The sequence below is a fragment of the Canis lupus genome, chromosome 21, assembly GCF_048164855.1.
Source record: "Canis lupus baileyi chromosome 21, mCanLup2.hap1, whole genome shotgun sequence".
Taxonomy (NCBI): Eukaryota; Metazoa; Chordata; class Mammalia; order Carnivora; family Canidae; genus Canis; species Canis lupus.
Genome location: NC_132858.1, coordinates 16,547,148 through 16,619,236, shown reverse-complemented (window position 1 = coordinate 16,619,236; position 72,089 = coordinate 16,547,148). Strand labels below are relative to the sequence as shown.

The 72,089-nt window shown below is 36.4% G+C and overlaps 5 protein-coding genes and 1 long non-coding RNA gene across 7 annotated transcripts; 1 reads left to right on the top strand and 5 right to left on the bottom strand.

The window, feature by feature from the left end:
- Positions 1–3,726: 3,726 nt before the first annotated feature.
- LOC140612765 (olfactory receptor 8K3-like) lies at positions 3,727–10,813 on the bottom strand. 2 transcript variants are annotated; one of them, XM_072790829.1, is made up of 2 exons: positions 9,893–10,813; positions 3,727–3,764 (listed from the first exon to the last, which is right to left on the bottom strand). In XM_072790829.1, the coding sequence occupies exons 1-2, from the start codon at positions 10,803–10,805 to the stop codon at positions 3,727–3,729; spliced, it is 951 nt and encodes a 316-aa protein (XP_072646930.1). In that variant the 5' UTR covers positions 10,806–10,813. The 2 variants fall into 2 exon arrangements, with proteins under 2 accessions (XP_072646930.1, XP_072646929.1); XM_072790828.1 differs by lacking the exon at positions 3,727–3,764 and having other exon boundaries at positions 9,855–10,813.
- A 17,877-nt stretch (positions 10,814–28,690) lies between these two features.
- Positions 28,691–29,638, bottom strand: LOC140612766 (olfactory receptor 8J2-like). The gene has a single exon (XM_072790830.1). The coding sequence runs from the start codon at positions 29,636–29,638 to the stop codon at positions 28,691–28,693; it is 948 nt and encodes a 315-aa protein (XP_072646931.1).
- Positions 29,639–37,321: 7,683 nt separating this feature from the next.
- Positions 37,322–40,913, bottom strand: LOC140612763 (olfactory receptor 8K3-like). The gene is made up of 2 exons (XM_072790827.1): positions 40,061–40,913; positions 37,322–37,350 (listed from the first exon to the last, which is right to left on the bottom strand). Exons 1-2 carry the CDS (start codon positions 40,911–40,913, stop codon positions 37,322–37,324), a joined length of 882 nt encoding a protein of 293 aa, XP_072646928.1.
- On the top strand, positions 40,574–54,834 carry LOC140612764 (uncharacterized). Its single transcript, XR_012013915.1, has 5 exons — positions 40,574–40,898; positions 44,044–44,223; positions 44,717–44,852; positions 50,379–50,497; positions 54,798–54,834. It is a non-coding gene; the product is annotated as an uncharacterized lncRNA (long non-coding RNA).
- On the bottom strand, positions 51,991–52,938 carry LOC140612762 (olfactory receptor 8J2-like). The gene has a single exon (XM_072790826.1). It carries the CDS (start codon positions 52,936–52,938, stop codon positions 51,991–51,993), a length of 948 nt encoding a protein of 315 aa, XP_072646927.1.
- A 6,391-nt stretch (positions 54,835–61,225) lies between the features above and the next one.
- On the bottom strand, positions 61,226–62,146 carry LOC140613406 (olfactory receptor 5T2). Its single transcript, XM_072791934.1, has one exon. It carries the CDS (start codon positions 62,144–62,146, stop codon positions 61,226–61,228), a length of 921 nt encoding a protein of 306 aa, XP_072648035.1.
- Between the last annotated feature and the right edge of the window lie 9,943 nt (positions 62,147–72,089).

Sequence of the window (72,089 nt, the reverse complement as noted above, 5' to 3'; positions counted from 1 at the left end):
TAACAGAAGTTGATGAGCCAGAGGGACTTCCAGTATCTTTGCCTTTTCCTTGGCTGCCTCTGGCTTTTCCTTTAGCCCATACCTTGTCATCATCCTGGGGAATTTTGTATTTCTGTGGGAAAGATACTTTGAGTATGCTGGATTTTTCCTTGTCAGTTTTGCCACACCTCAATAACCTTCTGATTCAGCTGCCCACCACCAGACCACACCTCAGTAATCTTCCTTCTCAGTGTTATTCAGAAACGGATTTATTTAAAGGAAGACAATTCTTTAGCCAAATACACTACTCCTTTCTGTCACTCTGCTATCTGCTCAGATGCTTTTCTATTATCATGGTCTGGCAGTCCTCTCTCTTTTTCCATCTTCCCATACCCTTTCCTTTAAATTCTTCAAAACCTGTTTTGAAGTTTTAAAAAGTATTACTTTTTAAAGTAATAAAGTTTGATTTACTCAAGTGTGATTACTTTGTTTTCCTTGTACAGAGAAATGAATATAGAAAAGTGCTAACATTATCCATTATGTGCTGTACTCTATGCCCAGAATAATGCAGGTTATTTCAAAATAATAATGTCGTTATTTTCCAGAGTGTCCTAGAAGACATATGGAATTATTTCTATGTCTGATAGGACAGTTGAGGCTCAATGAGATTAAATCATGGAAACAATCTGTGTGCAACATTGTTTAATGTTATGGTTTTATGGTTTTGCTTAATATGTTTTGTTTGCTTGTCTGATTTGAATACATAAATCTCCTTCTACGTGGAGTTCATAGCCAGGATGAGTACTAAGTGAAATTATTGGGTTTACCTACCTGTCCCAGAGATCTGTTGAGTCTCACTGCAAAGGTTCTGCAGGAGGCACGCCAAAGAGGTTTACAAGTGTCTGATGTCCCTGAAGGCCCACACACTGAAATAAGCTTCTTTACGGATTAAGTCCCTACACAGGAAAACAGGAATTCCCAGAGAAAACTTCTGATTCCCCAGGGAAAGAAGCCAACTATTGAAGTCTCCACACAATTACACTCGCAGAGTGAAAATGTCAAGAGAGCCTAGGGATGTGCTTAGATGATTCTACTGAGTATCAATCATGTGCAATGATTCCAACCTCTGTGTGTTTGTTTCTTTTGAATTGTCCTCCTGTAATGGTTGAGAGGTGTGGCTGCTGGCCCTGGAGTGGAGAAAATCCAACTCTTAGAAAGCACACGATTCTGGCCCCAATGTTCCATTTTAATATGAATACTGGGAATAGAACTGAAAGCAAAGCTTCTATTCTCATGTCAAAAACAAGCCCTAATGTACCTGTCATGAAATACAGATGACATACACCATAAATTCAAAATGTGCACGGTTTTAAGAAAACTAAAAGTCAGTTATTTTAGAGCCTTTTAGAAGGCACCCATCATATGCCTGGTCCTATTGCTGTTTTTTAATTAAGATTGTGTGATTGAAAATATATTTTTCATATAATCTTGTGATCTTTCCTCATGCATGTATAAATCTTGTAATTAAATATTGATAACAATTTTATTTTACTTGTGTGGTATTTTCTAGTCTGTAAACTTTATAAGAGTAAAGGATATATCTAAATAGTTTTCCTAAAAAAATAAAATTAAAAAAAATAAATAAATAGTTTTCCTTTGTAGTAATAACTTCTGAAATACTCAGGAAAGAGTAGGCGTTCAAAAATATTTGCTGAAAAAAATATTTGCTGACTCTCTGTAGGAATGAATGATGGAGTTAAGAACAAGTGAGTATAATATCTATCTTTAAATTTTGAAATAAAATATGAGTTTAGTCTTCAGCTCTATCATTTATCTTTACTATGGTTTTGATGAAGAAGTATTGACCACTTATTCTCTAGAATATTCACTACTTTAGAGCAGGACGCACTGTTCCTTCTCATCTTGGTGTTCCTAATATCAAACTAGGGTGTGGCACATTCTGGACTTTATGTTTTGAAATAACAAAGTGTGGGTCATAAAGAGGAAATACTAAGATTTTTATACACCTTATGTTACCCGTGAAAATGAATTGAAATCCTTGAGGTCCTTTCGAGATCCCAAGATTCCACAGGAAGTTTGTATTGTTGCTTCCTCTGTAATATCATTTGTAGATTGTCTGTATGTGGCTAAAGTTCACTTGTACCCTGTTCAATCAACAGGACTTTATTCCCTGATGAGCTCTGCTAACTTCCCCATCTATTTAGCATTCCAACAAAATTTAAAAAAATAAAAGTACTACTTTTACAGTTTCCATTCTCATTGATGCTTTATATAAGAGTTTGATCTCTCATTTAAAGCTTATTGTTTATTGCACAGGACGTATTGTCCATTTCTGAGGTTGTGAGTATGACACAAAATAAACTTACTTTGATTAAGCATATAAATTCTAAGACACAACAGTACCATCCCAGATGACAAAACTACACTTTTCAAAGTATTTGTAAGAAACACACACATGTCACCTACATATACATACACACACAAGATATGTGCAGGAAAAGATATTACAGACAATGTAATATTTCCATGCTCTACCTGAAAGAATAGTTCTCTCTTACATAATTCATTATTTTAAATTTGTAAATTAATTATACATAAGCTGAATATGCATTAATCCATTTCCCCCATTCCCTCTACCTCATGTAGTTAATAGTTATATATGACCTTTTTGGTTTTTCCAAATCTATTGATTTTTATTGTGATAAGAAACATATCATGAGATCAATACCCTTGACCAATATTTAAGTATATAATACAGTAATGATGATTATAGCACAATATTTTATAACAAATCTCTACAACTCAATCATCTTGCAGAAGTGAAGCTTCCTACCAATTGAATACAATTGACTTTAATGGACACATTAGCCAGCTTTGTTTTGTTTTGTTTTTTTAGAAAGAAGGGTAAGAGAGAGATGGAAAGAAATATTTATTTCCCCCCCCATGATTATTTATTTATTTATTATTTATTTATTTATTTACTCATGAGAGACACAGAGAGAGGCAACATAGAGGGAGAAGCAGGATCCTGCAGCGAGCACAAAACAGGACTCAATCCCAGAACCCCGGGATCACAACCTGAGCCAAGGCAGACACTCAAACACTGAGCTACCCAGGTGTCCCACAGTCCCACATTAGCCACATTAGCCATTTGATTGACTTTCACCATGGAATGCCTTTTTCTTGTAAATTTGAATCTCCTTTTTACCCTTTCATCCTTCTATTAATCCTGGTCTGATCCCATCTCATTATCTGTTTTGGCACATTTAAATCTTATCTACACTGTGCCATTCATATGCAGGTTTTTACTGGTTGCCTATTTATGAATTTACCTCAATAAATGACATAATTTTGCAGGTATTTAAATTAATGTATATTATATGCCAAATGTCTCTTTCTGCAAGTTGACTTAGAAATAGGACAGGTACAGATGCCTGGGAGGCTCAGCGGTTGAGCATCTGCCTTTGGCTCAGCGCATGGTCCCAGGGTCCTGACATTGAGTCTCACATTGGGCTCCCTACAGGGAACCAGCTTCTCCCTCTGCCTATGTCTCTGCCTCTCTCTGTGTCTGTCATGAATAAATAAATAAAATCTTTAAAAAAAAAAAAGTAGGACAGATGTAGAAGTCAATCTCTAAATATTTACTGAATTCATCTAGTTTTGCTTTTCCTTTGAAGGAATACATAACAAAGTTTAATGCTGATAGGAACCACATGTTATGATCAATTAAGAGAAGATATTGCATAATTTCTCCCACATCCTTTGTCCTGAATATTTGACATTTTGTTCTTCAAGCTATGGATCAAGGGATTCAGTGTGGGTATTAGAAGGGTCAAAATAGGGACACCACTTTCAATATCAAAGGAATGACTGGACTTGGGTTGCACATACATAAATATCAAAGTCCCATAGGACACTGTGGCCACTCTCAGGTGAGACCCATAGGTGGGAAAAGCCTTGTGTCTACCCTCTGGTGAGTTCAACCTATAATGGCTAGCAGGATCACCAGGTAAGACACAGAACTATGAGAAGGAGAAAAAATCCAATTAAAAACTGAGAAAATAAAAAAATCATCAATTCAATGTTAGGCATATTTGAGCAGAGCAAAGATAACAAGGGGAGACTGTCATAGTCTAAATGACTGATGATATTGTGGCCACAGAAGCATATGTATTTCTTTTGTCTGCCTTTGTCAGGTGATGTGTTGTTATAGGTAGTTCTAGATTGCTCATTCTCATGTCTGTGGACAGATCCATTTTATGAATACATCACAAATTAGTTATTCATTGTGCTCTGATAAAATGTTAGAATTGGTCTCAATTTGTAGTTTTATGACTAGGGATATAAATATTCCATTTCATCTGATTTTGGTGAGCATGAAGCTTACTTTTTCACATCGTTGGGCTATAAAAAATTAAATTTGGATTTTTGTAATGTATTCATGAAAGAGAATTATTTAGACATTATAAAAAATATTGCCCTGATACACAGACACATTTCCTGAAAATGGTAGTTAAAAACAGCTACTCCCACAGCCTTCATATCCACACTACTATTTAATCGAGATCAGTTTAATCTTGGATGTATTTCTATTTGGGTATATCCTTCATACTGAAATTTTTGAGTAGTAAGATATACATATCATCATTAATAAATACTACCTGATGAGTTTGCAGTGTTTATATTGATGTGCACTCCTATTAGAAGTGCAAATACTTATGGTTGCTTAATATCCTTGTCTACATTCAGTATTTTCCATCATTTTCTTTCTTGCCTGTGAAAATGTGCATGGCATCATTGTGGTTTTAGTTTGTATTATTCTAATGTGGAATGCAGTTGAAAGCCTTATATTTCTTTAATGGCAATTTAGATATTTTCTTTGAAATATGATTGTTAATAATATCATTTGTCACCTTTGTATTGTATTTCATATAAATTCTTTATGGATTTGTAAGAGGTACATTTATGTTTGGAATATGAGTCCCTTCTCAGCTCTTTGTCTGATTCTGTAGGTATGATAAAAGTATCCTCTTCCACTATGAGAGTTTATTTTTATCATAATTAATTTTTTAAGATTTTATTTATTTATTCATGAGAGACAGAGAGAGAGGCTGAGGCATAGGCAGAAGGAGAAGCAGGTTTCAAGTGGGGAGCCCGATGTGGGACTCGATCCCAGGGCCCTTAGGGTCACAAGCTGAGCCAAAGGGAGATTTTCAACCACTGAGCCACCCAGGTACCCTTCACATTATTAATTTTAGCCAACAGAATTTCTTAAGATAGTTCAATTGATCATTTTAAATCTTAGATAGCTATTGGTTTTTGTATTCTGTTTAAAATGATGTACATGTTTAATATCACAAATATGTCCCACTATGTTTCCTTTTAAACGCTGTTTGCATTTCACAGTTAGATCTTTAATCCAAGTAGAAGTGAGTCTGCATAGGGTCTGGTTACAAGTCCAGATTCTTTTCCTCTCTCCCCCAAATGAATATACAAATTACCTAATAGCATCTATTGAAAAGGATCATTCTTTCTCATTTAGAAAACAGTGATGAATCTATCATAAGTTAGGTCACAATCTATGCATGGATCTGTTTCTAATGTCACTCTTGTATTCCATTGATCAATTAGTCTGATTTCTGGAAAAGACTTTCTTTCTTTCTTTTATTGGAGTATAGTTGACACACAATGTCACATTCATTTCAGAAATCCAACACAGTTAATGAACATGTTTATACATTCTATTGTACTCACTGCAAGGGTGGCTACCACCTGTCACCATGCCGTGCTATTACAATACTATTGACTGTATTTCCTATGCTGTACCTTATGCCCCATACTTACTCATTCCATAACTGGAAGTTTGTGTCTTCCCCTCCCCCTTCCCATTTATCTCATACCCATTTATCCCTGCCCTCTGGCAAGTATCAGTTTGTTGTTGGTATTTATGGGTCTGTTTCTGCTTTTTGTTGGTTTATTTGTTTTGTTTTTAGATTTCTTAAGTGAATTCAAAATGTATTTCTATTTGTCTGATTTGTTTCTCTCAGTATAATACCCTCTATGTCCATCCGTGTCATCACAAATGGCAAGATCTCATCCTTTCTTTTTAAAAAACTTTTGTATATTCTTTTATTGGAGTTCGATTTGCCAACATATACTATAGCACCCAGTGCTTATCCTATCAAGTGCCCCCCTTAGTGCCTGTCACCCAGTCACCCCATCCCCCTGCTCAACTCCTCTTTCACTATCCCTTGTTCATTTCCCAGAGTTAGGAGTCTCTCATGTTTTGCCACCCTCTCTGATTTTTCCCACTCAATTTCAGTCCTTTCTGCTGATCCATTTCACTATTTTTTTTATATTCCCTGTATGAGTGAAACACAAAAGCATAAGATACCTATGAATAAACCTAACCAAAGAGATAAAGGATCTATCCCCTAAACACTACAGAACACTTATGAAAGGAATTGAGGAAGACACAAAGAAATGGAAAAATATTCCATGCTCATGGATTGGGAGAATTAATATTGTGAAAATGTCAATGTTACCCAGGACAATTTACACGTTCAATGCAATCCCTATCAAAATACCACGGACTTTCTTCAGAGAGTTGGAACAAATCATATTAAGATTTGTGTGGAGTCAGAAAAGACCCCAAATAGCCAGGGAAATATTAAAAAGAAAACCATAGCTGAGGGCATCACAGTGCCAGATTTCAAGTTGTACTACAAAGCTTTGATCATCAAGACAGTGTGGCACTGGCACAAAAACAGACACATAGATCAATGGAACAGAATAAAGAATCCAGAAATGGGCCCTCAACTCTATGGTCAACTAATATTCCACAAAGCAGGAAAGACTATGCACTGGAAAAAGTCTCTTCAATAAATGCTGCCATGTGGACAGCCACATGCAGAAGAATGAAACTAGACCATTCTCTTACACTATACACAAAGATAAACTCAAAATGGATGAAAGATCTAAATGTGAGACAAGATTCCTTCAAAATCCTAGAGGAGAGCAAGGCAACACCCTTTATGAACTTGGCCACAGCAACTTCTTGCAAGATACATCTATGAAGGCAAGGGAAACAAAAGCAAAAATGAATTATAGGGACTTCATCAAGATAAAAAGTTTCTGCACAGCAAAATAGTCAACAAAACTTAAAGACAACCTACAGAATGGGAGAAGATATTTGCAAATGACCTATCAGATAAAGGGCTAGTATCCAAGGTCTATAAAGAACTTCTTAAACTCAACAGCAAAGAAACAAACAATCCAATCATGCAACGGGCAAAAGACATGAACAGAAATTTCACCAAAGAAGACCTACGCATGGCCAACAATCCCATGAGAAAATGCTCTGAATCACAGGCCATCAGAGAAATACAAATCAAAGCCACAATGAGATACCACCTCACACCAGTGAGAATGGGGAAAATTAACAAAACAGGAAACAACAAATGTTGGAGAGGATGTGGAGACAGGGGAACCCTCTCGCACTGTTGGTGGGAATGTGAACTGGTACCACCACTCTGGAAAACTGTGTGGAGGTTCCTCAAAGAGTTAAAAATAGAACTGCCTTATGACCCAGCAATTGCACTGCCGGGGATTTACCACAAAGATACAGATGCAGTGAAAGACCGAGACACCTGCACTCCAATATTTATAGCAGCAATGTCCACAGTAGTGAAACTGTGGAAGTAGCCTCAGTTTCCATTGAAAGATGAATGGATAAAGAAGATGTGTAGATAGATGATAGATAGATAGATAGATAGATAGATAGATAGATAGATAGAAGAATATATATATATAATAGAATATATTATATATAATATATATATATAATAGAATATTACTCAGTCATTAGATCTCTTCCTTTTATACAACCGAATAGTATCCCATTCTATACATATTCCACATATTCTTTTTTTAAAGATTTTATTTATTTATTCATAAGAAACACAGAGAGGAGAGAGAGAGAGAGAGGCAGAGACACAGGCAGAGGGAGAAGCAGGCTCCATGCAGGGAACCTGACTTGGGCCTCCATCCAGTGTCTCCAGGATCACACCGTGGGCTGAAGGCGGAGCTAAACCACTGAGCTACCTGGGCTGCCCTCCACATCTTATTTACGCAATCATCTATCAAAGGCTATTTGGGTTCCTTCTGTATCATGGATACTGTAAATAATATTGCAATGGACATAAGAATGTACATATCCTTTCAAATTAGCATCTTTATGTTCTTTGGCTAAATACACAGAATGAAATTACTCGATCATATGGTATTTCTATTTTTAAATTTTAGAGGAACATCTATATTACTCCTTAGGGACTATGACAACTAGGAAAATGTTTTCTTAATTACTAAACCTTTGATACAGGTAATGAGGGCAGCAGGGGTGGCTCAGCAGTTTAGCGCCACCTTCAGCCCAGGGCATGATCCTGGAGACCCTGGATGGAGTCCCCACATTGGGTTCCCTGCATGGAGCCTGCTTCTCCTTCTGCCTGTGTCTCTCTCTCTCTCTCTCTCTGTGTGTCTCTCATGAATAAATAAATAAAAATCTTTAAGAAAAAGAAAAGAAATAGGTAAAGAAATCTGGTAGTGGAACTCCTGCCACTTTATTTTCTTTCTTCTAGACTATCTTTATATTTTAGGCATTTTGCCTTTCTGAGTAAATTTTAGAGTCAGCTCCATCATTCTAAAAGAAAGAAGAAAAGACAAAGAAGGAATGAAGAAATGAAGGAAGAATTAAAAAATTAAAATAGTTCAAAAAATAATTTTAAAACCTAATCTAGTTTTACAAAAGACATTCATAACTTTTTTGGGAATACCTCTATGTTCTTTCTTCTTCTAAGATAGTCTAGATCCTTTGCATTTACACATGATTTTTAAAATCAACCTGAGTATCCAAAATACTGTTGGATTTTGAATGTCACTGTATTAAATGCATTGAATAATTTAGGGGAAACTAACCACATGACATTTATTCATCCAAACAATGTTATGGTATATGTAACATTATGTCTTCCTTAATAATTCAAGGTTTTGTAGTTTCCAGCAGGAAAATAATGCCAATCCTTCACTAAAATTTTTCTAAGGTATTATACAGTTTTATTTCAATTAAATTTTTAGTTTAAAATTATATTTTTATTTTTTTTTTGCTAAGTTGTAGTAAAAAAAACAAAAACATAAAAACCTCAGATGTGACCTTATATGCACCAATCTAGCAAAACTCAGGTATTATTTCTAATGTTTCAGAAATAAGCAATTTTGAATTGTTGCTGTACACATTTATGCTACCTAAAATAATCACATTTTTATTTCTGCTTTCCTAAGCATACACAGGTTCACATATCAACACGTAACAGACTGAGCTGCAACCCACCACAATGGGATAAAGTTAAAGTGTTGGTACTTAAGGCAGACATTGTTGATTATTCATTGATGTGCATATTCCTTACACAAAGAACATTAAGTTCCATCTTCTCTGTGCCATATGCCAGTATGGTGGGCATATTTATTTCATATCTAATAAAAGACATAAAACAACTATGAAAAAGAGATTATCACGGTGTTATGTATTTAAAAGAAAACAAACAGAGCAAACCAAAACTTGCCTTCAGTTGCAAAATAAGTACTTGGTACTGTGGAAACAGTGGTCTGGACTTGTCTTAGCACTTAAACCAAAGCTGGCATGAGAAGAATGATCACTACTGGAATACCTATGAGTTGAAAACAGGAAAAGCATTTCTAGCTTTCCACGACTTCTACACATTACTCCTTTCTAAGGCCAATGACATGTCCTAAACAGAAGTCTGTACCTATTTTATTACAGGTAGTGCCTATATTGAACTCTACATAGGTGGTTTATGCAGGTTTTTCCATATTCTATGCAGGGCATCTTTTACCTCTTTGTTCCTTAGGCTGTAGATCATGGGATTCAGCATAGGGATTATCAAAGTGTAAAATATAGAGGCAATTTTATCAGTATCAAAGGAATGACTGGATTTGGGCTGCACGTACATGAAGAAGAGAGTGACATACAATACAACAACCACCGTCAGGTGGGATCCACAGGTGGAGAAGGCCTTGTGCCTGCCCTCTGTGGAGTTCATCCTCAGGATGGCCATAAGGATGAGGATGTAGGACACAAGCACTATGAGAAGGGAGGAAATCAAATTAAATGCTGAAAAGATCAGTATTATCAACTCAATGTCACGTGTGCTTGAACACAGCAAAGTTAACAAAGGAAGATTGTCACAGTAAAAATGTCTAATGACATTATGTCCACAGAAGGATGCCATAAAAATCTTGATGGTGATTATCAGAGAGAGACAGGAACTGTAGACATAAGGGATTGCTACTAGCACCCAGCACGCCCTTTGTGACATAACAATGGTGTAGAGTAGAGGGTTACAGATGGCCACATAGCGGTCATAGGCCATTGCTGACAGAATGAACAGCTCACTGATGATGAACAAGATGAAGAAAGCCAGCTGGGTAGCGCACCAGTTATAGGGGATGGTATTTTGATCAGCTACAAAATTTACTAACATTTTGGGTGCCACAGCTGATGAGTAGCCAAGATCAATGAAAGCCAGGTGTCTGAGGAAGAAGTACATGGGTGTTTGGAGCCTGGAGTCCACCTTGGTGAGGATGATCATGCCCAGGTTGCCCACCACTGAAACTGTGTAGATGATGAGGAAAAGCCCAAAGAAGAGAGCCTGCAGCTCAGGATGGTCGGTGATTCCCATTAGGATGAATTCTGTTAACACTGTTAGATTTTGTCTGTTCATCCAGGTCATTAAGCGAAATTGCTGTGGGAACAACCATCACAAGAGTCATTGGGTATCAGGAGACAACATCTGTGGATCAGATTGGTCCAATTTTTTAGATGGGTTGATTTAAATAAGACTCACCTCCATCACTGAACCTGGCACCAAAAATAAGAGGTGTTGGCAGCGGCGGTGCCTGTGGAGATGCCCGGAGACTGCAAGATTTCCCAGAATTACCTCTTTCAGCTTGCTAAAGAAGAAGTAGGAGAGAGAGCTTAGTTTTAAGGTTGTTCAGTGGACTGATATAGGCAAGTTGGCAAAGAGTACGGTCCCTAAGTCACCTGTCCCCACCAACTTACCTAGATAACTTTCAAATCATCCTGAAAACCTACAAATTCAGCCTGAGATTTAAAGAGACAACAGCTGAAATGCTACAGTGAGGAGAGTTTGTGCTTCTATCAAGGTAGGAAGATGGACAAAAAAATAAAGAAATAAAAAGGCATCCAAGGGGGAGGGGCCCTGCGAGGAGCTAAGGAGCTAAGGCAGAGCGGCAAGTGTCCCCTGGACAGAAAAGCCCAGGCCCGGAGAAGCAGGAGCTTCACCAATCTTCCCAGATGGAAAGGCGCTAGCAGGGACCTCGGGCAGGATCCCAGGAGGGGCGGGGATGCCCTCCGGCTCCCAGGGGCACTAACAGAGGACCTGTGTCCAGGGGAGAGAGTCCCACACACCTCGGCCGAGCTCCCTAAAGAGCTGCAGCACGCCCGGCAGGGGGCCCGGGAGCAGCTCAGAGGCAGCTCCGCAGGGAGGGGGCTGCGACCCTGGAGCCCAGGCCACCGGGGGACACAGCCCTGGATCCGGCACTTCCCCGGGACAGGCAGAGGCCAGGAGGACACAGGGCAGCAAGGACACTCCTGCGGCAGGGTGCCCTGAGCTGTGCAGGTCAGCGCCTCCCACCCCTGGAGCATCTAGGACCCTGTGGACTGGGAGCTGCAGTAGTTACTGTGGGAGCTGACTCCAGGGCTGGAGAGCTAGCCACCACCACTGTTTTTGTTCCTCCTGGTGTCACCTTGTACCTGGGACTGAGCAGGGGCCCCACAGGATAGACAGCTCCCACTGAGCCATGCACCTGGTAGGGGGCTGGGCAGCTCCCCCAGGTGTACACATCTCAGAATCAGCACAGCACTCCCCTCCCCCAGAAGACCAGCTGGAACAACAAGGGAAGAGAAAGTTCTTAACCAAGCAGCGCTGGAAAGTTCCAGGGGAAGTCGAGGGATTTATAGTATATAGAATCAGAGGATACTCTCCTTTGTTTTTTGTTTTCTGTTTGTTTCCCCCTCCCTATTTTTTCTCTCATTTTCTCCTTTTTCCAGTACAACTTGTTTTTGGCCACTCTGCGCTGAGCAAAATGACTAGAAGGAAAAACTCACCACAAAAGAAAGAATCAGAAACAGGACTCTCTGCCACAGAGTTACAAAATTTGGATTACAATTCAATGTCAGAAAGCCAATTCAGAAGCACAATTATAAAGCTACTGGTGGCTCTAAAAAAAAGCATAAAGGATTCAGGAGACTTCATGACTGCAGAATTTAGATCTAATCAGAAATTAGATCTAATCTAACTTTAAAATCAATTAAATGAGATGCAATCCAAACTGGAGGTCTTAACAATGAGGGTTAACGAGGTAGAAGAACAAGTGAGTGACATAGAAGACAAGTTTATGGCAAGGAAGGAAGCTGAGGAAAAAAGAGAAAAACATTAAAAGATCATGAGAATAGGTTAAGGGAAATAAATGACAGCCTCAGAAGGAAAAATCTACATTTAATTGGGATTCCAGAGGGTGCCGAAAGAGACAGAGGATCAGAAAGTGTATTTGAACAAATCATACCTGAGAACTTCCCTACCTTGGGAAGGGAAACAGGCATTCATATCCAGGAGATAGAGAGATCCCCCCCTAAAATCAATAAAAACTGCTCAACACCTCGACATTTAATAGTGAAACTTACAGATTCCAAAGATGAAGAGAAGATCTTTAAAGCAGCAAGAGATCCCTAACCTTTATGGGGAGAAGTATTAGGTTAACAGCAGACATCTCCACAGAGACCTGGCAGGCCAGAAAGGGCTGGCAGGATATATTCAGGGTCCTAAATGAGAAGAACCTGCAGCCAAGAATACTTTATCCAGCAAGGCTTTCATTCAGAATAGAAGGAGTGATAAAGAGCTTCCAAGATAGACAGAAACTGAAAGAATATGTGACCACCAAACCAGCTCTGCAAGAAATATTACGGGGGACTCTGTAAAAGAAAGAGGAAGACCAAGAAAACAATCCACGAAAACAGGGACTGAATAGGTATCAGGATGACACTAAATTTATATCTTTCAATAATAACTCTGAATGTGAATGGGCTTAATGACCCCATCAAAAGGCACAGGGTTTCAGACTAGATAAAAAAGCAAAACCCATCTATTTTCAGTCTACAAGAGACTCATTTTAGATAGAAGGACACGTATAGCCTGAAAATAAAAGGTTGGAGAACCATTTACCATTCAAATAATCCTCAAAAGAAAGCAGGGGTAGCCATTCTTATATCAGATAAATTAAAGTTTATCCCAAAGACTGTAGTAAGAGATGAAGAGGGACACTATATCATACTTAAAGGATTTATCCAACAAGAGGACCTAACAATCTTCAATATTTATGCCCCAAATGTGGGAGCTACCAAGTATATCGATCAATTAATAAACAAAGTTAAGACATACTTAGATAATAATACACTTATACTTGATGATTTCAATGTAGTGCTTTCTACAATCTACAGATATTCTAAGCACAACATCTCCAAAGAAACAAGAGTTTTAAATGATACACTGGACCAGATGGATTTCACCGGTATTTACAGAACTTTACATCCAAATGCAACTGAATACACATTCTTCTCAAGTGCACGTGGAACTTTCTTCAGAATAGACCACATACTGGGTCACAAATCAGGTCTTAAATGATACCAAAAGATTGGGATTGTACCCTGCATATTTTCAAACCATCATGCTTTGAAACTAAAACTAAATCACAAGAAGAAGTTTGGAAGGATTTCAAACACATAGAGGATCATCCTGCTAAAAGATGAAAGTGTCAACCAGGAAACTAGAGAAGAATTTAAAAGATTCATGGAAACTAGTGAGAATGAAGATACAACCATTCAAAATCTTTGGGATGCAGCAAAAGCAGTCCTTAGGGTGGGGGATATATCACAATACAAGCATCCATCCAAAAACTAGAAAGAATTCAAATACAAAAGCTAACGTTGCTCCTAAAGGAGCTAGAGAAGGAACAACAAATGAAACCTTCACCCAGCAGAAAAAGAGAGTTAATAAAGATTCGAGCAGAACTCAATGAAATAGAGACCAGAAGAACTGTGGAACAGATCAACAAAACGAGGAGTTGGTTCTTTGAAAGAATTCATAAAATAGATAAACTATTAGCCAGCCTTATTAAAAATAATAGAGAAAAGACTCAAATTAATAAAATCATGAATGAGAAAGAAGAGATCACCACCAATACCAAGGAAATATAAACAATTTTAAAGACTTATTGTGAGCAGCTATATGCCAATAAACTAGGAAATCTAGAAGTAATGGACGCATTTCTAGAAAACCACAAACTACCAAAACTGAAACAAGAAGAAATAGAAAACCTGACCAGGCCAATAACCAGGGAGGAAATTGAAGCAGTCATCAAAAACCGCCCAAGACACAAAAGTTCAGGGCCAGATGGCTTCCCAGGGGTATTCTATCAAATGTTTAAAGAAGAATCCATACCTATTCTACTAAAGCTGTTCTGAAAGAAAGAGATGGAGTACCTCTAAACTCATTCTATGAGGCCAGCATCACGTCAATTCCAAAACCAGACAAAGACCCCAAAAAGGAGAATTATAGATCAATATCCCAGATGAACACAGATGCAAACATTCTCAATAAGATACTAGCCAATAGGATCCAATAGTACATTAAGAAGATTATTCACCACGACCAAGTGGGATTTATCACCGGGATGCAAGGCTGGTTCAACACTCATAAAGCAATCAATGTGATTCATCATATTAGCAAGAGATAAAACAAGAACCATATGATCCTCTCAATAGATGCAGAGAAAGCATTTGACAAAATACAGCATCCATTCCTGATAAAAACTCTTCAGAGTGTAGGGATAGAGGGAACATTCCTCAGCATCTTAAAAGCCATCTACGACAAGCCCACAGCAAATATCATTCTCAATGGGGAAACACTCGGAGCCTTTCCCCTAAGATCAGGAACACGACAGGGATCTCCACTCTCACCACTGCTATTCAACATAGGATTAGAAGTCCTAGCTTCAGCAATCAGACAACAAAAAGAAATAAAAGGCATTTAAATTGACAAAGAAGAAGTCAAACTATCCCTCCTCGCAGATGACATGATACTGTACATAGAAAACCCAAAAGACTCCACCCCAAGATTGCTAGAACTCATACAGCAATTTGGCAGTGTGGCAGGATACAAAATCAATGCCCAGAAATCAGTGGTAGTTCTATACACTAATAATGAGACTGAAGAAAGAGAAATTAAGGAGTCAATCCCATTTACAATTGCACCCAAAAGCATAAGATAACTAGGAATAAACCTAATCAAAGAGGTAAAGTATCTATACCCTAAAAACTATAGAACACTCCCGAAAGAAGTTGAGGAAGACACAAAGAGATGGAAAAATATTCCATGCTCATGGATTGGCAGAATTAATATTGTGAAAATGTCAATGTTACCCAGGGCAATTTACGCGTTTATTGCAATCCCTATAAAAATACCATGGACTTTCTTCAGAGAGTTGGAACAAATCATCTTAATATTTATGTGGAATCAGAAAAGACCCCGAATAGCCAAGGGAATATTAAAAAAGAAAACCATAGCTGAGGGCATCACAATGCCAGATTTCAGGTTGTACTACAAAGCTGTGGTCATCAAGACAGTGTGGTACTGGCACAAAAACAGACACATAGATCAATGGAACAGAATAAAGAATCCAGAAGTGGACCCTCAACTTTATGGTCAACTAATATTCAACAAAGGATAAAAGACTATCCATTGGAAGAAAGACAGTCTCTTCAATAAATGGTGCTGGGAAAATTGGACAGCCACGTGCAGAAGAATGAAACTAGACCACTCTCTTTCACCATACACAAAGATAAACTCAAAATGGATGAACGATCTAAATGTGAGACAAGATTCCATCAGAATACTAGAGAACACAGGCAACACCCTTTTTGAACTTGGCCACAGCAACTTCTTGCAAGATACATCCATGAAGGCAAGGGAAACAAGAGCAAAAATGAACTATTGGGACTTCATCAAGATAAGAAGCTTCTGCACAGCAAAGGATACAGTCAACATAACTAAAAGACAACCTACAGAATGGGAGAAGACATTTGCAAATGATGTATCAGATAAAGGGCTAGTTTCCAAGATCTATAAAGAACTTATTAAACTCAACAGCAAAGAAACATACAATCCAATCATGAAATGGGCAAAAGACATGAACAGAAATTTCACCAATGAAGACATAGACATGGCCAAAAAGCACATGAGAAAATGCTCCACATCACTTGCCATCAGGGAAATACAAATCAAAGCCACAATGAGATACCACCTCACACCAGTGAAAATGGGGAAATGTAACAAGACAGGAAACAATAAATGTTGTTTGGATGTGGAGAATGGAGAACCCTCTTGCACTATTGGTGGGAATGTGAACTGGTGCAACCACTCTGGAAAACTGTGTGGAGGTTCCTCAAACAGTTAAAAATAGACCTGCCCTATGACCCAGCAATTGCACTGCTGGGGATTTACCCCAAAGATACAGATGCAGTGAAATGCCGGGATACCTGCACCCCAATATTTTATAGCAGCAATGTCCACAATAGCCAAACTTTGGAAGGAGCCTCGGTGTCTATCGAAAAATGAATGAATAGAGAAGATGTGGTCTATGTATACAATGGAATATTACTCAGTCATTAGAAATGACAAATATCCACCATTTACTTCGACGTGGATGGACCTGGAGGGTATTATGCTGAGTGAAATAACTCATTTGGAAAAGGACAAACATTATATGGTCTCATTCATTTGGGAATATAAAACATAGTGAAAGGGAAAAAAGGGAAAGGAGATAAAATGAGAAAATGTCAGTGAGGATGACAAACATGAGAGACACCTAACTCTAGGAAATAAACAAGGGGTAGCAGAAGGTGAGGTGGGCAGGAGGTTGGAGGGCTTGGTGATGGGCACTGAGGAGGGCACTTGGCGGGATGAGCACTGGGTGTTATTCTATATGTTGGCAAATTGAACTCCAATAAAAAAAAAAAAAAACCTAAAAGAAAAAAACTAAAAAAAATAAGAGATGCTATAGCCTAAGACATACAGTAGTCAGTTTATTTTTTGTGCCGTTTGCTCGCTATCATTACCAAGTCAATATCATCTGTTTATGGTCTGTCAACAGGTATCATTAGACACATCTGGTCTTAAGTGGTAATCCTGATATCTTTTTAGTTATGCTTTTACTTAACTTACCTATAATTGGTTAACACATCATAACTAGGAAAGTATTCTAATATAAGTAAAAGCCTTTGCTTCTCGTCCTTGAAATTTTATCCCAACCTTTGTCCCAAAGAAAACCATGATTAACTCATTCAGTAGACTTTGGTTTACTTTTCTCATTATAGCTCTGCATATTTAAGACTATTCTCTTCCAACCATTCATATCATTTTTAAAACTGTATTTTCAGGACGCCTGGGTGGCTTAGCGGTTGAGCATCTGTCTTTGGCTCGGCGTGATATCGGGGTTCTGGGATTGAGTCCCACATCAGGCTCCCTGTGAGGAGTCTGCTTCTCCCTCTGCCTTTGTCTCTGCCTCTCTGTTAATCTCTCATAAATAAGTAAATAAAATCTTTAAAAAAATAAAACTGTATTCTCATTCTTTTATACTTTTATGGGTTTTAAAGAGTGTTTATAATTTTTTGTAATAATAGACAATAATTTAGCACTTTTACAGAAGTGCCAACTAGTGCATTCTAATGCACATAGATATCTTTGATATCTTTTATTTTCCATAGAGTAGTGCATGTGGAAACTCAGCACTTGGGTGTTGACTCTTTCAGTGTGTGATTTGTATTTGTTGATGTATCACCTAAAATCATCCAGCAGGCTGATATAAATGTACTTATCCTACCAAGAAAAATATCACGCCAACACTGGGTGTGCTATCTCAAATTCAATACAGGCTGGCAAATCACATTGCCTGAAGCAGATGAATGAAAGACATAGTAGTGGGAAGTGAGGGGAAAGGCATATAGCATGATTCAGTAGAAGTATTTACTTTGTATTTGTTTAAATGACTGGATCAGGACAAATGATTACTTGATCCAGATAAAGCCAACAGGGCATGGCTTTGGGAGAAGTGGAATTCACTTATATATTTTAATTTTAATCCTATTCTTACACCTTTATTTCATCCTCTTTCAACTATAGGTGAAATGTTTCATGAAAACTCATTTTATTTAAGGATTGCACTTTATCTACCTCTTCTTTTCCAAGTCTGTTTTCCTTCAGATTGCTTTCAAAAGTAGGTACTTCCAAAGTTTTATGGGAAAAAAAAATCATCTGATTTCATTACAAAGTCTTCTAGAGTATAAAAAAATGAGAACTACATTGTGACTCATTCTAGGAGGCCCTAAATCCTGATTTAAACATACACATACTTGTATATGCAAATTATAATATTTTGTTACTTATATATGTTAAAGCTCACTACATATTCAGGCCTATAATTTCACTTATGCAGCTGTAAAACTGCAAACAATATTAATATATCATTGATATATGTATAAAAATGTCTAAGAGTGATAAAACACTTGTTCAAGCTGGGTTGATCCTATGTTTGGCTGGACCGTTTTCTTCTGGAAAACCTGGAATTAGAATTTACCACATCATCAGAAAGAATTAGGGGATAAATGAGCATCTGAATAGATGAGTTAATGCCAGTTAGAATGGACAAAAGCCACTAAAATTAAGAATAAAAGTGAAATCCCATATTGATGGAATATTTTATAGAAACAAAACGTACTCCTAAAAAGAGAAAAATTCAAACCCCTTGGGGATGCATTATAGAAGTCCTAAATAAATTAACAGAAACTCAATGTTCCTGGATTGTACAAACTGATGTGACAAAATGTTACTTGTGCTGAAATTGGTCTATTTGTTCAATGACCTTACAATCAAAAATCACTAAGGATATTTATAGGTTTTGATATTGATTTCAAATGCATTTTGAAAATGCACACTGTTAAGAAGAAGCAAGACACTTTTGAAGGGACTTGTTTTACCAGATAATAAAACTTTTGCTGGATTTCTTGAGATGATATGGTAGACATCAATGAAAAAGAATGGGAACCTCGGGAAAAGACCCATGCATGCAAAGAATTGAAACTGTTGGCGACCACGAACTAGCTGGAGTAACTGAACCAAACCAGCCCCAGACTTGCATCCCTCATTCACTCAAAAGGCTCGGGAGCCTAAAGGGTGAATAGTTGGTTGACGCTTGAGAAAGGGCTTGAGCAATGGTTCTCGGGGCTCGCTTGTACGTGATCGCCCACATAGCACAATAGATACAACTTATTCTGACCTGGTCATAAATGTAAATAAGGTCTGTCTGTTCTTGCTGGTCTGTTTACCATACCTAATATTCCTTTGAAGTATGCACACCTGGAGCAATAAGCTTATCTTTTACCAAGGTCTTCTGGCACCTGTGAATCTGTCTTGCATGCTGAGAAAGGGGAACTTTGGAGGGTTTCACAAACCTGCTAAAAAATAAACACCTTCTTGGCTTTGTTTTGCTCATGCTATAAAATGTTGTAAAACCTTGAATAAAGCTGGCACTGCTTGGACATCATCCACTGTGTCCCTCCTGTCCCCATCTCTTTACTTTTCTTTTATTTTCCTCATACCCTTATCCTCAGGACCCTGATCGTGTTGCCACAGCGCGCGCAACATGTAATATATGAGAAAAGGGGCATATCAGGACAGGCATGAAAAAATGGTCTCCATTGGATCTGGGGAAGGTGATTATCCTACAAAGGATGATGAACTTGGATGTTCTGTTCATCCACACAAAAATCAACTGTAGACTTGTCAGGACATAATGTTATAAGAAACTGTTCGACATTCATAACCTTAAAACTAAAAGCTATGGATGCCCTTAAAAAAGGAAATTTTCAAAAAATAGAATAGCAATTTAACATTATTTTGGCAGATGAAACTACTTCACAAAATTTACTCTGCCCAAAAACCTATTCAAATTAACAAAATATTCATGGCAAAGCAATTTGAAACATTCATTAGCAGCGAATGAAAAGAATGAAAAACTCTAATGCTTTAAGCTACAAAAATTATACCCCAAAGGACTATTCCATAGCAGTTTGTAGAGTTGGCAAATCTCTTCATCTCAACATGCATTTTATTGTGATTTTTACAAATGCCTGCAGTTCCCCTGAAACTCACTTGAGTGAATATTTATGTGGTACTCCTTCCCCCAGTCCTACTCAAGCACTGTCTGGAAAAAGCAAGGAAATTGAGCATCAAACCTGACTCTTCTCAGATGGAAGCAGGAACTCGGAACTGTTCCAGGGCCTGGGGTTAGACAGGGAGCCCAAGGGTGTGAATACCTAACCTCAATCAATATTCTATAACTTTTTGTAAATAGCCTCAGCAGAGATTAATGGGTCCAACTGAGAACACTGCAATCCCATTAAAAGGAGAGAGGGGTCCAGAGGGGAGGGAAGGACAGATGAGGATCCTAAGCTGAGGTTGCCAAAGTGCTTACTCCTCCTTCCTGATGTTTATTGTCTAGAATCTCAATTTATTTTTTATTTTTTATTTTTTTAGAATCTCAATTTAAATGTAGAAATAATCAGAAATAGAAATAAGGTCCCTTACCACCTTCAGAGAACATACCAACAGTGGCAAACATATATCCTTACCCCAGGAAATCTAGTTAGGAAAAGAGATGAGTAATATATATGATGTACTAGTTGGCATTGGTGACAATACTCATATGTGTCCTTTAAATAGAACAAGGAGGGAAGCATAGGTGGCTCAGCGATTTAGTGCTGACTTCAGCCCAAGGCATGATCCTGGAGACCTGGGATCGAGTCCCATGTCAGGCTCCCTGCATGGAGCCTGCTTCTCCCTCTGACTCTGTCTCTGCCTCTCTCTCTCTCTCTCTCTCTCTCTGTGTGTGTGTGTGTGTCTCTCATGAATGAATAAATAAAATCTTAAAAAAATTGAACAAGGAATCAAGAATCATCACTGCAGGTAATTCAGCAATAATAATCGGTGGCAGCTACTCACCTTAAGTGGTGACTGGCTTCCTATTTTCTTGTGTGATACCAGCCTGACTACAGTGGGAAGAATTTATGAGCATCTCCTTTATTTGAGACACTCCTCTGGGAACTTGAAAGCAATTCTTGGTTATTCCCAAAGCATCTGAGAGCAGGAAATGATGTCACTCATCTTTGCTAATTATTCCGTGAGTTTTATTTCCCTATTGAGGTAATTATATATATATATATATATTATATATATATATAATTTTATGTATATATAATTTTATATATATTATATATAATAAATATATAACTTTGCTTCTTATTTGCTATTTTTGTTGTCTTCACTGAAATATCTACTTTTAAATAGATAATTTCTCAGATACATGCTTTATTCATCTAGAAATTACATAGACGGGATCCCTGGGTGGCGCAGCGGTTTGGCGCCTGCCTTTGGCCCAGGGCGCGATCCTGGAGACCCGGGATCGAATCCCACATCAGGCTCCCGGTGCATGGAGCCTGCTTCTCCCTCTGCCTATGTCTCTGCCTCTCTCTCTCTCTCTCTGTGACTATCATAAATAAATAAAAATTAAAAAAAAAAAATAGAAATTACATAGACTTTCAGCATTTTCCACAAAAGTTTCTTCCATGTGTTATATCTGAGGATTAACAGAACTATTTAAACATGTCCTATAGTGTGTTAGAAGGTTCAGAAGGAATACAAATTATGAATATGTGTGTAACTCCTATTTTTTTCTTTTTCTAATCTAAGGGCTAAAATTGAGTTAATGATACTGTAATTCCACACCCGAGGTGCATACTGAAACTAATTTCCCTTGTCCGCTTCTATTTCTCTTCCCCATGAGTACCTCTTTTACAAAAGCTGATATATGTCTTTAAAATGGAATATAGCTTTATAAAGTAAAATAACGTATGTTTTAAAGTGCACAATATGTTATATATAACTCATTCAGATATCTAACGGTTTTCACTCAACTATATGTTTTTGAATTATATTCATTTTATTACGTTAATACAACTGAATTATATTCATTTTATGCATGCCAATATTTTGCTGACTCTGAATAAAATTACTACACTCTCATTCTACCCCCCATTTACTATAGGTTTGCTCCAATTCTAATAGGCATTTAGAGAGATACCGACCTTTGGATTCTCCATATATTATCACAATTAAGAACTTTGAGTGTGGTTCTTGCTAACCCATGAATGGACATGTCTACAATGTATCTTGCATTCCCGACTGGGGAAAAATAAGTACAGTTAATTGATTTAAATAAATTAGTTCTAAATAAAGATTTCTTTCATTAATGTGTATTCCACCCTCAGTATCCTAGTGTTTTCAGACCCTGGACATCCAACTTATGAATATGCACCACTTGTACAAATGGTAAAAGTTGCAACAAATAATTACATGAAATTTAGCTTGACAGAGCTAAATGGTTTCACTTGTTTTAATACATTATTTTTTCAAGGAATCCAAATATTGTTCTTGACTGGAAGTAGAAAAATGCACTAAGTATAATCCCTGTCATCAAAGAAGTTCAAGGATTATAATGGAGACATATACTATTGATTTTTATATAACTTTAGTATTTGAATGTCTATCACAGCGATAGTGCTGATGGAGTTGTTGTTAGAGTGACAACATTCGCACACAGCTTGTAGCTGAATCTGGGAGGGGAGGCCACCAAATCCTACTTTTCCTCCTGGGCACCTGGAAAGCTGACTTCTCATCCTCCTGGCAGGTGTGCAGAATTGGCTGAGCTGCAGCCTGACTCTCCTGTGGTGGCACAGCCCCTCCCTGTGTGCAGCCATCCTTCACCCCTGCGTGCTGGTCCTGGGGGCCTGCTACACTGCCTTTCTATTTCAGAGCCTGTAATTCCCTGTGGTTGAAGCATGAAATACACATAAAATGCTGAAAAATCCTGAGAAAAAAATGCAAGGAGAAAGGTGATTACAACAGAGATTAAGAAACTGCTAGTTTGCCCCCAAATTTGATTAGTCTGTGATCTATCACCCAAGTTTTAGGCATCCATATTTAAACATGAAAGTATCTTCTTTACGTATTTCATAAAGATTTTAAATTAATATAGCATAATCTCAGCTCATACCTTAATCACTTTTTGGCTGTATATACATTAATAACATTGATTATTCAGTAAGTTATTAGATCTTTAAATACATATTTTAAGTATTTTTAAAGAATCATTAGTAATCTCTTCTGACAATTATAACTCAAACTACTTTTGTGGTTAGATGTTTTTTTAAATAGAAGTACAATGAACACAGAATTCTGTATTAGTTTCAGGTATATTACATATGGGTTCTATTAATTGTGTACACTACCAGTGCTCATCATGATAAGTGCAGTCACAGTCTGTCACCATACAATACTACTATAATATTATTGACTCTATTCTCTGCAGAGTGCTTTCCATATCTGTGACTTATTTATTTTAAACTGGAAGTTTGTATCTTTTAATCCCCTCTATCTTTTTTGCTCATTTCCTCTACACTTCTTTAGTGGAAAAAAAAAAAGACTAGTGTTATTCTCTTTATTTAAGAACCTGTTTGTTCATTTGCTTTGTTTTATAGTCCACAGATATGTGAAATCACAAAGTATTTGCTTTTCTCTCTTGAATTTATTATACTTAGCGTGATCCCTCTAGGTCTTTCATGTGGTCACAAATTGAGAGATCTCAGTGGTCATTATGACTGCGTAATATTCTATTCTGTATGCTTTTTAAGAAGTAGTCATTTTCATATTACATTATAGGTAACTCAATGACTTGTACATTTTGTGAGCTGAGGTAAGAGTTTGTTATCAAAACTATTTTTGTCAACATAATTTCTCTAATCCAAAAACAATGATTGTTCATAAAAATAGCTTTATAAATATTGAAGGAGTCAAAACCAATCAGGAAGGGAAGGTTGGAACAGTGACGTGGAGCATAACTTATGGAAGGGTATCAAACTTCATAAACAGTATTTCTGTTTAATAGAAGGAGATAAAAAATATGTAGCCTTTATTGAGACACAAGAGAAAAGAAGAGTGGTACAAAGAGAAGGAGTAAAACAAGGAATAATGATAAGGTTTAAATTTGGAGATGTAAGAAGTCAGTGGGAAATTAATTTGTGGTGCTGTAGTTAAGTTTCTCTAAATATAAAGAGGCAATGTGGCAGGATACAAAATCAATGCCCAGAAACCAGGGGCATTTCTATACACTAACAATGAGACTGAAGAAAGAAATTAAGGAGTCAATCCCATTTACAATTGCACCCAAAAGCATAAGATACCTAAGAATAAATCTAACCAAAGAGATAAAAGATCTATACCCTAAAAACTACAGAACACTTCTGAAAGAAATTGAGGAAGACACAGAGAGATGGAAAAATATTCCAGGCTCATGAAATGGAAGAATTAATATTGTGAAAATGCCAGTGCTACCCAGGGCAATTTACATGTTCAATGCAATCTCTATCAAAATACTATGGACTTTCTTCAGAGAGTTGGAACAAATCATCTTAATATTTGTGTGGAATCAGAAAAGACCCCAAATAGCCAGGGGAATATTAAAAAAGAAAACCAGAGCCAGGGACATCACAAAGCCAGATTTCAAGTTGTACTACAAAGCTGTGATCATCAAGACAGTGTGTTACTGGCACAAAAACAGACACAGCGATCAATAGAACAGAATAGAGAACCCAGAACTGGGCCCTCAACTCTATTGTCAACTAATATTCCACTAAGCAGGAAGGACTATCCACTGGAAAAAGGATCATATTCAATAATCGGTGCTAGGAAAATTGGACAGCCACATGCAGAAGAATGAAACTAGACCACTCTCTTACACTATACACAAAGAAAAACTCAAAATGGATGAAAGATCTAAATGTGAGACAAGATTCCATCAAGGGAGAACACAGGCAACACCCTTTTTGAACTTGGCCACAGCAACATCTTGCAAGATACCTCTATGAAGGCAAGGGAAACAAAAGCAAAAATTAATTATTAGGACTTAGTCAAGATAAAAAGGTTCAGCACAGCAAAAGAAACAGTCAACAAAACTAAAAGACAACCTACAGAATGGGAGAAGATATTTGCAAATGACGTATCAGACAAAGGGCTAGTATCCAAGATCTATAAAGAGCATATTAAACTCAACAGCAAAGAAACAAACAATCCAATCATGAAATGGACAAAAAACATGAACAAAAATTTCAGCAAAAAAGACATACATGTGGCCAACAAGCTCATGAGAAATGCTCTGCCTCACTGGGCATCAGAGAAATACAAATCAAAGCCACGATGAGATCCCACCCCCACCAGTGAGAATGGGGAAAATTAACAAGACAGGAAACAACAAATGTTGGAGAGGATGTGGAGAAAGGGGAACCCTCTTGCACTGTTGGTGGTGTGTGAACTGGTGCAGCCACTCTGGAAAAATGTGTGGAGATTCCTCAAAGAGTTAAAAATAGATCTGCCCTATGACCCAGCATTGCACTGCTGGGGATTTACCCCAAAGATACAGATGCAGTGAAACAGCAAGACATCTGCACTCCAATGTTTATAGCAGCAATGTCCACAATAGCCAAACTTTGGAAGGAGCCTCGGTGTCCTTCGAAGGATGAATGGGTAAAGAAGATATGGTCTATGTATACAATGGAATATTACTCAGCCATTAGAAATGATGAATACCCACCATTTGCTTCAATGTGGATGGACCTGGAGGGTATTATGCTGAGTGAAGTAAGTCAATTGGAGAAAGGCAAACATTATATGGTTTCACTCCTACGGGGAATATAAGACATAGTGAAAGAGAACAGAGGAGAAAGCAGGGAAACCGAGTGGGAAATGTCAGTGAGGGTGACAGAACCTGAAAGACTCCTAAATTTGGGAAATGAACAAGAGGTAGTGGAAGGGGAGGTGTGGGGCGATCGGGTGACTGGGTGATGGGCACTGAGGGGGGCATTTGACGGATGAGCACTGGGTGTTATACTATATGTTGGCAAATCAAACTCCAGTAAAAAAAATATACAAAAAAAAAAACCCATAAGGAGAACTGATGCTACCATAGAAACCTCTATCTTGTCTCCTGTCACTCATATCTGCAGTGATTTCTACTTCTTTATTGATTTTCCTTGAAAGGATGTTTTCCCTTCCATGGAAATGGCTTGTGGAAGCTGACTTTTGGAAACCAGAGATGATAGATGGGACTCATAGCATGGAGATATCGGAGAAGTCTTATGGACTTGCAGGGAGATGGTATTAGCAGCTCAAACCAAGCTTGTCTAGACCTGAAGACAAGAAAATCTCCATTGGAAGTTTTACATTTGCTTAGATTAACCTATCAACTGAAAAATTCACAAACATGACAATTTTGTTCCCTATCAGACGATTGTTAAAGGATGAAACAATCATGCTACACATATCTCTTGGGTCATAAGTAAAATGTTGGGATATATGATCATGTGCTTCAAAACAAAAAGAGCTGCTGTGAAAATACTCCTTCAGTAAGTTTTCAGGTCAAAATGGCATTTTCTAGGCTGAATTTGAGAGACTTGGATGTTTTTTCTTATTTTCGTGGTCTTGAAAGGAATCTTTGTGTGGCACTGTGATGCTTTCTGCCTAGAACATCCCTATATACAGAGTAGGGTCAAAGCTACCACTACTGTGGCAGCTGCAGAAGGAGGGGCTCTGTGGTGCTGTTTGATGTGTGTCCTATCTCTCACAGGTGCTGTCAGACCTTGCTTTGTGACTGTCACAGGGGGATTTTGTTGTTACTGTTTGGACACAAATGCCATGGAACCTGCAGAGCAGTTAGGTGATGATTAGCTGGAAGTACAGGTGACTTAGCATCTCACAGGTTGGAAGCTTGGACCAATGGAGATCAGTGCTGCCACATAAATGAGTTTCCCTACCTTACTTCAAGGAAAGGTGGTACTGGGCTGATGTGCCTGCCTGGTTGGTTGAATGTGTGGATTTGTCAATTCTGATAAACGTGTACAAGTGATATGTGAGTGGGTGTGCATGTGCGTGTGTGCATGCGCTGTGTTACCTTTCAACCTAATGAACTTATCTTAACCTTCATTTAGAGTGGGCATTGTGTAGAGTTTGTTTAGGGTAAATTTTGTAGCTAACACATGCAGAAAGGGTATATACTATGCAAGCTTTTGAGAGACTATCCCTTTGAGTCCTAGTGAATGAGGCAGGTGCAAGGTTTTAGATTGCCCAGCTAAGATACTATGCCAATATACAGATGTAGATGTTTTAGGCAGAATCATGTACACCCACCTACCCACCAAGGATGCCCACATCCCTATCCCCAGGACTGTGAACATGCTGTCTTCCATGAAAAAAGAGACCAGAAGTATTAAACACACAGTGTGACTGTATTTTCAGCTTTGCTGTTTGTTTATGACTAAATTGACAAATGATTCATGGACCTGAGTGTCATGTTCCCTATAGTTGCCTTCTTTCTGACATCCCACCTCCCCAAATTTCATGTCATTTCCAGTTGTTGCCTGTCTTGCATGCCCTGACCAGTCTCCCTTACTCATTGTAAATTAGGAACATTTTACATGTACAGAAGTAGATATGGCACATGATGATTTATTTTTTTTCCATCAGAGCTCCCTTGAGAGTTGGTGTCTCTTTGAAGAGAATGTTTTTATTTTCATTCCAATGAGATTTTACTCCAAAAGACACTAAATACAAATGTTAAAAGAAGTGGAGTTTGCTGTTATGAATCTATCACACAGACAATGAGCCCTATACCACAACGTTTGCTCTGAGAATAAGACATGGAGAATGTTAATTTTATGGCACATTGGAATGAAATATCAACATTTTGCCTCATCTACATGTAACATATGATAGTAGTGGAAACGTAGAATCTCCTTTTGTAGGTTTCCTTTTTCTGTTTGCTACAGGTTCTCTTTCAATGGATATCTAGGCATTTTTGCTGTTTTTAGTTTCTCCTCAAGATTTCATTTACTGTGATTCAAATTTATGTTAGGTGCAAGACAAAAATGAATTTAAGAAAGTTAAGATATATGAATCACAGAAAATGCAGCAAAAAGGAAAAATAAAACTTTCAAAATTTGAAAAAAACAGGTCTATGGCAAGGACAATGACCCAAATCTTGACCGTCATCTGAGAAATGGTTTTCACATAATTTCTACAACCCTCAAACACTGTGTTCCTTGATTACAAATTATCAAAACCCAGTAGCAAATTGTGTTGTACCTTAAAATGTGCTTACTTTGAAAATATTTTTTACCACTTAATTAAGCGTATTTTGAATGGTCAACTAATATGTCTTTGTATTAGGGATAGTTGGATATTTGACGGTGGAATAGAAAGAGTTAAGATTTACCCATTGAATCCACTAAATTTATAACTATTTATTGCCTCTACTTAGTAGATACTAGCTTTTCAGGAGCAAATAAAAACCCTTAAATAAGAGAACTGAATCTTTAAATTTACACTAATTTGAAAGCCTGGCAAGGGCTCTTTAGGAATCTCTTGAATGCATCCTTCACATCCTTGTTCCTTAGGCTGTAAATGAGGGGATTCAGCATTGGTATCACCAGGGTGTAGAAGACAGAGGCCATTTTATCAGTATCTAATGAGTGGTTGGTCCTTGGTTGCAAATACATGAAGAGAAGGGTCCCATAGAACACAGTGACAGCCATCATGTGGGAGGCACAGGTGGAAAAGGCTTTTCTTCGGCCCTCTGAGGAACATATCCTCAAAATGGCAAGGACAATGTGGAAGTAGGAGGTTAGAACAATAATCATGGAGAAAAACAAATTGGTCCCTGAAAAGGCAAACACCACTGTTTCTGGAATGTAGGCATCAGAACAGGACAATGCCAACAAAGGGACAGTATCACAGTAAAAATGGTTGATGACATTGGAAGAGCAGTATGACACAGAGAACACACAGGAGGAAACGGTCAGTGCTGTGGTCAGACTGTAGAGGTATGTGAGGGACACCAGCAGAAGGCAGATCTGCGGAGATACCACCACCATGTAGAGCAGGGGGTTGCAAATAGCCACGTAGCGGTCGTAGGCCATTGCAGCCAGCATGAAAATCTCCCCCACGATAAAAACTAAGAAGCCACCCAGCTGGGCTGCACATCCATAGTAGGATATGGTTTTCTTTGAAGCCAAGAAGTTGACCAGCATCTTAGGGGCAATGACAGTAGAATCGCCAAGATTGATGATAGCCAAGTGCCTGAGGAAGAAGTACATGGGCGTTTGAAGCTGCGAGTCAACACTGGTGAGGGTGATGATGCCCAGGTTCCCTGCCACGGTGAGCCCATAGATCACCAGGAAAACAAAGAAGAGTGGCATCTGGAGGTCTGGGTGGTCTGAGACTCCCCTGAGAATGAACTCAGTCAGGTGGGTCAGGTTCCCTGAGGCCATTTAATTTGTTCTTCTCATCTTTTAATGGAGAGAATGGAAGGAGGTTAATAGATGGTCAAGTTGATTTTTCTGGTTCATGCTGGATAGTAGACTGTTTCTTTTAAATGGGACACTTTGTTCACATGTGGAAGTGTCAGAATTTAATTGTATTTCTCATAATCTTTAAACAAAATTCAGAAACACAAACTTTCTAGAGACCAATTTTAGGTTGTTAGAACTGTTGTGCCAGGTGATACTCTATAGGCTGAGTGTCTACCTTGCACTCAGGGCGTGATCCCGGTGTCTTTGGATCGAGTCCCACATTAGGCCCCTGAAGGGAGCTTGCTTCTCCCTCTGCCTGTGTCTCTGACTCTCTCTGTGTCTCTCATGAATAAATAAAATCTTTAAAACAATAGAACTATTGTGCCAAGCTCTTCATTTTTCAACTGTTTTAGATATAATTTATATTCCTTGATATTAATCTATTATATTACATGTAGTAATATTTATTTTCATATGTTAACATTAGTAATTATACTATACATGAATATGTATTTACACATGTACATGTCTCTGTGTCTGCTTCCAATGATAAGGTAGCTGTGTAACAGAAGTTGATGAGCCAGAAGGACTTTCTGTAACTTTGCCTTTTCCTTGGCTGCCTCTGGCTTTCTCTTTAGCCCATACCTTGTTATCATCCTGGGGAATTTTGTACTTCTGTGGGAAAAAAATACTTTGAGTATGCTGGATTTTTCCTTGTCAGTTTTGCCACACCTCAATAACCTTCTGATTCAGTTGCCCAACACCAGACCACCACTCATTAACCTTCCTTTTTAGTGTTATTCAGAAACAGATTTATTTAAAGGAACACAATTCTTTAGCCAAATACACTACTCCTTTCTGTCACTTTGCTCTCTATCAGATCAGATGCTTTTCTATTATCATGGTCTGGCAGCCCTTTCTTTTTTTCCCCATCTTCCCATACCTCTTTCCTTCAAATTATTTAAAATTGTTTTGTAGTTTTAAAAAGTATTACTTGTAGGTTTGATTTGCTCAAGTGTGATTACTTTGTTTTCTTTGTTCAGAGAAATGAATATAGAGAAGTGCTAACATTATCCATTATGTGCTGTACTCTATGCCCAGAATAATGCAGGTCATTTCAAAATAATAATCTCATTATTTTCCAGGAGTGTCCTAGGAGACATATGGAATTATTTCTATGTCTGATAAGACAGTTGAGGCTCATGATTTAATGAGATTAAATCATGGAAAGAATCTGTGTGCAATATTGTTTAATGCTATGATTTTATGGTTTTGCTTAATGTGTTTTGTTTGCTTGTTCGTTTGGTCACTTGGTTGGTTGAATGTACGTCCATCAATTACTAGCTGTGAGATTTTTATCAATTGTTTACATTCTAGTCTTGTGTGAATGTAATGAAATACTACATAAACTCAGGTTAGTACAGAGCCTGCTAACAAGAAACGCAAAATATCTGCCTACCAGCAGTTTTTGTTATTAGCATGTTTTGAATGATTTTCTAATACAGTTTCCTGTTTGTTCCCAGCACCTCATTCTAACTCACTTAGGATTTTCATAGTTGAAATGTGAATAACAAGTGAATTATAATTTTACATATCCAAGCCACTGGGACACATGATATCTAGGTATATACTTAACAAACAAGTCAGATTATGTTCTCCCACAACCAGATTCTTTCTTAAATCTGTGGTATTTGTTGAATCAAAGATACTTTACTCCACACATCAAATATTTGTCTCCTCAGGTTATATAACTATGTGGCAATATTCCATATCTCTTTTCTCCTAATACCACATCTGTAAAGAAATAGAAAGTTAAGTTTAAGGTGGAAAATTCAATAGCAACCCTCACTTTAAGCAAAACATTTCCTGTTTCTTTGCTGCATGCAAAGCAGCTCTGTGCATGTGTCATTCTGGAACATACTGTACTCAATAACTGTATCCTTGATTTAGCAAAGCAAAAGAAAAAAAAACAAAAAAGAAAGAAAAGAAAAGGGAAAAAACCTACTGACAAGAGTAATTATGGACTATGTACCATGAATTTGTGTAATTAGCTGTTAAAACTATATTTGCATATATCATTAACTCTTATTAATCATTTTTGTAAAGAAATGTTACTAATGGCAAAACTAGGATTGTTTTTTTTATTTTGATAAGTATATATCACTGATATAAGTATTTTTCTTATGTTTCCTAGGAGACTTTCTGAATTAAGTGTTTCTGATAAAGCTAGGTTAATTTTTTACACATATTTTTCAAGTTTGTGTTGAAAAGAAAAATTTTTTGAGTCCACTAAAATAATAGCATCTCTTGAAAAGAACTTCAAAAATATACCTAATGTTAATCATTTATATTACAATTTGGCCAAGAAATCACATTGCAAATGTTTATAATTAGCTACTAAAATGATTTCAAGAGATATTCTATTGGTCTCTAACTGTTCAATTCGTCTTGAACTTACTTAAACCTGACTTGCGTTGAGACAAAAGGCATCTTGACATGAACTGTCAGTGTCCACCAACAACTTATGGCCTGCCAGTTCACATCAGGGAATCTTTCCTTGTTTGATTTGTCACCCTGACAAAATGAACATCCAGAAGGGTAGAAACATTTTTTTTCCCACATTGTGCAATTTAGTAGGTCTTTCTTGAAGAAGAAATCTGGTATTTCAAAGACACTTAAAAAGCTTTCTTTCTGGCATAGAGTGCCTTCTAAAATATGAATCCTACAAGCTCTAAGGCAGAAACCTTCCTTTTTATCCCAAGATGAAATAGAATCCTCATGATGACTCTTCTTTATTCCATAGAAATGTCCATGCTGTTGAATTTATCAGCAGGGATACTGGGCACCCTGGATTGAGTCATTTGCCTGTCTCTTTCACTAAGCCTTCAGAGAACAGTCCCCGGGAAAAGAGAACAGAATAGGTATCATTTCGGTTCCAAGTCTGATTTGAATCCATAAATCTCCCTCTACATGGAGTTCATAGCCAGGATGAGTACTAAGTGAAATTATTGGGTTTAACCTACCTGTCCCAGAGATCTGTTGAGACCCACTACAAAAGTTCTACAGGAGGCACGCTGATGAGATTTACAAGTGTCTGACGTCCCTGAAGACCCACACACTGAGTAAGCTTCTTTATGGGTTGAGTCCCTACACAAGAAACAGGAATGCCCAGATAAATTTCTGATTCCCCAGGGAAAGAAGCCAATTATTGAAATCTCCACACAATTACGCTCACAGAGTGAAAATGTCAAGATAGCCTAGGGATATGCTTAGATGATCCTACTGAACAACAATAATGTGCGATGATTCCACCCTCTGTATGTTTGTTTCTTTTGAATTGTCCCCTGTAATGGTTAAGAAGTGTGGCTGCAAATAGAAGTGAATGCAAAGCTTCCATTCTCATGTCAAAAACAAGCCCTGGTGTATCTGCCATGAAATACAGATGACATACACCCTAAATTCAAAATGTGCACCGTTTTAAGAACTCTAAATGTCAGTTATTTTAGAGCCTTTTAGAAGGCACCCATCATATGCCTGGTCCTATTGCTATTTTTTAATTAAGATTGTGTGATGGAGAATACATTTTTCACAATCTTGTGATCTTTCCTCATGCATGTATAAATTTTGTAATTAAATATTGATAACACTTTTATTTTACTTCTTGTGTGGTATTTTCTAGTCTGTAAACTTTATAAGTGAAAAGAATATATCTAAATAGTTTTCCTTTGTTTTTGTAACTTCTGAAATGCCCAGGAAAGAGTAGGCTTTCAAAAATATTTGCTGACTTACTGTTGGAATGAATGATGGAGATAAGAACGAGTGAATATAAAATCCATCTTAAAACTTTGAAATATGAGGTTTAGTCTTCAGGTCTGTCATTTATCTTTAATATGATTTTTAAGTTTGATAAAGAAGCATTGACCACTTGCTTACCATTCTCTAGAATATCCCCTACTTTAGAGCAGGACACACTGTTCTTTCTTCACTGTAGCGTTCCTAATATCAAACAAGGGGGTGACACATTCCAGGCTTTATGTTTTGAGGTAATATATTGTGGGTCATAAAGAGGAAATACCAAAGATTTTTTTTAATGATTTATTTATTTATTCATGAGAGACACAGACTGAGAGAGAGAGAGAGAGAGAGAGAGAGAAACAGAGACACAGGCAGAGACACAGGCAGAGGGAGAAGCAGGCTCCCCGCAGGGATCCTGATTCGGGACTCGATTCCGGTTTCCTGGATCACGACCTGAGCCAAAGGCAGGTGCCCAACCGCTGAGCTACCCAGGTGTTCCTACCAAAAATTTTTATACACCTAATGTTACCCATGAAAATGAATTGAAATCCTTGAGGTCCTTTCCAGATTCCAAGATTCCACAGGAAGTTTGTATTGTTCCTTCCCCTGTAATGTCATTTGTAGATTATCTGTTATGTACCAAAGTTAGCCTGCACCCCGTTCAGTCAGCAGAATTTTATTCCCTGATGAGCTCTGCTAGCTTCCCCATCTATTTAGCATTCTCACAATGTCATAAAATTTTTTTAGAAAATTACTTTTACCGTTTCCATTCTTATTGATGTTTTAGAGTTTGATCTCTCATTTAAAGCTTATTATTTATTGCATAAGAAATATAGCCCATTTCTTAACTTGTGAGTATGGTATAAAAATAAACTTACTTTGATTAAGGATATAAACTCTAAGACACAATAGTACCATCCTAGATTGTCTGTATGTGGACAAAGTTCACCTGTACCCTGTTCAATCAACAGGACTTTATTCCCTGATGAGCTCTGCTAACTTCCCCATCTATTTAGCATTCCAACAATATAAAATTTAAAAAAATAAAGTACTACTTTTACAGTTTCCATTCTCATTGATGCTTTATATAAGAGTTTGATCTCTCATTTAAAGCTTATTGTTTATTGCACAGGACGTATTGTCCATTTCTGAGGTTGTGAGTATAACACAAAATAAACTTACTTTGATTAAGCATATAAATTCTAAGACACAATAGTACCATCCTAGATGACAAAACTACACTTTTCAAAGTATTTGTAAGAAACACACACATGTCACCTACATATACATACACACACATAGATATGTGCAGGAAGTGATATTATAGACACTGTAATATTTCCATGCTCTACCTGAAAGAATAGTTCTCTCTTACATAATTCATTATTTTAAATTTGTAAATTAATTATACATAAGCTGAATATGCACTGATCCATTTTCCCCATTCCCTCTACCTCATGTAGTTAATAGTTATATATGACCTTTTTGGTTTTTCCAAATCTATTTATTGATTTTTATTGTGATAAGAAACATATCATGAGATCAATACCCTTGACCAATTCTTAAGTATATAATCAGTAATGATGATTAAAGCACAATATTTTATAACAAATCTCTACAACTCAATCATCTTGCAGAAGTGAAGCTTCCTACCAATTGAATACAATTACTTTACATGGACACATTAGCCAGTTTTTGTTTTGTTTTGTTTTTTTTAGAAAGAAGGGTAAGAGAGAGATGGAAAGAAACCTTTATTTCCCCCCAAATTATTTATTTACTCATGAGAGACACAGAGGGAGGCAACATAGGCAGAGGGAGAAGCAGGATCCCTGCAGGGAGCACAAAGCAGAACTCAATCCCAGGACCCCAGGATCACAACCTGAGCCAAGGCAGACACTCAAACACTGAGCTATCCAGGCGTCCCACAGTCCCACATTAACCACATTAGCCATTTGATTGACTTTCACCATAGAATGCCTTTTTCTTGTAAAATTGAATCTCCTTTTACCCTTTCATCCTTCTATTAATCCTGGTCTGATCCCATCTCATTATCTGTTTTGGCACATTTAAATCTTATTTACACATGTCATTCATATGCAGGTTTTTACTGGTTATATGAATTTACCTCTTAACAGAATGGCATAATTTTGCAGGTATTTAAATTAATTTATTAATTTATTAATTTATTAATTTATTAATTTAATTTGAATTAATGTATATTATATGCCAAATGTCTCTTTCTGCAAGTTCACTAGAATAGGACAGGTACGTAGAAATCAATCTCTAAATATATATTGAATTCATCTAGTTTTGCTTTTACCTGTGAAAGAATACATAACTAGGTTTAATATTGATAGGAACCACATGGTATGATAATTAAGAGAAGATATTGCATACTTTTTGTCACTTCCTTTATCCTGCATATTTGACATCTTTGTTCCTCAAAAGCTATATAGGTAAAGGGATTTAGCGTGAGGATTAGAAGAGTGCAAAATAGGGACACCACTCTCAATGTCAAAGGAATGACTGGACTCCTGTTGCATGTACATAAATATCAAAATCCCATAGAGCACTGTAGCCACTGTCAGGTGGGACCCACAGGTGGGAAAAGCCTTGTGTCTACCTTCAGCTGAGTTCATCCTGACAATGGCTACCAAGATCACCAGGTAAGAACTATCAGAAGAAAAATTTTTTCAAATAAAAACTGGAAAATCAAAATCATCATTCAATTTTATGCATATTTGAGCAGAGCAAAGACAACAAAGGGAGACAGTGCTAGTATAAATAACTGATGACATTGTGGCCACAGAAGCATATGTATTTTTTTGTCTGGCTTCTTTTAGCTGATATGTTGTTATAGGTAGTTCTAGAGTGCTCATTCTCATGTCTGTGGACAGATCCATTTTATGTATATACCACAAATCAGTTATTATTGTGCTAGAATCAAATGTTAGAATTGGGTAGCCCAAGTGGCTCAGTGGTTTAGTGCTGCCTTCGGCCCAGGGTGTGATCCTGGAGACCTGGGATGGAGTCCCACATCAGGCTCCCTGCATGGAGCCTGCTTCTCCTTCTGCATGTGTCTGTGCCTCTGTCTCTCATGAATAAATAAATAAAATCTAAAAAAAAACAAATATTAGAATTGATCTGAATTTGCAGTTTTATGACTAGGGATATAAACATTCCATTTCATCTGATGTTTTGATGAGCATGAAGCTTTCTTTTTCACACCGTTGCATTATAAAAAGATAAAATTTGGATTTTTGTAATGTATTTATGAAAGAGAGTCATTTATACTTTATAAAAAATATTGCCCTGATACACAGACACAATTTCCTGAAAGTGGTAGTTAAAAATAGCTCCTCCCTCGGCCTTCACATCCACACTACTATTTAATCGAGATCAGCTTAATCTTGGATGTGTTTTTATTTTAGTATATGCTTCACACTGAAATTTTTGAGTAGTAGGATATACATATTATCATTAATAAATACTACCTGATGAGTTTGCAGTGTTTATTTGACATGCATTCCTATTAGAAAGCAAATACTTATGGTTGCTTAATATCCTTGTCTACATTCAGTATTTTCCATCATTTTCTTCACAAGTTCTTACCTGTGAAAATGTGCAAGGCATCATTGTGGTTTTGGTTTGTATTACTCTAATGCTGAATGCAATTGAAAACCTTTATGTTTAATGGCAACTTAGATATTTTCTTGAAACATGATTGTTGATATCATTTGTCACCTTTGTATTGTATTTCATGTAAATTCTTTATGGATTTGTAAGAGGCACAATGGCAAGATCTCCATGTTTTGTATGACCGAATAATATTCCATTCCATACATATTCCACATCCTCTGTACCAACTCATCTATCAAGGGCTACTTGGGTTGCTTCTGTATCATGGCTGCTGTAAATAATATTGCAATGGACATAAGAATGCACATATCTTTTCAAATTAGCATCTTTATGTTCTTTGGGTAAATACACAGCAGTGAAATTACTTGATTATATGGTATTTCTAATTTTAATTTTTAGAAGGACATCTATATTACTCCTTTAGGGACTATGACAACTAGGAAAATGTTTTCTTATATACTAAACCTTTAAAATAGATAATGAAATCCAGTTGTGCTACTCCTGGCATTTTGTTCTCTTTTTTCAAGACCATCTTTATATTTTAGGCATTTTGCCTTTCTGAGTAAATTTTAGAGTCAGCTCCATCATTCTAAAAGAAAGAAGAAAAGACAAAGAAGGAATGAAGAAAGGAAGGAAGAATTAAAAAATTTAAAATAGTTCTAAAAATAATTTAAAACCTAATCTAGCTTTAAAGGAATTCATAACTGTTATTGGAATACCTCTGCGTTCTTTCTTCTTTTAAGATAGTCTAGATCCTTTTTTTTTAATTGGTAGTTTTTTAATTCTACAGAAACATATAAATATTTAAATTTATAGCAAAAGAACAATTGTACCATTCAGTAATGCTTACAATTTTTAAAATTACACATGATTCTTAAAATCAACCTGAGTATCACAAAATACTGTTGGATTCTGAATGTCACTGTATTAAATACATTGAATAATTTAAGGGAAACTAACCACATGACATTTATTCATCCAAATAATGGTATGGTATATGTAACATTATGTCTTCCTTAATAATTTAGCAAGGTTTTATAGTACCCAGCAGGAAAATCATGCAAATCGTTCACTAAAATTTTTCTAAGGTATTATAAAGTTTTATTTCAATTAAATTTTTAGTTTAAATTATATATATATATATATATATATATATATATATATATATATATATTGGTAACTTGTAGTAAAAAAACAAAAACAAAAACAAAAACATAAAAACCCTAGATGTCTTAAATGCTGACCTTATATGCACCAATCTAGCAAAACTCAGGTATTATTTCTAATGTTTCAGAAATAAGCAATTTTGAATTGTTGCTGTACACATTTATGCTACCTAAAATAATCACACTTTTATTTCTGATTTCCTTTTTTTTAATAAATTTATTTTTTATTGGTGTTCAATTTACCAACATACAGAATAACACCCAGTGCTCATCCCGTCAAGTGTCCCCCTCAGTGCCCGCTACCCAATTACCCCCATCCCCCGCCCTCCTCCCCTTCCACCACCCCTAGTTCGTTTCCCAGAGTTAGGAGTCTTTATGTTCTGTCTCCCTTTCTGATATTTCCCACACATTTCTTCACCCTTCCCTTATATTCCCTTTCACTATTATTTATATTCCCCAAATAAATGAGAACATATACTGTTTGTCCTTCTCCGATTGACTTACTTCACTCAGCATAATACCCTCCAGTTCCATCCACGTTGAAGCAAATGGTGGGTATTCGTCGTTTCTAATAGTTGAGTAATATTCCATTGTAGACATAAACCACATCTTTTTTATCCATTCATCTTTCGATGGACACCGAGGCTCCTTCCACATTTGGCTATTGTGGACATCGCTGCTATAAACATCCGGGTGCAGGTGTCCCAGCATTTCATTGCATCTGAATCTTTGGGGTAAATCCCCAGCAGTGCAATTGCTGGGTCGTAGGGCAGGTATATTTTTAACTGTTTGAGGAACCTCCACACAGTTTTCCAGAGTGGCTGCACCAGTTCACTCCCACCAACAGTGTAAGAGGGTTCCCTTTTCTCCGCATCCTCTCAAACATTTGTGGTTTCCTACCTTGTTAATTTTCCCCATTCTCACTGGTGTGAGATGGTATCTCATTGTGGTTTTGATTTGTATTTCTCTGATGGCAAGTGATGCAGAGCATTTTCTCATGTGCATGTTGGCCATGTCTATGTCTTCCTTTGTGAGATTTCTCTTCATGTCTTTTGCCCATTTCATGATTGAATTGTTTGTTTCTTTGGTGTTGAGTTTAAGAAGTTCTTTATAGATCTTGGAAACTAGCCCTTTATCTGATACGTCATTTGCAAATATCTTCTCCCATTCTGTAGGTTGTCTTTGAGTTTTGTTGACTGTATCCTTTGCTGTGCAAAAGCTTCTTATCTTGATGAAGTCCCAATAAGCATACACAGGCTCACATATCAACACTTAACAGACTGAGATGCAACCCACCACAATGGGATAAAGTTAAAGTGTTGGTACTTAAGGCAGACATTGTTGATTATTCATTGATGTACATATTCCTTACACAAAGAACATTAAGTTCCATCTTCTCTGTGCCATATGCCAGTATGGTGGGCATATTTATTTCATATTTAATAAAAGACATAAAAATATGAAAAAAGATTATCAGGGCATGATGTATTTTAAAGAAAACAAACAAAGCAAACCAAAACTTGCCTTCTGTTGCAAAATAAGTACTTGGTAATATGGGAACAGTGGTCTGGACTTGTCTTAGCACTTAAACCAAAGCTGGCATGAGAAGAATGATCACTACTGGAATACCTATGAACAGGAAAAGCATTTCTAGCTTTCCACGACTTCTACACATTACTCCTTTCTAAGGCCAATGACATGTCCTAAACAGAAGTCTGTACCTATTTTATTACATGAACTGCCTATATTGAACTCTACACAGGTGGTTTATGCAGGTTTTTCCATATTCTATGCAGGGCACCTTTTACCTCTTTGTTCCTTAGACTGTAGATCATGGGATTCAGCATAGGGATTATCAAAGTGTAAAATATAGAGGCGATTTTATCAGTATCAAAGGAATGACTGGATTTGGGCTGCACGTACATGAAGAAGAGAGTGACATACAATACAACAACCACCGTCAGGTGGGATCCACAGGTGGAGAAGGCCTTGTGCCTGCCCTCTGCAGAGTTCATCCTAAGGATGGCCATAAGGATGAGGATGTAGGACACAAGCACTATGAGAAGGGAGGAAATCAAATTAAATGCTGAAAAGATCAGTATTATCAACTCAATGTCACGTGTGCTTGAACACAGCAAAGTTAACAAGGGAAGACTATCACAGTAAAAATGTCTAATGACATTATGTCCACAGAAGGATGCCATAAAAATCTTGATGGTGATTATCAGAGAGAGACAGGCACTGTAGACATAAGGGATTGTTATCAGCCCCCAGCACACTCTTTGTGACATAACAATGGTGTAGAGCAGAGGGTTACAGATGGCCACATAACGGTCATAGGCCATTGCAGATAGATTGAACAGCTCACTGATGATGAACAAGATGAAGAAAGCCAGCTGGGTAGCGCACCAGTTATAGGGGATTGTATTTTGATCAGCTACAAAATTTACTAACATTTTGGGTGCCACAGCTGATGAGTAGCCAAGATCAATGAAAGCCAGGTGTCTGAGGAAGAAGTACATGGGTGTTTGGAGCCTGGAGTCCACCTTGGTGAGGATGATCATGCCCAGGTTGCCCACCACTGAAACTGTGTAGATGATGAGGAAAAGCCCAAAGAAGAGAGCCTGCAGCTCAGGATGGTCGGTGATTCCCATTAGGATGAATTCTGTTAGCACTGTTAGATTTTGTTCATCCAGGCCATTAAGCGAAATTGCTGTGGGAACAACCATCACAAGAGTCATAGGGATTCAGGAGACAACATCTGTGGATCAGATTGGTCCAATTTTTTCGATCGGTTAATTTAAAATAGGACTCACCTCGACACTGAACCTGGAACCAAAAAAGGAGGTGTTACAACCTAAGATATACAGTAGTTAGTTTATTTATTTGTGCTGTTTGCTGGCTATTGTTACCAAGTCACTATCATCCATTTATGGTCTGTCAACAGGTATCATTAGACACATCTGGTCTTAAGTGGTAATCCTGATATCTTTTTAGATATGCTTTTACTTAACTTATCTATAATTGGTTAACACATAATAGCTAGGAAAGTATTCTAATATAAGTAAAAGCCCTTGCTTCTGGTCCTTGAAATTTTATCCCAACCTTTGTCCCAAAGAAAACCATGATTAATTCATGCAGTAGACTTTGGTTTACTTTTATCATTGTAGCTCTGCATATTTAAGACCATTCTCTTTCCACCATTCATATCATTTTTAATTTCAGGACTGTATTTTCAGGACGCCTGGGTGGCTTAGCAGTTGAGCATCTGTCTTTGGCTCAGGGCAGGATATCGGGGTTCTGGGATTGAGTCCCACATCAGGCTCCCTGTGAGGAGTCTGCTTCTCTCTCTGCCTTTGTCTCTGCCTCTCTGTTAGTCTCTTATAAATAAGTAAATAAAATCTTAAAAAAATAAAACTGTATTCTCATTCTATTATGCTTTTATGGGTATTAAAGAGTGTTTATAATTTGTATATAATAGACGATAATTTAGCACTTTTACAGAAGTCCCAACTAGTGCATTCTAATGCACATAGATATCTTTTATTTCCCATAGAGTAGTGCATGTGGATTCTCAGCACTTGGGTGTTGACTCTTTCAGTGTGTGATTATTGCTATTTTTCATTCCAAATAAGGCCACATCTAGAAGTTATTCAATACGGTAAAAAATAACAATAAAGTGGTCCTTCCCATATTTGCCTTAACTTACCCCTAATATCTCTGAGGTAGGCGTAATGTAATTAGATTTCTCTAGCACATTTTTTAAAGGATTTTATTTATTCATGAGACACACACACACACAGAGAGAGAGAGAGAGAGGCAGAGGCACAGGCAGAGGGAGAAGCAGGCTCCATGCAGGGAGCACAACATGGAACAGGATCCCAGGTCTCCAGGATCATGTCCTGGGCTGAGGATGGCACTAAACCGCTGAGCCATCCAGGCTGCCTGGTCGAGCACTTTTTAAGGAAAAAGTCATTAAATTGTATTTGTTGATGTATCTCCTAAAATCATTCAGTAAGCTGCTATAAATGTACTCACCCTACCAAGAAAAATATCAGGCCAACACTGGGTGTGCTATCTCAAATTCAATACAGGTTGGCAAATCACATTGCCTGAAGCAGATGAATGAAAGACATAGTAGTGGGAAGTGAGGGGAAAGGCATATAGCATGATTCAGTAGAAGTATTTACTTTCTGTTTGTTTAAATGACATGTATCAGGACAAATGATTACTAGATCCAGATAAAGCCAACAGGGCATGGCTTTGGGAGAAATGGAATACACTTATATATTTTAATTTAAATCCTATTCTTACACCTTTATTTCATCTTCTGTCAACTATAGGTGAAATGTTTCTTGTAAACTCAGTTTATTTAAGGATTGCACTTTATCTACCTCTTCTTTTCCAAGTCTGTTTTCCCTCAGACTGTTTTCAAAAGTAGGTACTTCTAAAGTTTTACGGGGAAAAAAAAATCATCTGATTTCATTACAAAGTCTTCTAGAGTATAAAAAAATGAGGACTACATTGTGACTCATTCTAGGAGGCCCTAAATCCTGATTTAAACATACACATACTTGTATATGCAAATTATAATATTTTGTTATATTTATATATGTTAAAGCTCACTACATATTCAGGCCTATAATTTCACTTATGCAGCTGTAAAACTGTAAACAATATTAATATATCATTGATATATGTTTAAAAATGCCTAAGAGTGATAAAACACTTGTTCAAGCTGGGTTTATCCTATGTTTGGCTGGACAGTTTTCTTCTGGAAAATCTGTAATCAGATTTTACCACATCATCAAAAAGAATTAGGGGATAAACGAGCATCTGAATAGATGATGAATTAATACCAGTTAGAATGGACAAAAGCAACTAAAATTAAGAATAAAAGTGAAATCCCATATTGATGGAATATTTTATAGAAACAAAACCTACTCCTAAAGAGAGAAAAATTCAACCCTTTTGGGGACGCATTATAGAAGTCCTAAGTAAATTAATAGAAACTCAATGTCCTGGATTGTACAACCTGATGTGACAAAATGTTACTTGTGTTGAAATTGATCTATTAATTCAATGACCTTACAATCAAAAATCACTAAGGATATTTATAGATTTTGATATTAGTTTCAAATGCATTTTGAAAATGCAAACTGTTAAGAAGAAGCAAGACACTTTTGAAGGGACTTGTTTTACCAGATAATAAAACTTTTGCTGGATTTCTTGAGATGATATGGTAGACATCAATGAAAAAGAATGGGAACCTCGGGCAAAGACTCATGCATGCAAAGAACTGTAATATATGAGAAAAGGGGCATGTCAGGACAGGCACGAAAAAATGGTCTTCATTGGATCTGGGGAAGGTGATCATCCTTACAAAGGATGATGAACTTGGATGTTCTGGTCATCCACACAAAAATCAACTGTAGACTTGTCAAGGACATCATGTCATAAGAAACTGTTCGCAATTCATAACCTTAAAAACTAAAAGCTCTGGATGCCCATAAAAAAGGAAATTTCCAAAATATAGAATAGTAATTTAACATTATTTTGGCAGATGAAACTACTTCACAAAATTTACTCTGTCCAAAAACCTATTCAAATTAACAAAATATTCACAGCAAAGCAATTTGAAACATCCATTAGCAGCAATCAAACAAACGAAAAACTCTAATGCTTTAAGCTACAAAAATTATACCCCAAAGAACTATTCCATAGCAGCTTGTAGAGTTGGCAAATCTCTTCATCTCAACATGCATTTTATTGTGATTTTTACAGATGCCTGCAGTTCCCCTGAAACTCATTTGAGTGAATATTTATGTGGTACTCCTTCCCCCAGTCCTACTCAAGCACTGTCTGGAAAAAGCAAGGAAATTGAGCCTCAAACCTGACTCTTCTCAGATGGAAGCAGGAACTCGGAACTGTTCCAGGGCCTGGGGTTAGACAGGGAGCCCAAGGGTGCGAATACCTAATCTCAATCAATATTCTATAACTTTTTGTAAATAGCCTCAGCAGAGATTAATGGATTGGTCCAATTGAGAATATTGCAATCCCATTAAAAGGAGAGAGGGATCCAGAGGTGAGGGAGGGACAGAGGAGGATCCTAAGCTGAGGTTGCAAAAGTGCTTACTTCCCCTTTCATGATGTGTATTGTCTAGAATCTCAATCTAAATGTAGAAATAATCAGAAATAGAAATGAGGTCCCTTACCACCTTCAGAGAACATTATAATAGTGGTAAACATCTATCTTAGCTCTAAGAAATCTAGTTAGGAAAAGAGATGAGTAATATACATGATGTACTGAGTTGGCATTGGTGACAATACTCATATGTGTCCCTTAAATTGAACAAGGAATCAAGAATCATCACTGCAGGTAATCTAGCAATCATATCGGTGGCCGCTACTCACCTTAAGTGGTGACTGGCTTCCTATTTTCTTGTGTGATTACCAGCCTGACTACAGTGGGAAGAATTTATGAGCATCTCCTCTATTTGAGAAACTCCTCTGGGAACTTGAATGCAATCCTGAGTTATTCCCAAAGCATCTGAGAGCAGGAAATGATGTCACTCATCTTTGCTAATTATTCCGTGAGTTTTATTTCCCTATTGAGGTAATATTATATATATATACAATATATATATATATTGTATATATATATACATAAAATATATATATGTATATATATACATAAAATATATATGTATATATACATAAAATATATATGTATATATATATACATAAAATATAATGTGTATATATACAAATATGAACATATATATGAAGTCACATATATATATACATGAAATTTACTTTGCTTCTAATTTGCTATTTTTGTTTTTTTACTGAAATATCTGCTTTTATATAGATCATTTCTCAGATACATGCTTTATTCATCTAGAAATTACATAAACTTTCAGCATTTTCCACAAAAGCTTCTTCCATGTGTTATATTTGAGGATTAACAAAACTATTTAAACATGTCCTATAGTGTGTTAGAAGATACAAAAGGAATAAAAATTATGAATATGTCTCTAACTCCTATTTTTTTTCTTTTTCTAATAAGGGCTAAAATTGAGTTAGTGATACTGTAATTCCACACCCGAGGTGCATACTGAAACTAATTTCCCTTGTCCGTTTCTAGCTCTCTTCCCCATGGGTACCTCTTTTACAAAAGCTGATGTATGTCCTAAAATGGAATATAGCTTTATAAAGTAAAATAATGTATGTTTTAAAGTGCACAATATGTTATATATAACTCATTTGGATATCCAATGGTTTTCACTAAACTATCTGTTTTTGAATTATATTCATTTTATTACATCCATACCAATATTTTGCTGACACTGAATAAAATTGTTACACTCTCATTCTACCCCCCATTTACTATAGGTTTGCTCTAATTCTTTAGGCATTTAGAGAGATACCGACCTTTGGATCTCCATATATTATCACAATTAAGAACTTTGAGTGTGGTTCTTGCTAACCCATGAATGGACATGTCTACAATGTATCTTGCATTCCCGACTGGGGAAAAATAAGTACAGTTAATTGATTTAAATAAATTAGTTCTAAATAAAGATTTCTTTCATTAATGTGTATTCCACCCTCAGTATCCTAGTGTTTTCAGACCCTGGACATCCAACTTATGAATATGCACCACTTGTACAAATGGTAAAAGTTGCAACAAATAATTACATGAAATTTAGCTTGACAGAGCTAAATGGTTTCACTTGTTTTAATACATTATTTTTTCAAGGAATCCAAATATTGTTCTTGACTGGAAGTAGAAAACTGCACTAAGTATAATCCCTGTCATCAAAGAAGTTCAGGGATTATAATGGAGACATATACTATTGATTTTTATATAACTTTAGTATTTGAATGTCTATCACAGTGATAGTGCTGATGAAGTTGTTGTTAGATGACAAAACATTTGCACACAGCTTGTAGCTGAGTCCAGGAGGGGAGGCCACCAAATTCTACTTTTCCTCCTGGACACCTGGAAAGCTGACTTCTCATCCTCCTGGCAGGTGTGCAGAATTGGCTGAGCTGCAGCCTGACTCTCCTGTGGTGGCACAGCGCCCCCCCCCCTCCGTGTGCAGCCATCCTTCACCCCTGCATGCTGGTCCTGGGGGCCTGCCACACTGCCTTTCTGTTTCAGAGCTTATAATTCCCTGTGGTTGAAGCATGAAATACACATAAAATGCTGAAAAATCCTGAGAAAACATGCAAGGAGAAAGGTGATTACAACAGAGATTAAGAAACTGCTAGTTTGCCCCCAAATTTGATTAGTCTGTGATCTAGCACCCAAGTTTTAGGCATCCATATCTAAACATGAAAGTATCTTCTTTACATATTTCATAAAGATTTTAAATTAATATAGCATAATCTCAGCTCATATCTTAATCACTTTTGACTGTACACATTAATAATATTTATCATTCTAATAACATTAACTTATTAGATCTTTAAACACATATTTCAAGTATTTTAAAGAAATAATTAGTAATTTCTTCTGACAATTATAATTCAAACTACTTTTGTGGTTAGATGCTTTTAAATCGAAGTATAATGAACACAAAATTCTGTATTAGTTTCAGGTATATTACATATGGGTTCTATTAATTGTGTACACTATCAGTGCTCATCATGATAAGCGCAGTCACAGTTTGTCACCATTCAATACTATTATAATATTATTGACTATTCTCTGTAGAGTGCTTTCCATATCTGTGATTTACATATTTTAAACTGGAAGTTTGTATCTTTTAATCCCCTCTATCTATTTTGCTTATTTCCTCTACGCTTCCTTTCTGGAAAAAAACTAGTGTGTTCTCTTTATTTAAGAATCTGTTTGTTCATTTGCTTTGCTTTTATAGTCCACAAATATGTGAAATCACAAAGTATTTGCTTTTTTCTCTTGAATTTATTATACTTAATGTCATCCCTCTAGGTCTTTCTATGTGGTCACAAATTGAGAGAACTCGTGGTGGTTATGATTGTGCAATATTCTATTCTGTATTCTTTTTAAGAAGTAGTCATTTTTGTATTTATATTATAAGTAACCTAATGTCTTGTACATTTTGTGAGCTGAGGTAAGAATTGTTATCAAAACTATGTTTGTCGACAAAATTTCTCTAATCCAAATAATGATTGTTCATTAGCTTTATAAATATTGAAGGAGTCAAAACCAATCCTGAAGGAAAGGTTGGAACAGTGACATGGAGTATAACTTATGGAAGGGCATCAAACTTCATAAACAGTAGCTCTATTTAATAGAAGGAAAGAAAAATTCAGTGGCCTTTATTGAGACACAGAGAGAAAAGAAAAGTGGTACAAAGAGAAGGAGCAAAACAAGGAATAATGATAAAGTTTGAATCTGGAGATATTAGAAGAGCAGTGGGAAATTAATTTGTGGTGGTGTAGTTAAGTTTCTCTAAACATAAGGAGGCAGTGTGGCAGGATACGAAATAAATGCCCAGAAATCAGTAGCATTTCTATAGACTCACCATGAGGCTGAAGAAAGAGAAATTAAGGAGTCAATCCCATTTACAATTGCACCCAAAAGCATAAGATACCTAGGAATAAACCTAACCAAAGAGATAAAGGATCTATACCCTCAAAACTACAGAACACTTCTGAAAGAAATTGAGGAAGACACAAAGAGAAGGAAAAATATTTCATGCTCATGAAATGGAAGAATTAATATTGTGAAAATGCCAGTGCTACCCAGGGCAATTTACACGTTTAATGCAATCCCTATCAAAATACCATGGACTTTCTTCAGAGTTGGAACAAATCATTTTAAGATTTGTGTGGAATCAGAAAAGACCCCGAGTAGCCAGGGGGAATATTAAAAAAGAAAACCAGAGCCGGGGGCCTCACAATGCTGGATTTCAAGTTGTACTACAAAGCTGTGATCACCAAGACAGTGTGGTACTGGCACAAAGACAGACACATAGATCAATGGAACAGAATAGAGAACCCAGAAATAGGCCCTCAACTCTATGGTTAACTAATATTCCACAAAGCTGGAAGACAATTCACTGGAAAAAGGACAGTCTCTTCAATAAATGCTGCTGGGAAAATTGGACATCCACGTGCAGAAGAATGAAACTAGACCATTGTTTTACACCATACACAAAGATAAACTCAAAATGGATGAAATATCTAAATGTGAGACAAGATTCCATCAAAACCCTGGGGGAGAGCACAGGAAATACCCTTTTTGAATTTGGCCACAGCAACTTCTGCAAGATACCTCTATGAAGGCAAGGGTAACAAAAGCAAAGCTGAACTATTGGGACTTCATCAAGATAAAAAGCTTCTGCACAGCTAGAGAAACAGTCAACAAAACTAAAAAACTACAGAATGAGAGAAGATATTCGCAAATGACCTATCAGATAAAGGGCTAGTATACAAGATCTATAAAGCACCTATTAAACTCAACAGCAAAGAAACAGATAATCCAATCATGAAATTAACAAAAAACTTGAACAGAAATTTCACCAAAGAAGACCTACACGTGGCCAACAAACCCATGAGAAAATGCTCCACATCACTGGCCATCAGAGAAATACAAATCAAAACTATAATGAGATGCCACCTCACACCAGTGAGAATGGGGAAAATTCACTGTTAAACAAGACAGGAAAAAAAATAAAATAAAAAAATAAACAAGACAGGTAACAACAAATGTTGGAGAGGATGTGGAGGAAGGGGTACCTCTTGCACTGTTGGTAGGAATGTGAACTGGTACAGCCACTCTGGAAATCTGTGTGGAGGTTCCTCAAAGAGTGAAAAATAGATCTGCCCTACGACCCAGCAATTGCAGTACTGGGGATTTACCCCAAAGATATAGATGCAGTGAAAGACTGAGACACCTGCACCCCAAAGTTTATAGCAGCAATGTCCACGATAGCCAACTGTGAAAGGAACCTTGGTGTCCAATGAAAGATGAATGGATAAAGAAGATGTGGTCTATGTATACAATGGAATATTACTCAGCCATTAGAAACAATGAATACCACCATTTGCTTCAATGTGGATGGAATTGGAGGGTATTATGTTGAGTGAAGTAAGTCAATTGTAAAAGGACAAACATTATATGGTCTCATTGATATGGGGAATAAAAAAATTGTGAAAGGGATTATAGGGGAGAGGAGAGAAATTGAGTGGAAAATATCAGTGAGGGAGACAGAACATGAGAGACTCCTAACTCTGGGAAAGTAACAAGGGGTAGTGGAAGGGGAGGTGGGGTGGATGGGGTGACTTGGTGACGGACACTGAGGGGGGCACTTAACAGGATGAACATAGGGTTTTTACTATATGTTGGCAAATTGAACTCCAATAAAAAAAATACACAAAAAAAAAATGAGACCTGATGCTACCATAGAACCCTCTATCTTGTCTCCTGTCACTCATATCTTCAGTGATTTCTACTTCTTTATTGATTTTCCTTGAAAGGGTTTTTTTCTTTCCATGGAAATGGCTTGTGGAAGCAGACTTTTGTTTGTGTTTTTTTAATTTTTTTTTTTTTTTGGAAGCAGAAATGATAGATGGGACTCATGGCATCGAGATATCTGGTGAAGCCTTTTGGACTTGCAGGGAGATGGCATTAGCAGTTCAAACCAAGCTTATCTAGACCTGAAGAGACAATAAAATCTCCATTGGAAGTCTTACATTTGTTTAGATTAACCTTTCAACTGAAAAATTCAGAAACATGCCAATTACTGTTACCTATCAGACAATTGATAAAGGAGGAAACAATCATGCTACACACATCTCTTGGGTCATAAGTAAAATGTTGGGATATATGATCATGGTGCTTCAAAACAAAAGGAGCTGCTGTGAAAATACTCCTTCAGTAAGTTTTCGGGTCAAAATGGCATTTTCTAGGCTGAATTTGAGAAACTTGGATGGTTTTTCTTATTTTCGTGGTCTTGAAAGGATTCTTTGTGTGGCACTGTGCTTTCTGCCTAGAACATCCCTATATACAGAGTGGGGTCAAAGCTACCACTACTGTGGTAGTTTCAGGAGGGGCTCTGTGGTGCTGTTTGATGTGTGTCCTATCTCCTTTTTTCTTTTTTTTTTATATGTCCTATCTCTTACAGGTGCAGTCAGACCTTGCTTTGTGACTGTCTTGCATCTTCCCTCTCCCCTCACCACCAGGGGGATTTTGTTGTCACTGTCTGGACACAAATGCCATGGAACCTGCAGAGCAGTTAGGAAGGTATAAACTGGAAGTACAGGTGACTTAGCATCTCGCAGGTTGATAGCTTTGACCAATTGGAGATCAGTGCTGCCACATAAATGAGTTTCCCTACGTTACTTCAAGGAAAGGTGGTACTGGGCTCATGTGCCTGCGTGGTTGGTTGAATGTGTGGATTCGTCAATTCTGATAAACGTGTACAAGTGATATGTGAGTGGGTGTGCATGTGTGTGTGTGCATGCGCTGTGTTACCTTTCAACCTAATGAACTTATCCTTCATTTAGAGTGGGCATTGTGTAGAGTTTGTTTAAGGTAAATTTTGTAGCTAACACATGCATAAAGGGTATATGCTATATAAGCTTTTGAGAGACTATCCCCTTGAGTACTAGTGAATGAGACAGGTGCAAGGTTTTAGACTGCCCAGCTAAGATACTATGCCAATATACAGATGTAGATGTTTTAGACAGAATCATGTACGCCCACCTACTCACCAAGGAAGCCCACATCCCTATCCCCAGGACTGTGAACATGCTGTCTTCCATGAAAAAAGAGACCAGAAGTATTGAACATACAGTCTCACTTTATATTTTCAGCTTTGCTGTTTGTTTATGACTAAATTGACAAGTGATTCATAGACCCGAGTTTCATGTTCCCTATAGTTGCCTTCTTTCTGACATCCCACCTCCCCAAATTTCATATCATTTACAGATGTTGCCTGTCTTGCATGCCCTGACCAGTCTCCCTTACTCATTGTATATTAGGAACATTTTACATGTACAGAAGTAGATATGGCACATGATGACTGTTAATTTTTTTCCATCAGAGTTCCCTTGAGAGTTGGTGTCTCTTTGAGGAGAATGTTTTTATTTTCATTCCAATGAGATTTTACTCAAAAACACACTATATACAAATATCAAAAGAAGTGGAGTTTGCTGTTATGAATCTATCACACAGACAATGAGCCCTATACCACAACGTTTGCTCTGAGAATAAGACATGGAGAATGTTAATTTTATGGCACATTGGAATGAAATATCAACATTTTGCCTCGTCTACATGTAACACATGATAGTAGTGGAAATGTAGAATCTCCTTTTGTAGGTTTCCTTTTTCTGTTTGCTACAGGTTCTCTTTCAATGGATATCTAGGCTTTTTTGCTGTTTTTAGTTTTTCTCTTACAGATTTCTTTTTCTGTGATTCAAATTTATTATGGTGCAAGACAAAAATGAATTTAAGAAAGTCAAGATATATGAATCACAGAAAATACAATATTGTGTTTTACTTTAAAATATGCTTACTTTGAAAATATTTTTTACCACTTAAGCGTATTTTGTATGGTCAACTAATATGTCTTTGTATTAGGGATAGTTGGATATTTGACGGTGGAATAGAAAGAGTTAAGATGTACCCATTGAATCCACAAAATTTATAACTATTTATTGCCTCTACTTAGTAGATACTAGGTTTTCAGGAGCAAATAAAAACCCTTAAGTAAGAGAACTGAATCTTCATATTTACACTAATTTGAAAGCCTGGCAAGGGCTCTTTAGGAATCTCTTGAATGCATCTTTCACATCCTTGTTCCTTAGGCTGTAAATGAGGGGATTCAGCATTGGTATCACCAGGGTGTAGAAGACAGAGGCCATTTTATCAGTATCTAATGAGTGGTTGGTCCCTGGTTGCAAATACATGAAGAGAAGGGTCCCATAGAACACAGTGACAGCCATCATGTGGGAGGCACAGGTGGAAAAGGCTTTTTGTCGGCCCTCTGAGGAACGTATCCTCAAAATGGCAAGGACAATGTGGAAGTAGGAGGTTAGAACAATAATCATGGAGAAAAACAAATTGGTCCCGGCAGAGGTAAACACTACTGTTTCTGGAATGTAGGTATCAGAACAGGACAATGCCAACAAAGGGACATTATCACAGTAAAAATGGTCGATTATGTTGGAAGAGCAGTATGACACAGAGAACACACAGGAGGAAACGGTCAGTGCTGTGGTCAGACTGTAGAGGTATATGAGGGACACCAGCAGAAGGCAGATCTGCGGAGATACCACCACCATGTAGAGCAGGGGGTTGCAAATAGCCACGTAGCGGTCGTAGGCCATTGCAGCCAGCATGAAAATCTCCCCCACGATAAAAACTAAGAAGCCACCCAGCTGGGCTGCACATCCATAGTAGGATATGGTTTTCTTTGAAGCCAAGAAGTTGACCAACATCTTAGGGGCAATGACAGTAGAATCGCCAAGATTGATGATAGCCAAGTGCCTGAGGAAGAAGTACATGGGCGTTTGAAGCTGCGAGTCAACACTGGTGAGGGTGATGATGCCCAGGTTCCCTGCCACGGTGAGCCCATAGATCACCAGGAAAACAAAGAAGAGTGGCATCTGGAGGTCTGGGCGGTCTGAGACTCCCCTGAGAATGAACTCAGTCAGGTGGGTCAGGTTCCCTGAGGCCATTTAATTTGCTGTTCTCATCTTTTAATGGAGAAAATGGGAGGAGATTAATAGATGGTCAAGTTGATTTTTCTGGTTCATGCTGGATAGTAGACTGTTTCTTTTAAATCAGATTACTTTTGTTCACAATTGAAAATGTCAGACCTTACTTGTATATCTCTCAATTTTTAACAAATTCAGAAATACAAAGACCAGTTTTTTCTAAAGATCAGTTTTAGCTTAATGAAACTGTTTTCCCAAGCTCTTTTTAACTCTGGGCTAAATACAATTTATATTGGTTTTATATGTAGTAATTTACTATATGTATTAAAATTTTACTCACATAATCATATTAATTACAATATTCCCCAAATATATATTTACATCAACACTCATGCTTCTGTGTATGTTTTTAACTACATTTGAGAAGTTGATGAAACAGATGACTTCCAGTGACTTTCAGTTATTTTTAACTTTCTGCCATTGGCTTTCTCTACAACCTGTATCTTATCAGCCTGGGGATTTTTATGTATCTGCATGAAATACTTGACTATATTGGATTTTCTTTAACTATGTCTACAACATCATGCTGTTTCAGCTGCCACCAACAGACTGTACCTCAGTCTGTTCCTTCTAGTGTTATTCAGAACCTGAATTTTTAAAAAAAATAATCATGTTTCTTCAGCCAAATAACTTGGTCCTTTTATCACTCTAACCTCCATCTGCTCAGACAGTTTTTTATTAATGTGTCCTGGCAGCCTCTCTTTTTTTTCCATCTTACAGCTGTTTCCTATAAAGTATTTGAAGCTGTTTTGATATTTTGAAAAATATTACTTGTAGGTTTGATTTCCTCAAGCTTGATTTGCTCAAGCTCTTTCTTGCTTAGATAAACGTGTGGAGAAGACTGATAACATTATTCACTATGTGGTGTACTCTGGGCCCAGAATGATGCTAGTCATTTCATTATAATGATCTCATTACTCTACAGGAGAGTCCTAGAAGATGGTTGTAATTATTTGTATGTCTGATAAGACAGTTGATAAGTTACACAGAATCTGTGACCAATATTGATTGATACTATGGTTTTATGGTTTTGCTTTATGTGTTTTGTTTGCTTGTTTGTTTGGTCACTTCGTTGGTTGGCTGTTAGTCCACCAATTACTGAGTGTGTGATTTTTTTGTATCAAGTATTTATATTTTTGTGTTGTGATTTTTTTGTATCAAGTATTTATATTTTTGTGTAATGAAATAATACACAAACACCAGTTAGTAGAGCCTGTTAACAATGAATGCAGAAAAATTGGTATCAGCAGGTCTTGCTATAGCATGTTTTAAATGATTTTCTAATGTAATTTCCTGTTTATGTCCTCGTAACCCATTCTTCCTCACTAAGCAGTTTTATAGTTGAAATGTGAAATAGTGAGTGAAGTATAATTTTCATATTCAGGTAACTGGGATACATGGTATCTGGCTATCTACTTAATGAACAAATCAGGTTGTATTCTCCCAAAATCTGATTATTTCTTAAGTCTGTGGTGTCTGTTAATTTAAAGATATTTCATTCCATATTCCAAAAATATGTCTGATGAGGTTATAGGACTATATTGCACTAGATATTCCATATCTCTTCTCCTACCACCACATCTGAAAAGAAATGCACAGGTGAGTTTATCATGGTAACCAGAGTGGCAGTACTCATTTTAAACAAAACATTTCCTGTTTGTTTCTGGCTCATAAGGCAGCTCACTGCATGTTTTACTCTGAGACATAGATAATAAATATATCCTTAATATATGAAGAGGGGAAATAAAAGAGCATCAATAGTCATTGTGGATTGTGAACTATGAATTCATGCAATTAACTTTTTTTTAAAATTTATTCAGAGGCAGAGAGAGAGAGAGAGAGAGAGAGAGAGAGAGGAGAGAGAGAGAGAGAGAGAGAGAGGCAGAGACACGGGAAGAAGGAGAAGCAGGCTCCATGCTGGGAGCTCGAAGTGGGACTGGATCCCGGGTCTCCAGGAGCACACCCCGGGCTGCAGGCGGCGCTAAACCGCTGCGCCACCGGGGCTGCCCCATGCAATTAACTTTTAAAAAACATATTTGCATGAAACATTACCTGTTTTAATTCCTTCTTCTAAAGCAATATTACTAATGTCAAAGCTTGGTAGTTTTTTTCTCTTGGTAAGCATGCCACTGAAATAAAGTACTTTTCTCTTATTAATTCAGGATGGTTTCAGATTGGTTTCTGATAAAGCTATGTTAGTTTTTTACACATATTTTTTCAAGTTCGCTTTGGAAAAGAAATATTTTATGAATCTATCAAAACAAAATGTCAGTAAAAGAACTTTAAAGATGTACATAATGTTGAGGTGCCAGGGTGGTGCCATTGGTTAAGCATTCAACTCTTGGTTTCAACTCAGGTCTTGATCTCACGTTCCTGAGATCCAGCCCTGAGTGGGACTCCTTGCTTAGTGCAGAGTCTGATTGATATTCTCTCTCTCTGCTCCTCCCACTCCTTCTCTCTATCTCTCTAAAATAAAAATAAATAAATAAATAATACACCTAATGTTAAGCATTCATATTACATTTTGGCTGAGAAATAATATTGAAAATATTTATAAGTAATCTTCTGAAATGATTTTAAGAGATGTTCCATTGGTCTCTAATTGTATAATTTTGTCTTAAACTTATTTAAACCTGAGTTGTGTTTGAGATAAACTGCATCTTGACATGACCTGGCAGTGTCCACCAGCAACTGAAAGCCTTCTGGTTGACACCATGGAACCTTTCCTTGTTAGATTCATCACCTTGGCAATGTGAACAACCAGAAGGAGAGAAACATTTTTCTTGATATTAAGCAATTTAGTAGGTCTTTCTTGGAGAAGAAATCTATTTCAAAGACATATAAGAAGCTTCCTGTCTGGTGTAGAGTGCCTTCTAAAACATCAATTGTACAAGCTCTAAGGCAGAAACATTCCTCTTATCCTAATGAAAAATAGAATCCTCATAATGACTCTTTGTTATTCTGCAGAGATACCCATGCTGTTGTCTTTATCAGCAGGGATTCTGGGCACCATTGTTGGAGTCATTTCCCTTCCCTTCCAGTTAGCCATCAGGAAAAGTGAATAGAGCAGATATCATTACAGTCCTGAGTCTGACTTGAATCCATAAAGCTCCCAAGATACTTGGTCTTCACATCCAGGATGAGTACTAAGTAAACTGTTGGGGTGAACCTACCTGACCCAGAGATCTGCTGAGACCCATTGCAAAGGTTCTGCACACTGAAGAGATTTACAAGTGTCTGAAATCCCTGAAGGCCCAACACTGAAGTAAACTTGTTTATGGATCCGGTCCCTACACAGGAAAACAGAAATTCCCAGATAAAGTTTTGATTCTCCAGGGAAAGAAAGACCAATTAATGAAGTCTCCATACAAGAATTATACCTACAGAGTGAAAATATTATATAGCCTAGGGATGTACTTAGATTATTTTACTAAGTAGCAATCATGGGCAATTATTCCACTCTTTGTTTGTTTTGAATTGTCCCCTGTAATCTTTTCAGAAATGTGGCTGCTGGCCCTGGGGTGGAGAAAATCCAACATTTGGGAAGCTGGGGATTCTAGCCCTAATGTTCCCCTTTACTGTGAATATCGGGAATAGAACTGAATGCAAAGCTTCTATTCTCATGTCAAGAACAAGCCCTGGTGTATCTGCATAAGATAGAGATGATATATCCCATAAACATAAAATGCGCATCACTGTGAATATACTATCAATTGTTTTACTGAAATTCTGAAGTTACCATCATATTCCTGGTCATTTCCTGGTTTTTAATTAAAATTGTTTGATGGAAAATGAATTTTTCATATAATCTTGTGATCTTTTCTTACACATGTATACATATTATAATTAAACTGATAACATTTTATTTCATTTTTTGTGTGGAATTTTCTTTTTTTTAATTTTGATAATGTATTTTATTAAGCTCAATATGTCCCAAATATCATATCCATACATAAACAATATAAAATTATAGATGTATTTTGCATTCTTTTTTTTAATAGTAAATTTATTTTTTATTGGTGTTCAATTTGCCAACATACAGAATAACACCCAGTGCTCATCCCGTCAAGTGCCCCCATCAGTGCCCGTCACCCATTCACCCCCACCCCCCGCCCTCCTCCCCTTCCACCACCCTAGTTCGTTTCCCAGAGTTAGGAGTCTTTATGTTCTGTCTCCCTTTCTGATATTTCCCACATATTTCTTCTACTTAACCAACTGAGCCACCCAGGTAACACTCAGCTGTGTGGCTTCTTAAGCTCAGGGTCTTTTACAGAATGGGAGATTTTTTTGTGTGGAATTTTCTTTTTTTTTTTTTAATTTTGATAATGTATTTTATTAAGCTCAATATGTCCCAAATATCGTATCCATACATAAACAATATAAAATTATCGATGTATTTTGCATTCTTTTTTTAATAATAAATTTATTTTTTATTGGAGTTCAATTTGCCAACATACAGAATAACACCCAGTGCTCATCCCATCAAGTGCCCCCCTCAGTGCCCGTCACCCATTCACCCCCACCCCCCTCCCTCCTCCCCTTCTACCACCTCTAGTTCATTTCCCAGAGTTAGGAGTCTTCATGTTCTGTCTCCCTTTCTGATATTTCCTACTCATTTCTTCTCCCTTCCTTTCTATTCCCTTTCACTATTATTTATACAATGGAATATTACTCAGCCATTAGAAATAACAAATACCTACCATTTGCTTCAACGTGGATGGAACTGGAGGGTATTATGCTGAGTGAAATAAGTCAATTGGAGAAGGACAAACATTATATGGTCTCATTCATTTGGGGAATATAAATATAAATAATTGTGTGGAATTTTCTAATCTGTAAGCTTTGTAGGTGAAAAGAGTATGTCTAAATAGTTTTGTTTTGTATTAATAGTTTCTAAAATAATACTGAGGAAAGAGTAGATGTTTAAAAGACATTTGCTGATTTACTGACTGTTAGAATGAATAGTGAAGAAGTAAATAAGTGGATATAATATTCATTTTAAAATCCTGAAATAAAACATGAGGTTTTGTCTTCAGCTCTGTCACTTATCTTTAATGTGATTTTAACTTTGATAAAAAGCATCGACGACTTGCATATCATTCTCTAGAATATTCACTACTTTAGAGCAGGACACATTGTTCCTTTTTCATCTTGGTGTTCCTACTATCTAACAAGGATGTGGCACATTCTAGATTCTATAATTTTTGAAGTAACAGAAAAATTGTGGGTCATTAAAAGGAAATACCAAAGATTTTTATACACTTTATGTTATGTTACCCGTGAAAATGAATTGAAATCCTTGCGGTTCTTACTAGAGTCCAAGTATCCACAGGCAGCTTCTGTTGTTACTTCCTCTGTAAGTTGTCACTTGTCTGTCATGTGGCTGATGATAGTCTTTACCCTGGTCAGTTAACAGTACTTCCATTCCTTCATCAACTCTGAAATTTTTCATCTGTTCAGCATCCCCATAACATTGTAATTTAAAAAAAAATAGTTTTACACTTTCCATTGCTATTGGTACTTAATTTTACAGTTTAATCTCTTACTTAAAGCTTATATTTATTGCACAAGATATATTTTCCATTTCCTAAGTTCTGCGTGTGCTGTATAAAAACATACTTTGGTCAAGCAAATAAAATTCTAAGACAGAATAGGACCATTTGTGGATCCAAACTTTCACCTTTCAGGGTGTTTGTAGGCAGGGCACACAGACATATTCCTACAGGCAGACTGCAAATGTTTCCTTTATCTTCTCATAAGAAGATATCATTTGATAGTCCCAGACTTTTCAATGTCTGTCAGTGGTATGAGTGTGCGAAAGTGTTTTACATCATTTTACATTCACATTTCCCTAATCGCTATTAAGGTAATGTATATGGATTGGTCTAAAGAACTTTCTTTTCTTGTGAATTGTCTGTGTGTATTCTTTGTTCATAATTCTATGGAATTTTAGTCTATTATTTATTATTTGAACTAGATGCATAATTACTTTTATTTTCTTGAGTTTATTATTATTTTTTTACTATATTTGTGATTATTTTTTTCATTCAGACCTTCACAATTTTATTTTTTTTTAAATATTATATTTATTTATTCAAGAGAGATACAGAGAGAGAGAGAGGCAGAGACATAGGCAGAGAGAGAAGGAGTCTCCATGCAGGGAGCCCGATGTGGGACTCGATCCCAGTTCTCTAGGATCACGCCCTGGGCCGAAGGCAGCCACTTAATCACCGAGCCACCCAGGCATCCCCAGACCTTCACAATTTTAAAGCATAAAATGTATCTATTTTTAGTAATTATGAGTTGCATTTAAAGATCTCTTTAATGCTGAATCATAAACACACACATGGTCACTCTTCATTTGCATGGTTTAGATATGCAAGGATAATGCTTATCAGTGACCATATTTTAATTTTGTGCTTGAAGAAAGGAACCATGTGAATAGCAATGGAAAGAACCTTGTAAACAGGAGAAAATAAATGCAGGGATATCATGGTGGGAATATATGGTGATAAGAAATGTTCTGTATACCAACTGGTGAGTTGTTATTTAGTCCTTTAGAGAAATACTAATCCACTCTAGAGAAATATCTTTAGGCTGGACTCTAATTCTTTCAACTTTTTAAAAAATATTTTATTTATTTATTTGAGAAAGAGAGAGAGAGAGAGAGAGAGAGAGAGAATGAATATGTAGGGGGGAGGAGCAGAGGGAAAGGGAGAAACAGACTCCCTGCTGAGCAGGATACCTGACATGGGGCTCCATCCTAACACCCTGGGATCATGAATTGAGCCAAAGGCAGAGGCTTAACCTACTGAGAAATCCAGGTGCCCCTAGGCTGGACTCTAATTCTAAGGAGAATGCTTTGTTGGAATTAAAGAATACAGACACTCCCTTAAGAAAATAGTTTTAACAAAACAATAATTAAAGATTAATATATAAAAGTGAAAGAAGAGAGAACATCACAACCTAAAATTATCCTTGAAGGAGACATATCTTTGCAATGGCAATAATATCTACTGGAAAGAGGGCAAAGCATACAACAGAAGGGACTCTCTTTTGTACCTTGATTCTTGGTCCTGGGCACTGAGGAGTGGTTGAATCTGCAAGGGCATCAGAGAGTGAAGGTCAAAGGAAAACAGAACTAAAAGCTGAACTGGGCCAAGCCTTCAAGGATCCCATAGGAATAATTGGACTTAGTTCTGGGAAGAGCCAAGTGTGCCAGACAGTTTTGCCTTACTTTCCAAATTGTACTTCTTTTTGTCATTCTTGAATGTAAGCGTGATCTGATCTCAATAAATGCTAATGCTTAGTCTTTGTTTTCTTGAGAAATTAAAGCATTTTTTCAAAAGTGATAAATTTCTTTTTTTATAAAGATTTTATTTATTCATAAGACATAGGCAGAGGGAGAAGCAGACTCCATGCAGGGAGCCTGATGTGGGACTCGATCACAGGACTCAGGGCACACCCTGACCCAAAGGCAGACACTCAACCCCCAAGTCACCCAGGCATCCCAAAATTAAAGCATTTTATTGCCCATGCTCTGTAAAAAAATAACACAAAGGGGAGAAACACATCATCACAAATAGTGTGTTAGTAACTACAGGGATTTGAACATACTGCCTGTGATCCCTGAATCATAGTCTGGGACTAGACTGTTGCCAATGCATGGATCTAATGATGGAGCAGAGTTCTTTGAACTAGAATCTGAACCAGTGACTCCATGGAAAGTGGGCTGGAATTATGTGAGATGTGGCTTTGCTACCAATTAGGTGATAGTTGATCAAGCTAGTCAGATATAGTGTTATTTATAATTGCAGATATTATAGTTTATACATTCAGGTAATACAGAGATGGAAGAAAATAGTATACAACATTGCAAAGTAAAGGTTACATACATACATGCCCATGTGTGCATTTGTGTTATACCCATCAGTATAGCTTCTACAAACATATATGTGTGTACACATACATATATATGTGTATGTGTATATACATATATCATCAGGAACATTTAAAAAGAAAATGAATAATATACATTTTCTGCATATGAAAATAGTATGAGCAGAGGATTGACTATGATCTTTATTTTAAAATACCTAGGGAGAAAAAAAAATCCAAGGAAAGCAAGAATACATTAATAAGCTTAAACAAAACATTTTCATCATATCTTCCTGATATTGAAATGTAGAGAAAGCATCACTCATTTTTTAATTTAATTTTTACGGTGAAAATATACTTTGTTGACAAATCAATTTTTCCTAAACACTTTCTGCATTGCATCTTTTACATCTTTGTTCCTCAAACTATAGATGATAGGATTCAGCATGGGAATCACAATCGTGTAAAATATTGACACTATCATGTCATGGTCCAGGGCATAGCTGGAACTTGGTCTCACATACATGAAGAGAACTGTACCATGAAAGATTGACACTCCAGTTAAGTGAGAGCCACATGTAGAAAAGATTTTTCGTCTGCCTTCAGCAGAATGCATCCTCAGAATTACCAAGACAATGAAACCATAGGAGATCAGGACTACCAGTATAGTAGTTATCTCAATAGATCCCGCAAAATAGAAGAGCAGTAGCTGGTTTGTGTGGGTGTCAGAACAAGAAATAGCAAGTAGTGGAGGGATGTCACAAAAGACATGTCTAATTTCATTTGAAGCACAGAAGGATAGGCTGAACGTGGCCACTGTGTGTACAGAAGCATGCAAAATGCCACCAACATAGGAAGCAATGATGAGTGGCACATAGACTCTGGGCGACATGCTCACAGAATATAGGAGAGGGTTGTAGATTGCTACATAGCGATCATAAGCCATGGCGGCCAAGAGAAAGCATTCTGTGGTCCCAAAAGTAACAGCGAGAAACATCTGTGCTGCACATCCAAGGAATGAAATGACTTTATTCTTTGACATAAAATCTACTAGCATATTTGGAGTAATTACTGAAGAATAGCAGGCATCCACAGATGATAATACACTCAGAAAATAGTACATGGGGTTGTGGAGCCGGGAATCCCCAATGACCAATGCAACCAGTCCTAAATTTCCCATCAGAGTAAAGACATAGATTGTTAGAAACAGGAAGAATAAGATGATCTGTAGCTCAAGTTTGTCTGTGAAGCCTTTTAGTACAAATGTAGTAACTTCAGTGACATTTTTCATGTTGACACTTCAGGGAACAAACTTGAAGATATTCATAAAATAATCTATTCACTAGAAAAAGAATAAACAATATTGTGATTCTATATTTTAACTGAAGGGAACATATGGTATGCCCTCATATTTATTTTTTGGCAATGTAAAATTTCCCAGTTGTAGATCAGAAGACAATGACAAAATGATCAAAAGTTCATACTACTTGCTGCAGAATCAAGTGGAAGATATGGGTGTTCACTCACTGGCTTAATCCCTTTCATTTCTAAAACAATCAGGTCAATGGGCTAATTTGCCACTGCATTTTATTAGCTGTTTTCATATTAAGTCACAGTAAAACACCACATGATTGGCTAAAAAATAATTCCCTTCAACATCTATACATGCGAAAAAGTGTATCAGTGTACAGACATTGGAATAAAATCTCAGCATTCTAGACCTTTCAGTCATTGTGTAAAATAATCAGTTATAACCTATTCACCTGTAGAATGGGAATGTTAATATTTATTATATAATATTGGGGCAAATATTGAAAGACAAAATATGTTAATAAGATTGAATCTTCAAAATTATGTTAAACATAGAACATGTTAAATTATATTGGTTCTTTTTTTTTAAGATTTTATTTATTTATTTATAAGAGGCACAAAGAGAGACAGAGACACAGGCAGAGGGAGAAGCAGGCTCCCTGCAGGGAGCCAGATGCAGGACTGGATCCTGGACCTCAGGATTAAGCCCTGAGCTGAAGTCTGATACTCAACTGCTGAGCCACCTGGCCATTCCTAAATTTTGTTGATTCTATAGAGCAGTAACATTTTGTGAGCTAAGCTGTAAAAATTTTCTACCTCTATAAGATCTTGAGTGTATGTGACAAAACTAAGATTTTTTTTTTTCAGGATAATAGGACATGATTGAATTAAGCAATTATATGACCACTTATATTTCATTCAAATTATTTCTTTTTTGACTGGATATATGGTTATAGGTTTTACTTCTGGATATCTAAATTCTATATGCTTTTTGATTCCTTCAAAAATGGGTGAAAAAGAAAAAAATTATTCTGAAAATCTATATAATACGTTTTTAATATTATTCTTAATCTAGGTATTATTTATTACTAGTGAAATAACAACTATACACTTATTAACTAAGAGTTACAAGTAAGCTGTTCATTAAAAAAACAGTAATTAAAATATAACAACAAAATGAATAATGCTTACACCAAGACATAAAATATTCAAGAGCAAAAAAAATAGGAAAAAATGAAAAAAGAAATAGGACTCTTTCCTGGATAATCCTATTGTTAAGAAATCAGGAGTCAGACCAACATTTGAATCCAGAGTTTCAATTAGCCAATTATATTCACAAGTTAAAGGATAAGTTTTATTGAAGCCATTATTTTCTTTCTTTCTTTCTTTCTTTCTTTCTTTCTTTCTTTCTTTCTTTCTTTCTTTCTTTCTTTCTTTCTTTCTTTCTTCTTTCTTTCTTTTTCTTTCGTTTTTCTTTTTTAATTTTTTTTAATATAGTCACTCACATTGAATTTTTTTTTTTTACTCACATTGAATTTAAGTTAGTCTTGAGAGTACATGATCTGCTGCAAATAAAAATGTATGCTTTATTAAATCCATAATTTAAGTCAAGCTCTTGTTTCAATGCATTGACATGGATCCCATCAGTAAGAGAGAGAGCCATTTGGATTAGAAATAGTGATGGAAGCAGAAGGAACATCCCAACAACCTTGTGAAAAAGACAAAATTAGGAATGCCTCAAAACATTGTCAGTATAAGCAGAAAACATTTTAATAGAGTTACTGGAAAAATTAAAGGCAAAGAAAACAAAAAAATACTCATAATCAAGAAAGCAGGTTTTTAGATTGAATCATATGTATTAGAAATAAAAAATATAGATGAAACAAATTAGAACCCACAAGTTATGTAATCCAATTAAATGATTATTTTGAATGACTCATATTTAAAAATGCTTTTAAATGTATAATTTAATTAAAATGTCTTAGTGACTTGATAGGGCGAACTTCATATGTTTTTTATTCTTATTTTAAAAAGCCATAGGGAACAATATGACCTTAATATTTATTAAGTCAAGTGTTTATTTAGAGAAGGGGTAAAAGAGTTTATGTATCTGAAGTAAAAGCTACATTCAAAAGAAATGAAATGCGAACTTTGATGAATATGATGAAATATATATACATATATATATTTAAGTCTGACTGGGAGTTGCAAGAAGATCAGCCACAATGCAATTTTTGACATCAGTTCAGTGATATGCCTTGTTCAAGACAACACAGGATTTAGAATCTGAAAGTGTGCATTCAATAGCCATGTTCATGAATAAAAGACCTGTGTGATGTTAGGTTTTCATTTTGAAGTTTACTCCTCTTCTGAAAAATAGTAAAGTATTTTAATGATGAAGCAGACAAAATAATATTCTTCTTCCTTTCTTTCTTTCTTTATAAATAAAGGCAGGCAGACTCATTAAATGTATAAAGCAATAAATAAAACATACAGCAAATTTAAGATGGTCTTTTAATTGAATGTTTGTAATCAGATGTACTTATTTTTAAATCATTAGCAAATATTGGGTCATGAAATTACTATTTTAAATAATCATTAAAAAATCAACATTTCCAGAGCCCTGAACCAAATATTTCATTCTTCAGCTACATATGATATATTGTTTTAGTGATTTTTAATACACACTAAAACATTATTCTCTCAGGATTAATTCAAATGACTCTTATTTTCATTATGACTTTTTCTTACTCTTTAAATCTGTATTATTCTTTAGAGAGTAAAGAAGTTTTGTGAATTGTGGGATCTTCTTATACCAAAAATACACATACATACATCACCATGAATCCATTTGTTACATTACAGTGGGCTTAAGTTTACTTGGGCAAATAAGATAGGGGAAGACTATAATGTTAAGAACTTTAGCTGGATTCTCTTGAAACAGGAATTTGACTAGATGTCCAAATAAAACTCATATTAAATATAAGTAAATGTCAGAATATATTGAAAGGACTCATAGACAGAAAATGACTATGATTCTTGAAGAATTTAATACAATTTCAACTGTTAAAATTAAGGTAAAGCCACCTTCAAAAAATACAATTGAATTAGAGGGCAGAAAATTCCAAATATATTTGGCTCCACATTGCAACACTGTTTGCAAAAGAGAAGAAAAGTAACAGCTGTGTATTGAACACCTGTGGTAGAAACAGACTTTGGTGTATTACTTTATTTCAGGCTTAGAGCCCAGATTCACTCTCATGTGCCACTCCAAGTGCATGCACTTTTTACTATTTTACACTATCTCCTGTTACACCATGGCTTCACTCTAACTGACCTCACATGCCACCTCTACTGGAATAAAATATGATTCTTTTTTAATATTTTATTTATTTATTCATGAGAGACACACAGACAAAGCAGAGGGAGAAACAGACTCCCCGCACAGCCAAGACCCCAATGCAGGACTTGATCCTGGGACCCTGGAGTCATGACCTGAGCCTAAGGCAGACGCTCAGACGACTGAGCCAATCAATGCACCCCAAAATATGATTCTTGATAAATATTTAGATAACGTTTAAACTCCAAGACTAGAAAAACATTATGAAAAAGCAACAATTCAAAGTGGCTTTGACCTCACAGAGCTAGCAAAATAAAAAGATAATTGTTTTCCTCATAGCAAAATGTATGCTCCAATATAAGTGAATAGGTCAAAGGCTTTCTTGGCCTCCAGTGATACATTTTCCTGACTGTTCTTGCTGTAAACTACTCTGTCTTCCATCAAAAAATGAAAGCAAGACTCCATTTGGAGCACTCTTAATTGTCTCTACAAACATAAATTCATTAATTTCTATTTTCTTTGTTTTATTTATTCACCTGTGCAATAGTAACAATATAAAGGGCTTAGTATTGGGGATTTATAACATGTTTGACCTTGATATTTTAGATCCCACCTTTGAAACATTCTGCAAATGACCTGAAATTTTCTCTTACCTGTGCAACAGCAAAGTCAAAGTTAGATGCATCACAGATATGATTAACTTAGAGCGCTTATATTCACGAATACGACTGTTGTTGAAACCACAGGAGATGCCCCAAGGGGAATATGATCCAATTATCTTCTCATTCAAAATACTTACATGGTGATTTTCTCACTAATAAAAAAGAAAATGATTCTGGAACAATTCACTACATATTATTATTTATTGAATACATAGAGTCCTCCCATACCGAATTTATAACAATGCTTTAGTTTTGCATTTTCCTGATGATAAGTGATGTTCAGTATTTTTTATACTGGTCTGTTGGCCATTTGTATGTCTTTTCTGGAGATGTCTGTTCAAGTAATGTGTAAATATTTTTCCCCATTCTGTAAATTGCCTTTTCCCTCTGTTGATTGTTTTTGTTGTTGAGTAGATTTTTAATTTGATGTATTCTCACTAATCTAATTTTGCTTTTTTTTTTTTTTTTGCCTGCATTTATGGTGCCATATCAATGAAATCATTACCAAGTCCAATGTCATGAAGCTTCTTCACCCATATGTTTTTTTTTAAGGATTTTTATTTTTGTGCATGGTCTAAGACAAGGGTTGGGTTTTATTCTTTTGCAAGTGAATATCCAGTTTCCCAACACAATTGTTGAAGTGATATTCATTTCCCATTGTGTAGTATTGACACTCTTCTTGAAGATCAATTGGCTGTATTTGGGTGGGTTTATTCTGGGCTCTTCATTCTGCTGCATTGTTTTATGTGTCTGTTTTTATATCAATATCATACAGTTCAGTTGCTTTAGCTTTGTAATATATTTTGAAACTAGGAAGGGTGATGACTCCAGTGTTGTTCCTCTTGCCCAAAATTTCTTTGCATGTTCGAGGTCTTTTTTGGTACCTCATGAATTTTAGAAATGTTTTTTTTTCTATTTCTGTTGGTATTTTTATATTTTGATAATGATAGCACTGAATCTTTGAATTGCTTCAGTTAGCACAGATATTTTACCAAATACAAATCAAGACTACAATTGGATATCACCTTCCACCTGGTAGGGTGGCTGTCAAGAAAAAAAATGGGGATGTGGTTCCCCATTAAGGGAAACTTGCCCACTGCTGATAGAAATGGAAATTGATACAGCCATTATGGAAAACAGCATGGAAATTCCTCAAAAAATTAAAAATAAAACTACCATATGATCTAGCAATCACTTCTTGGGATTTATCCAAAGGAACTGAAATCAAAATCCATGAGAAGCACTTCCACATTCACTGCAACATTAATCACAATACCCAAGATATGGAAACAATCTTAAAATGTCTATTTATGGAAAGATAATAGAGAAAAAGTTATATATATATATATATATATATATATATATAACTATATATAACTATATATATGTAACTATATATATATATACACACACAAGAGAATATTATTCAACCTTTGCAACATGAACGGACCTGAAGGATGTTTGCTAAGTGAATAAGTAAGACACAGAAGGACCAACAGTGTATAATCTCATTTCTATGAGCTATCTAAAATAGTGAAACTCAGAATCAGGGAGTGTAATGGTGGCTTCCAGGGGCTGGAGAATGGAGGAAATGGAGAAGTCACAGTCAAAGGATACAATGTTTAATTATTTGTTAAGTAAGTGTTGGAATAGTGCCTATAATTAATAACATTGTGGCATATACTTAAAATTTGCCAAGAGGGTAAATCTTATGCTAATGTTTTTACTATAAAATGAGAGCAACAAAGAGAGCAGAGGAAACTTTGAGATGTGAGGATATGTTTATGGCCTTGATAGTGGTGATGTTTTCATAGATGTATACTTATCCTTAAATGCTTCAAGTGATGTATATTAAATAGGTACAGCATTTTACATCAGTTATACCTCAATAAAGTACTAAGTATATATATGTAATAATATGTATATGTAATATATATGTAACATGCACACATACATATATGTATGCACTACATACACATTACATATATTATATTATATGTTTAATATATGACAATAATATACACATATATAATATATGTATATGTATTATATGTCTATTTAATATATAATAATATATACATATCATATATGTATATATAAATATATAATATACATGTAATATATGTATGTGTAATATAAAATACATGTAATACACACAATATATATGTTTAATACTCTTTGACATGAGATGTTATTTTATATAATATGTCTGATACTGGGTTAGTATTTAAGCTTGTTTGAGGCTTAGTTCTCTCATCTTGGCAATATAACTTATTTATGTTGCAATAAATCAGTATACATGGTAAACTTTAAAATGTAGAATTACACTACATTTTTTTGTAAGATACAGCACATGGATTTAGAGTAATCCAACTTCATTTCATTCATTATAGTTTTACTCTGTTCACGTTATCAAGTGCTACATACAAAGAATAAAAGATAAACTTTGGGCTTATTGAAATGAGTATATTCAAAAGATAAGAAAAGTATGATGCCATAAGTATATGGAATAGAAGGCATAGACATTGAAAGCTTGGAAAAACTCCAGAAGTTACACAATATTGTGATTCCTGAGTACTAATTGATGACATAGTTATATGATGTGGTAATATGTGTATATCTATATCCCTACACACACACACACACACACACACACACACAGGCCTTAAACCTGAATACAGAAATTTAACATTGGTAGACAAAGGAGGATGATCAAAAATTTATTTTTCCTGAATTCTCCAGATGCTTCTGATGAGCAGTTGGATTAGAAATAATAGATCTCATGAATAATCTCCCACTTTATAGATAAACAAATGAACTGTGGGATAGTAAAATGATAATCATTCACGTGTTTATCTGTTCAAAAATACTTTTGAGGGCTAAGTTGGGGAGAAGCAAAAAAATGATGTTGGGGAACTATAAACAACAAGGATAGAAGTAAAACTAAGAAAAAAGGTAAAGTGGGATGTTGCAGGGAGTGGGTTGGGCATATTTTAGATGTTGTGCAGCACATCTCTATGATAATGGTGGAAAAAAAGTTGAATAAAGTGATGTAACATGACATTAAGAATTCCTTTTAGTGATCCTCTTATAGCCGTGGACAGACAACATATGTTACCAGACATCTGAGTAAATCGTCTACTAATTGGAGACTTCTGGTTTCTAGTTCTGTAGGTTAGGAGCCTGGAAGACACCACTCTGTCTTATCAACAAGTAAAAAAGCTGAACACACTAAAAAATCAGTAACTCTTCCTGGATCCTTAAAGAGAAGGAAGCACAGGGCAAGCAGCAACCTCCAAGATTGAAGACACAGGCAAATATAGGGAGTCAAATCTTACCTGCACAGAAGCTAGGGGCAGAAACACCCTAGGAACCAATGCCTACAGAAGAACACCTGAACTATAACTGACAGATTGCTGAAAGTGGAGTGTGATCAACAATGAGACTTAAAAATTTCAGGGGTATCCAGACATAGGATTCCCCTTGCCTCAATATTGTGAGATTGACCTTCAGGAGGTGACTAGGGTTCCCACAGTAAATATTGGAGAAACCACTCATATGCTTCCAACAGGAGGAGAGAGAAAGAACTACTCGGAAATAATGTCAAAGCTGGGCAGCCTGGGTGGCTCAGCGGTTTGGTGCCACCTTCAGCTGAGGGTGTGATCCTGGAGACCCGGGATGGAGTCCCACGTTGAGCTCCCTGCATGGAGCCTGCTTCTCCCTCTGCCTGTGTCTCTGCCTCTCTCTCTCTCTCTCTGTCTCTCATGAATAAATAAATAAAACCTTTTTTTTTTAAAAAAGAAATAATGCCAAAGCCTGTCCTCAGGAGAAATTAGTTAACCAGTGCCTAGCCTTCTGGGGTATTTATAAGAGCCTAGGTTATGAGGAGGAGAGAAATACTCAACTCCAGCTTACTCTAGACATCCAGACCCACCTCAGGGGAAAGAATAAGACTAAGGAACAATTGTGAAGTTCACAGTCTGGTGGCACAGGCTCACTAAGAGACTGAGACCCAATCTTGAGACTATACAACATGTCCCCTACTCCCGCAACTAAACACATTGTAACTAAAGGTCCATCTATAGCAGTTCCTTTTGCCCAGAACATCATGCCTGGCTACACAGTTCAAACTAAACCTCTTTGAAGACACACAGGCTTGGCTGGGATGTTCGAGTTAAATATCAGATTGGGATTTTAAAGCAAATATTATTATTATAGTAAGGATTATAATAGATCAAGTTGACTTCATGGAAGCATAGATGAGCAATATTAAATAGAGAAATGAAAATCTTAAGAAAGAACAAAAAGAAATACTAGAAGGGCAAAAACACCGTAACCAACTGATGCTTTTAATGGACCTATTAGGGTACTTGATGTAGCAGAGGGGAGAATCTCTGAACTTGAGGATATATCAATAGAAACTTCAAAAACTGAAAATTAAAGAGAACAGAGATTTAAAAGCAAAACAAAACAGAATATCCAACAGAAAATCTCTCTGTGGGCATTTGAGAACGTGAATGTCACAGGCATGTTCTGTTGTGTTGTACTTTATCCAATGTGTGTGTGTGTGTGTGTGTGTGTGTGTGTGTGTATTGTGGTAAAGGAATGAAGAAATATTTGAAACAATAATAACTGAAGATTTCCTCAAATTAATTTCAGTCACCAAACCACAGATCCAGGTCTGGAAAGTTCAGAGGACACCAAGCAAGGTAAATCCCCTAAAAATTACTCTTTGGCATATAATTTTTCTACCCACAGAAAATCAAGAATAAAAATTAAAAAATAGAAACAGAAAACTTCTGAAAGAAGCTAGAGAAAAACTCAATCCACCTATGGAGGAACACAGATAAAAATCATATCCAACTTCTCAGAAGACATTCAAACAAGAATAGAATGCAGTTAAATGAGAGAATAATAGGAACAATGTATTCGGTCATATATGCTTATGTATGTATCTTCTGTATATACATTCTTATATATGGTTATATAATGGAAATGTATGACCAATAACAGAAAGGAGGAAGAAATTACAAAGCTAAATAAACATGCTCTTATCATGTGAGCCAGAGATCACATTCCTTAGTATTTAATCAAAGAATAAATAGGTTCACACAGCAACTTGCACACAGATGCTCACAGCAGCTTTATTTGTAATTAGCAGAATTTTATCTGGAAGCAACCCGATGTCATTCAGTAGGTGATTGGATAAATAAACTGTGGTACTCCAGACAATGAAAGATTACACAGTGAAAAAAAACCCAAACAAACCAAAAACAAAAGCTACCAAGCCATGAAAAGATGAAAAGGAAACATATGTGTTTTACTGAGTAAAAGAGGGCCATTGAAATACTACTTGCATGATTATTCCAACAATATAATATTGTGGAAAAGGCAAAACTCTGCACACAGTAGAAAGATCACTGGTTGTCAGGGATTTGGAGAGGGAAGATGAAGAGGCCGAGCACAGAGGAATTTGGAGGCACTAAAAATACTCTGTATAAGACTATAATAATGAATTCATGTCTATACATTGTTTTCAGATTCATGGAATATACACCAGGAATGAACCCTAAGGTAAATGGCGGACTATGGGTAGCTATGATGTGTCAATGCATGCATGAGGACAAGAGGTATTTGGGAAATCTCTTAATTTTGCCATGAGCCTACAACTGCTCTAAAAAACTAAGTCCAGAATAAAAAAGAAAAGATAAAGAAAGAAACTGAATAAGGGAGGAAGACAAATATTATAATTTTTTAATTAATAAACACAGAAGTTCCTCCAAAACACTCCCTCAAAATAAAATATAAGTGCATCAGCAGAAGACAAAGATGAAAAAAGCCTATAATAGAAGATCTCTATTAATCCCACAGTAAAGATTTTTAAAGTGTTAAATCACCTCAAAGCAGCAGAATAATATCAA

Coding starts and splice junctions, on each gene's coding strand:
- LOC140612765 (XM_072790829.1), bottom strand. CDS start 10,805: ATGACCTGGATGAACAGACAAAATCTAACAGTGTTAACAGAATTCATC. Junction 3,765..9,892: donor AGAGGTAAAAGATGCCCTGC/ATAGAATATGGA, acceptor AATATTCAGGAC/AAAGGATGTGGGAGAAATTA.
- LOC140612766 (XM_072790830.1), bottom strand. CDS start 29,638: ATGGCCTCAGGGAACCTGACCCACCTGACTGAGTTCATTCTCAGGGGA.
- LOC140612763 (XM_072790827.1), bottom strand. CDS start 40,913: ATGGGAATCACCGACCATCCTGAGCTGCAGGCTCTCTTCTTTGGGCTT. Junction 37,351..40,060: donor AAGGAACAAAGAGGTAAAAG/GTGCCCTGCATA, acceptor GCCATGATACAG/AAGCAACCCAAGTAGCCCTT.
- LOC140612762 (XM_072790826.1), bottom strand. CDS start 52,938: ATGGCCTCAGGGAACCTGACCCACCTGACTGAGTTCATTCTCAGGGGA.
- LOC140613406 (XM_072791934.1), bottom strand. CDS start 62,146: ATGAAAAATGTCACTGAAGTTACTACATTTGTACTAAAAGGCTTCACA.